At 35.1% G+C, this 72089-nt stretch overlaps 6 protein-coding genes across 9 annotated transcripts in view; 2 read left to right on the top strand and 4 right to left on the bottom strand.

The window, feature by feature from the left end:
• The window catches only part of LOC110870168 (protein FAR1-RELATED SEQUENCE 5-like), a 3409-nt gene extending 1761 nt beyond the window's left edge, over nt 1–1648 (bottom strand). Inside the window, exons 1-3 of the mRNA XM_022119371.1 lie at nt 1627–1648; nt 166–973; nt 1–72 (exon numbers count right to left, since the gene is read on the bottom strand). The exon at nt 1–72 is cut by the window's left edge and continues 184 nt beyond it. Of these exons, the coding sequence (XP_021975063.1) occupies nt 1–72; nt 166–973; nt 1627–1648 (902 nt within the window). The remainder of the gene's footprint in view (nt 73–165; nt 974–1626) is intronic.
• A 633-nt stretch (nt 1649–2281) lies between these two features.
• Nucleotides 2282–6221, top strand: LOC110871195 (pollen receptor-like kinase 4). Its single transcript, XM_022120098.2, has 3 exons — nt 2282–3046; nt 4161–4748; nt 5347–6221. Exons 1-3 carry the CDS (start codon nt 2386–2388, stop codon nt 6030–6032), a joined length of 1935 nt encoding a protein of 644 aa, XP_021975790.1. The 5' UTR covers nt 2282–2385; the 3' UTR covers nt 6033–6221.
• A 37096-nt stretch (nt 6222–43317) lies between these two features.
• LOC110873060 (F-box/LRR-repeat protein At3g26922) lies at nt 43318–48912 on the top strand. Of its 3 annotated transcripts, none has more exons than XR_002554898.2 (3): nt 43327–43788; nt 46772–48309; nt 48637–48875. XR_002554898.2 is itself a non-coding variant. In XM_022121991.2 (3 exons), the coding sequence occupies exons 2-3, from the start codon at nt 46773–46775 to the stop codon at nt 47940–47942; spliced, it is 1140 nt and encodes a 379-aa protein (XP_021977683.1). In that variant the 5' UTR covers nt 43327–43788; nt 46772; the 3' UTR covers nt 47943–48623. The 3 variants fall into 3 exon arrangements, 2 of the variants coding, with proteins under 2 accessions (XP_021977682.1, XP_021977683.1); XM_022121991.2 differs by lacking the exon at nt 48637–48875 and having other exon boundaries at nt 46772–46784; nt 46815–48623; XM_022121990.2 differs by having other exon boundaries at nt 43318–43788; nt 46772–48912.
• Nucleotides 48913–50629: 1717 nt separating this feature from the next.
• Nucleotides 50630–52257, bottom strand: LOC110873062 (tyrosine--tRNA ligase, chloroplastic/mitochondrial). Its single transcript, XM_022121992.2, has one exon. It carries the CDS (start codon nt 52185–52187, stop codon nt 50769–50771), a length of 1419 nt encoding a protein of 472 aa, XP_021977684.1. The 5' UTR covers nt 52188–52257; the 3' UTR covers nt 50630–50768.
• Nucleotides 52258–54832: 2575 nt separating this feature from the next.
• LOC110870169 lies at nt 54833–58055 on the bottom strand. The gene is made up of 4 exons (XM_022119372.1): nt 57870–58055; nt 56746–56838; nt 55640–56086; nt 54833–54916 (listed from the first exon to the last, which is right to left on the bottom strand). Exons 1-4 carry the CDS (start codon nt 58053–58055, stop codon nt 54833–54835), a joined length of 810 nt encoding a protein of 269 aa, XP_021975064.1.
• Nucleotides 58056–62849: 4794 nt separating this feature from the next.
• On the bottom strand, nt 62850–65514 carry LOC110873063 (60S ribosomal protein L13-1). Of its 2 annotated transcripts, none has more exons than XM_022121993.2 (5): nt 65386–65514; nt 64611–64726; nt 64354–64484; nt 63562–63720; nt 62850–63245 (listed from the first exon to the last, which is right to left on the bottom strand). In XM_022121993.2, exons 2-5 carry the CDS (start codon nt 64717–64719, stop codon nt 63024–63026), a joined length of 621 nt encoding a protein of 206 aa, XP_021977685.1. In that variant the 5' UTR covers nt 64720–64726; nt 65386–65514; the 3' UTR covers nt 62850–63023. The 2 variants fall into 2 exon arrangements, with proteins under 2 accessions (XP_021977685.1, XP_035832562.1); XM_035976669.1 differs by having other exon boundaries at nt 65383–65464.
• Nucleotides 65515–72089: the final 6575 nt, after the last annotated feature.

Genomic DNA, 72089 nt, shown 5'->3' with positions numbered 1-72089 from the left:
AATGCACCACCAAATGTGACATTCCTATAATGATTATCAATACCAGTAAATGGAACAAAAACCAAATCATACCTGCATAAAAAACAAATTAAAAAAGCATTAGAAATTAGAACAGAATGTATAACGCAATAGAATATATAACGCAATAAATGAAAAAAAACTTACTTGTTTGATTTATAAGTAGCATCAAAACCAAATATGTCACCAAAAACTGTATAATTTTTTTTTGATTGCTCATCAGCCCAGAAAAGCCCTTTCAATCTTCTATCTTCACCAATAACATAATCACATGTGAAACCCGGACAGCATTCTTTCTTCCTAATAAGACGCCTAACTACCATTTCTGCATCATACTCTCCGATATAAAGATTCAAATCCCTTCTATAATTCTTACAATCAACTTTACTAGCACCAACTTCACCAAAACCACCATACATTGTTTTCATAATATTGAATGCTTTAACAGGTCCAATATTGATTGCTGACAATCCAGATATAAAACTTTCTTTCACATAATCGATACTTCGTGCAGCCGGCAAGAAATGAATATCTTCATCTTCCACAAAGATATGATTATGTTCTTCTTCAAAGTAGTAGATTTTATACATATTATTGTTCTCTAATATTAATTTCACATGAGCATTGCATCCAACTCTTTTTGAACCTCTATTACGTCTAACAATCTTTTTACTATTCTCAACTGAACCAGAATCTATTTCTTTGCTAACATGAAATCCTTCTTTTGAACAGACAATATATCTTATTTTCACTAAACCATTTACATTTGTCCAAGAAGTATTTTTTCTTGCAGAAAAACCTGCAGCAAGTGCATATCTCTGATAAAACGCAAAAGCCTCATCAAATGACTTAAAAAACATTCCAACAGCAGGTGTAATGGATCCACTGACTTTAGGTTTGAAAAACTTTCTTCCACTGTTTATGCATACACGTTCCTCCCACTTGGAAATGTTATCTGAAACAATTAAAAAAAACTTTAAAACGCAATTCATCTTACATAATAATGTTTTTATTGATAAACCAAAAAATATATTAATAAAAATTTAAAATTCAAACATTTAAAGTTTATATATAGACTAATATGGATAAAAAGCATAAAAAGCAACAGCTTCAGTAAAACGCATCATATGATCTGAAACACTTAACAAATAATCATAAAACGCAATGCATCCTATATAATAATGTGTTTAATATTAAATCATAAAAATAAGTTAAAAATAATATATGAAATACAAACCTTTAAGGTTTGTATATGAACTATTATCTAAAAAATCATAAAACGCAATACATTCAGTAAAACGCATAAAATGATGAATAAACAAAACATTGTACAACAATAACAGTTATAGACAGTTAAAGCTTTATATAACATAAAAATAAAAGTTTTATATTCATACAATTTAATTAATATCATAAAACGCAACACTTCACTAAAACGCAATAAATGATGAAGAAAAAAAACAAACAAATTATGTTTAATTATACAACAATAACTATTAAACTTATGAAAAATCAAATATTACTTACAGAACCACGAATTATAAAACGTAAAACAAAGAAATTCAGAAAAAATAACAAAATTTTACTCCGAATTGAAGCTAAACATACCAGCAGAGTTTGAAGAAGACATTGAAGTTATCGAATTGACGAACGATACAAGATTAATGTTTGAAAAGAGATGAATTTGCAATCGACGGTGATTTAGGGTTACAGAACCTTCAATTATGTGATGAGAGTGATGAACTAAGAAAAGAAGTAACAGAATCTGTAATTGAATTAGAACGAAGATATGATAATGTAAAAAGACGAAAATACCACCGCGTACAAAAATTTAAAAAAATATGATGAACGGCTAAGATTACTTCCTATACTTCCTAGCCAAAATAAACTTCCTATTTGATCTTTACCCCTCGACTCAATTCAAAATTTTAACGAGTCCAATCTCAATAGCTTACATACGACTCAACTCGTTTATACAAAACGCGTACATTCCTATGGAAAAGTCTCAAAAAGCATCCTATCACAAAGTTATTATCAAATCATTGTACAAACAAAAAGTAATATTCCCATTAGAATATCTAGATTTTGTTTGGTTTCTCCTTCTCTTTTAACTTTAAACAACCGAACCACAACCCCTAGAGACTTGGAGTTAAATACAAACCGGCAAAAACATCTCTAGCCGGCCCATATCAGCAGCTAATCATCCAAACGACTTTGTCAATTTCAACATCTCAAATCTTTTCATATCAACTCCCCTCAACATTCCTCCCTCTCACTTCATCTCCTCATCCCTCTTTCTCCGCGACAACCCGCCCCCTCACCGCCATTAATCCGCCTAGCCAACCGCTGCATACGCCACAGCCCAACATGGGTTCGAAAACCAGACCGCATTGGCAATATCTGATCGTTTTTCACTTGTTACAAACGTGCATAACTGTCTTATCCGATGCTAGCGACATCGAGAAGCTCATTACCTTCAAATCATCACTAAACAACCCCGAAGCACTCGCTAACTGGGAACCAAATGTTGCACCATGCAACCTGGACAAAGAGATTTGGACAGGGATCATATGTAGAAAAGATGGGAGTGTGTCCGGGTTACGCCTCGAGAACATGGGCTTAAACGGATCCATTGACATGGACATACTGTCCGAGTTGCCCAGTATTCGAACCTTAAGTTTCGCGAACAACAGTTTTTCTGGCCCGATTCCGGATGTGAGTAAGATTGGTTTGTTACGGGGGATTTACTTGTCGAATAATAACTTTTCGGGGGTGATTCGGGATGATATTTTTGCGGGAATGAGCGGGATGAGGAGAGTGAAGCTCCAGAATAATAAGTTTACGGGTCGGATTCCTGGATCGCTTACAAAGTTGAGCATTCTTGTTGATTTGCAAATGCAGGATAATGAGTTCCAAGGCGAGATACCAGATTTTGAGCAGAAAGGTTTGAAGGTGAATTTTGCAAATAACAGACTTTCGGGTCGGATACCTTCTGGGCTCAGGAACCAGGATCCGAGTTCATTTGCAGGTATGAAATTTCAACCATTCACTGAATCATTAGATTGAAGTTCGTTTGTTTAATAAACGAACAAACATGAACAAAGCTTTTAGTTCATTTAGTTAAACGAACGAACATGAACATATGTCACGTTTGTTTATTTATGTTCGTGAACGTTCGTTCATTTAAATTCGTATATGCTCATTGCGTTACGTTTGTTTATTTAAATTTGTTTATGTTCGCTCTTTCGTTTATGTTCATTTATTTGTTTACGTATCTTAATATATTCATCATTTAAATGTGTTAGATCCATTACAATTTAAGTAGTTATATGAGATTAAAATACCACTCTTTACAGTTAATATAATATTATTGGGCCTAGCACATTGTTATTCATATTTACTTTTAATTAGTGTTAGCTTGGTTATGTCCGTTCATCTATGTTTAATTATGTTAGTTCGTTTATGATCATGAACTGCTTGTTTATATTATTAACGGACGCGCATAAACAAAAATGAACACATTCATTTTCTAAGAAATGAACACGAACAAGAAAACCCAGTTTGTTTAATTGTTCATGTTCGATTGTTTGTTTGGTTAGAGTTAAACGAACCCACGCACATCTTTCGTTTGTGTTCGTTCGTATTGTTCACAAGCCCAATCCCAGCAGAAGCCTATTACTCCAAATCGTTAATTCACCTAAAAACAGACGAAATATCACATATCCAACCAAACTTTAGCAATATTATAACTTCGTTTATAAAATTAAATGTATTATTTATTAATTTTTTTTTAATTTATGATACATTTATATATTCAGTTTTTATGTGAGTAAATAAGTTATAGTATACCTGTCTATTTCTCATACCCATAAGGCCATAAAAACTTTTAAACTAATCCATACCCAAAAAGCCAATAGGGTTCGAATTCTTTTTTCATTCCTACCTATATTTCAAAATATTTAAATATAGTATATTCTATTTTAATTGATTTTATTGGTTTAATTAATACAAAATTATGAATAAAAGGATTAAAAGTGCAATGCACGTCTTACACACGTCGAATTCTTTTGTATCCATTATTTTGACTTGATGACGCCAAACCCTAACAATTGTTTATTAATTATTCGGCCCCATGCATGCAGGCAACAATGTATGCGGTCCTCCGGTAACCACCAAATGCAAGATCTCCAACAAGAAACACACTCGAAGAACGTTAATCATCGCCATCATTGGAGTTCTAGCGATCATATTCCTCGTTTTACTCGTCCTTCACAAACGGAAAACACCCAAAAACGACTACATAAATCACCAAACAATGAAGCTAAACCGGAATAATCCTTACAAAACGAGCAAAAAGGAACTCCAAATGCAAAGTGACGAAGAAGAAAACCGCAAACGAACCCAAAACAGTGGGAATATTCAGTTTGTGAGGAGTGATAGAGAGCGGTTTGAGTTACAAGATTTGTTGCGCGCTTCGGCTGAGGTTTTGGGTGGTGGGAGTTTTGGATCAACATACAAGGCTGTGTTATTGGGCGGTCAAGCGGTTGTTGTTAAGCGGTTTAGGGAGATGAATAATGTGAGAAAAGAAGAGTTTTATGTTCATATGACAAGGCTTGGAAGATTCTCACACCCTAATTTGCTTCCCCTTGTGGCGTTTCATTACAAGAAAGATGAGAAGCTTTTGATCACAGATTTTGCCGAAAATGGGAGTTTAGCTAGCCACCTCCATGGTATGTTATGTTTTTGTTTAAAAGTATTAGTTCGGAAAATTACAAGCCAGTTAACGGGTCACAAAGGATAACATTTTAGCGTTAGGCAGGTTAACGGATAGAAAAGGATGATATTTTGGTATTGGGCAGGTTAAGGGATCAAAGAGGATAACCTTTTGGTATTGGGCAGACTAACGGGTCAAAAGGTATAATTTTTGGGTATTGGGTAGGTTAACATGTCAAAAGGGTAAATCTTTGGGATAATCCTTTGATATAGGCCTAGTTAACTGGTCAGAAAGGATAATCTTTTGCTATTGGGAGGGTTAATGGGCCAGAAAAGATAAATTTTTGGTATTGGGCGGATTAACGGACCAGAAAAGATAAACTTTTGGCATAGGGCCGGTCAACGGGCCATAAAGTATAAATTTTGGTGTCGGAGAGTTGGCCCAAAATGTTTTGGCCCGCAAATTTAAATCTCTTTTTGGAAGGTAAGAGAAACATTCATTCACTCTAGTAAAAAAACCATTACTAACGGTCTGACCCACGATTTGACCTAAAAACCTTCAAAATTGCACTGTGAACACGTTTTAACAAGTTCTCTTGTTTTCGTAACTTTTAGTTAAACGAAAGCCGAATGAGCCTGGATTAGACTGGCCGACTCGACTCAAAATAATAAAAGGCGTAACGCAGGGTCTCGCCTATCTCTACAAAGAGCTCCCCCACCTCTCATTACCTCACGGTCACCTCAAATCATCAAACGTCCTCCTCGACAAGGCCTTTAACCCTCTCCTAGCGGATTACGCGCTAAGCCCAGTCGTTAGCAAGCGCCATGCACAAGAGTTCATGGTTGCATACAAGTCACCCGAGTTCACGTACCATAACCAGACCACGAACAAGACCGATGTATGGTGCCTCGGCATTCTCATTCTCGAGATCCTCACCGGTAAGTTTCCTGCGAACTATCTTAAACAAGGGAAAGGTGGCAGCTCGGATTTGGAGACGTGGGTGAACTCGGTGGTGCGAGAAGAGTGGACCGATGAAGTGTTTGATAAAGATATGAAAGTGAAGAAAAATAGTGAGGGGGAGATGTTGAAACTTTTGAAGATCGGAATGTATTGTTGTGAGTGGAATGTTGATCGCCGGTGGGGTTTGACAATGGCAGTGGCGAAGATCAGGGAGTTAACGGAAAAGGGTGGCGAGGATGAGTACTCGAGTTGTACAAGTGATGGAGATGCATATTCTTCGAAAGGGACGACTGATGATGATTTCTCATTTTCTAAATCTGTTATTGACTCTAAACCCTAAACCCTAATTTCTATTTCCTTTTGTGATTTTTTTGTAATTTATGACATCAAATTAATTATGATTGGTTTATGTTGTCATGTACACTGAGAGCATTGATAGATGTTGTAAGTTGTAACTATGACTCATTAATGAGTATATCTTCATTTATTTTAAATAGTTAAAGTCAATTTTAAGCAGATATTATTAAAAGAGTATGGTTTGCCAAATTGTTTTACATAATAGTGATTGAATTTGGGGAAAATTACTACAAGTTAATCTTTAAAGCTAACGGAATAGACATGTATGTCCAGTCGTTAATGAATTAGACAAGCCCAAAGAAACCAATTAGGAGAATAGGATCCGCCAGCTAGCTAAAACGGCTAGGGCTTTGCATGCACAAAAGCTCATGGTAAAGTACAACGGGGTCCACATAATAGTCGGTCAAATTGAGACACGTGTAAAGCGAAAGCCAAATAGCCGGCTCCTATGATTTAGCCTCTCGCTTTAGCGGCCGCCTATTTAGCCCCGCTAGTTTTCATCTGCCGGCTATTTAGCATGTGCTTTTCATCCGCAGGTTGAATTTAGGTGTGACAACCGTCACTTTTCCGTACATTCCGTACACTAATTAAACAGTAATCTGTGCTTAAATAATTGTGCATGATCTAGTTTACAAGACAAATGAAATTTTGATTACTGTTATATACATACATTAGCATTTCAAGATACAAGACTTTATTCGTTGCTACATGCAACACAAGATAGTTCAGATGGTACACAGAACAGAATTGGCACCATTACGAGACAAACAAAAAAAATGTTGACGAAGTTCAGTACATAGACAAACAATATTATGAGGCCCAGTATGAGCCAGAGATGATGTATTACACTAGTATAGTGTGTAGGGAAGTAAGGACCACAAAACTGGTTTTCTAGGTGATAGAAAAGTGCCGGAAAGTGCCTAAAACACACTAAAAGTGCAGAATTCTGCAGAAAATAACCAAAATTCAGCTATTTTCAGCATTTAAACTCCAAAATATAATGCAGAATTATGATATAATGGTTCAGAATACTTTCCTAAGTGTCGGGAATCGAAACTGTCATAAAAGACTACATAAAGCACACTAAACTGCGCAACTTAGCACTGTAACGAACAGTAACGAACCGAACAACCGGACATTACCTGAAACATCAAAATCTTACTAGAAGCATTGTTTTAGTGTTACAAAACTAGTTATGGTCACCGAATATCATATTGCATCATATAAACACTAAACACCTAAATCCCTAAACCAAACACTTAAAGTCTAACTAGTTTATGTAACTAATAATTGAAACCAAACCAAGACCCTCCCCCCCCCCCCCATTATGGACGGTTCACTAGTGGGACCCACATGAGATTTTCTTTCAGTTATTTAATTGGATATTCTAGGAAGATAAGGAACATATTAACCTTTGTGTAAAAGTATGTTGGAAAATTTATATAAAGAACCACTAGTTAACCATTCTCTTTCATTCCACAACTTCAACCAACATCTTCCCTTCCTTTCCCTCCTCTTGCTTACGGCCTGAACACCACCACCATGACCATCATTTTCTAGCTTCATTCTACCCATTCTAAGGTGATCTCAAGGTGTCTTAAGCACGTCTAAGAAGCTTGGTAGCATTGAAAGTGGAAGGACCTTCTCCAAGAGCTTTTATCCATCACTTTTCTTCATCATCTCCATACTTGTTCTTCCCTAGCCTTAGTGCTAGTAGTAAGCTTCTTTGATCCTATTTTTACTCATGATTCTAGTAGTTAAAGTGTTATGAAAAATGTTAAACTCAAGAAACTCAAGAAAACATAAAGGTGAACTTGAACATAAAGCTTAATAACATGAAGATCAAGTTGTTTTGGTGTATGTATGAAACTTGTTTGATGATTTCTTGTGATTATGATGTTGATCATCATAAGAAGCTTGCTAGATGATGATTAAATACATGGTCTAGCAAGTATAAGGATGAATCTTGTGAAAATCATGATGATCATCCTTTATGTTAAACATGAACTTGAAAAATAAAGTTATTTTTATGTATGATGAAGTATGAAACATATTATGAATCTAGTAAATGGGTGATTACAAAACTAGTTTTCTCAAGAAACTAAGTTAAATTACAAGATTTACATAAACTTGGTTCTTAAAGAAACCAATAACATTTTTAGTGGTTAATCAAGTGTAAAAATATGTATTTAACAAGAAAAATGCAAGAAGAAATATTTTTAGAAAAATATTTTACAAGTTGTAAAGATCTAAATTCTTCAAAAATGATGTTTCTAAATAAACAACCACACTTTAAAGGGTAACTAAGCTTACTAAACACACTAGTAAGTCACTACAAATTTTTGTAAATTTTCAAGTTCATGACATAGTGTAAATTTCATATTTTTGACATATGGTAAGGGTTGAATGACTTGTTGATGATTGGTGATGATTTTACAAAAGAAAATGATATGCTTGAAAGCATGGAAACCTCCATTTTCAGGGGAAACTATGGCAAAATTTTCTAAAAATACCAACACTTAGAAAATATTTTCTAAACAAGTGTATTTTTAACTATGATTTTCCATATAAACTTTGCCATAGATTTTTGTAACAAAAATACAAGCATTGGGGGTTGGTTTTTACAAATAAAAATGGGAAAATATGTATTTAGGATATATATATACATTAAAGACATTGTGTGTGATTATGTGAAATAGTTATATTATTTTAGGGAAAATAATATAACTTACAAATACCAAGAACTTGCAACACCAAAATAATACCAAAAATTACAAGGAATAAAGTATATAAGTTACACGCTTAAATATTGACAACCGAACAAGAACGTAACTTATAAAATGTTCCGGAAAATACCATTACAAATATATTTTTGGTAAATATTATTTTGGAAACGAAAGAGGTGAAAATATGATTTTCGTTATTATTACAAAGTATATCATATTTTCGACAAAAAGGAAATATATTACTTTTGGGAAGTAAAAAAATATATTTTTTCTTAGAATATTTCAGAAGATATATGATTTTCGAAGAAAAATATATATTTTCTTGACGATACATTATTTTTGGACAATACAAGTCTAAATATATTTTCTAAGTGAAAATATATTATTTTCAAAACTACAAATACAAGAATACATGTATGAAATACTCCCATCCTTGGGAAGGAAACACGAAAACGAATACTTGAAAAGTATTATAACTCTGGATGATGTAAAGACATAAAGAAAATGTAACTCAAAACATGAATACTAAGACAAGGCACGACCCACTCGACTAATAGACCCTAGCACATTGTAGGTAGTCGTATTGCAGACGAGATTTGAGTTACGAGTACTGAAGACGCAAAACAGTGAGTTCATGCTCCCTCTTTTCTTTAACTGTTTTTGGTTTTATAACTCTCGGGGGTGAAATACATGTACAAATACTTAAACGGTATGAAATGCCTATGAAATACTAGATCATGTGAGCATAGACTAAATACTAAAAATGCCATAAAGTCTTGGTGAAAACTAGTACCAAGCCATTAAAAACATTCATTAATTAGGGACGAGGGTTAGATCTAACGGGTACGGCCGAACCCCACTCATGGTCAAAACTAGTACCTAGTAGTGCTTCGGAGTCCCAGTCGAGGTTAATCGACACAGTCGAGGGAAATCGACACAATCGAGGGTAATCGACACATTCAAGGAGTCAAAACGAGTACTCCGACAAGGAATCAGAACGAGTATTCCGACAAGGAGTCATAACAAGTACTTCCCATGTCCTCACATGCCTTAAAGTTCTTGTAAAACATTCATGTTCATACACGTTTTTCATATATGTTTACAAAAGAGCCTATCAAAGATTTACAACAATTACAGTACACAAACTAGACGCACGAACTCGCTCAACTTTTTGTTGATGTTTTCCAAAATTACATGTATTTCAGGTAACAGGATGGATCTTGGACGCAAGTGTCGTAACTAGAAGTTTAGATGTCATCCACTTTTGTCGGTTTGTAACCTAGTCGAAGGTTGTGTTTTAAAAACTTGAATAAACAATGTTTGTAATACATAAATTTTATGAATGGATGAACATCGTTTTGATCATGTAGTTGTTTATTACGATTGAATGCAGTGATATTAAACCAGTCACACATCATACGCTTCCGCAAAAGACAGGGTGTGACATTAGGTTGCGCTTTACATGTGTTTTTTATTGGTTTTTTGTGTACCTCGTTATACTTCATCGTTTTTGTGTAGGCTAAGCCCTAGCCGTCTTAGCCGGTGGATCTTGTTTGCATCATCTGATTAGATATTTTTGTCTCTGTCTATTTTTCCAAGGGCTTAATATGTATGCCTATTTTGTTAACTTTGAGTCTCTATAGCAATCTCAGACACCATAGCATTTTGACCATCTAAAGCATTCTGACCCTCTATAACAGTCTGACTTCTATAGCATTTTAACCCCCTATAAGCAGTCTGACTTCTATATCATTCTAACCCCCTATAAGCAGTCTGACTTCTATATCATTCTAACCCCCTATAACATCTTGACCCACTATAGAATTTGCACCAGAACTCTCATGATACTCAATCATCAATCTCCTTCTAGGGACCAGCTTTTGTCTAGGGCCAGTGTCATTAACATTGTGACAACCGACAAAATTATGGGTTAATCCGTACGACCTAATCACTGTATATTTAATTAATTACATGCATTTAGAGCTTCGATTGTAGTGAACTAGGATTTCTTCTCGAGTCTAGACTACAATCACTAGAGTTCTCTCATGAAAACGTTTTACAAAAAGGTTTTCATTGCATTCACGTAAGCGTCAAGATCCACGAGTCAAACACTTTTCAAAAAGAGACAAGGCAAGGACATTAGTAGGTAATACCCTCAAGATAAGGTGCCAATTAAGGCATAGTCTACACGAGATAGACTTGCCAAAAATAAAATACACTCTTGGTGATAACTAGTACCAAGTAGTGTTTCTGTCGTGAATCGACAACTAGAAAAATGACCCCCCCCCCCAAAAAAAAACGAGAGTTATACGTGATATGATCAAAATGCCTGTTTATGCTAAGTAATATATTTGTTTATCAATACATACATACGAATAAGTGTACGGAATAAATATTGACATGACTACATACTAATAAGTGTACGGAATGACTATTGACGTGAACAAGATACTTTAGACTCCGACTCCTACTAATGTACGTAACTCGCACGATGAAGCTATCGACCTCGCGTTCATTGCAAAGCTCATAGCTAGAGTGATTACCAGACAAGATTCCGAGCTTGCTTCTGTAGGAGATGGCTGTTCTTCCCTCTCGATCGTGAAGGTGCCTGACTACGGTGATGATGGCGAGGTAGAGGCGGCAACCTTGAACGAATTCTTAATCAACGGGACGAGATCCCTGCGACTTTTGTGAAGCGAGATTGACGACATACTTGACCAGAAAAGGAAGATGAAGTATTCGTCTTGAAGGTGCCCCTCCAACTACTGGGAATTCTCTTTATTCCTACTTCATTTAATCATCGTGCCTATACGCGCATAACGATAACGAGTGTTAGCGCATGGACCACCGCAATGATCCTTCCCATAACAGAGATATAAGGACAGTAGTGTCCCCTCCGTGATTGATCATCTGCTTGGACGAGAGAAAATTGGGGTAACTGTGCAAGACAATTTATTATTACGGGGGCCACGTAATAACAATTTGTAGTGCATGGAAATCCTGGTGGACTCTGCGGGTCAGGTTAAAGATCATCATCCCTCCAAAAATAATCTATAGGTGTTCACACCTTCATATGGTAGAACAATGCCTAGACCAGTGCTTTAGCACTTTATAAAGTAGGAAATCTGTCTTGCCTACTTCGTGACTACCCGTGTACGAGACGTTTGAGGAACGATATTTAAGCAAGAGAGGAGGAATAACATTCAGAAAGATTCAGTGATGTTACACTCTACCACTTTATGAAACTTGTATGACCAGGGCGATGTAGCCTCAAATACATTATTAAAAACAATAAGCCAAGTAGCCAAGCCTATGAAGGCTCAGTAATTGTTTCCTCACTCATGCATTGTTGATTATAAATACGTGTGAAAAATTTGGGTGATTACATGATGGCTTATGGCGCTATGACAATTATGGAATGTTGTCTAACCTACCTCATGCATTTTGACAGAAGAGAATGCCGCCCAGACGCGACACAGACACCAGTACGTTACCAAGGACAGAAGCTGAGCTTCAAGAACGAATCTCACAGGCAATTGCACGACATGAAGCCCTCCGCTCCAAACACAGCGGTGGCACTACCGGAAATAACCCTCCAACTGGCTGCACCTATAAACAATTTCTGGACTGTAAGCCATTAAACTTTGACGGCACAGGAGGTGCTGTTGCGTTTGTTCGTTGGATAGAAAAGACTGACTCCGTTCTAAGGATGAGTAACTGTTCATCCCAGCAGTGAGTTACCTATATCTCAGGGTTATTCTTAGATGGCGCACTCTCCTGGTGGAACCTTCAGGTTCAGACCCTTGGTGCAGATGCTGCTTACGCACTAAGCTGGGACGAGCTCAAGAAAATGATGGAAAAGAAATACTGTTCTAGGGCTGAAATCCAGAAGCTTGAGGTGGAGTTCTGGAATTTGAAAATGGACGGAACGAAGATTCCTGAATATGTCCAACGATTTCACGACTTGTCTAGGGTCGTCCCCTACTTAGTCAAACCGGAATTCAAAAGGATTGAACGATTCATTTGGGGACTTGCACCCCAAATTAGGAGCTTGGTTACTACCTCGAAGCCCTCGACCATCGCAGAGGCTATCGATTTGAGTGTCACTCTCATTAAAGAAGCTCTGTGCATGGGGAAATTTTCGGAATCTGAGGATAACAAGAAGGAGACTCATGCGGAGTCATCTGGTAACAGGAAGAGGAAGTCTTCAAGCCTAAAATCGAGCACCCGAGTCAGCTATGGAAGCTCTAAAGCAAATAAAAGAAAGAAAGTGAATCTGCCGCATGGCAGGAAAACTGTTGGAGCCACTAATAAGGCCGGAGGTAAGGTCTACTTGGGGACTAAGCCGAGGTGCGAGGAATGCAATTCTCACCATAAAGGTCGATGTCTGAGGCCTAAGTGCGGAAAGTGTGGAAAGAAGGGCACAGCCAGGATGCCTGTTGGGCGAAGGATCCAGACGGAAGAGATAATGGTAGAGTACCAGGTTGCTACAGATGTGGTGAAGCAGGGCACTTTAGGAAAGATTGCCCTAAGAAGAATCAAGCAAGGAAGGGTTTTCACGATCAAAACTCGTGAAACACGCCAGGACCCAGGTGCGGTTACGGGTACGTTCCCTATTAACCAACCTTATGCATCTATTTTTTTATTAATACTGGCATCAACATTAACCTTGCATACTTAGAACTTAAGAAACTGTTTGGCCTAGTTTCGAGTAAAATAGACGTCTCGTATCCTTTAGAAATAGGCATATAGAAGGCTAGTTTAAGCAGACGAAGCAATAAAGGATTGTATTTAAGGACTCAGAAGGCCGGAACCTTCTGACTTGAGGAGTCATAATATGATAGTCAGCATGGATTGGATATCCAAGTATAGAGCCTGAGAACATCCCCATGATGAAAGAAGTCCCAGAAGCCTTTTCTGAAGACTTGCCAGGAACGCCCCTCCGCAGCGACAAGAGAGGATTAACATGAGCCTCGTGCCAGAAGCGGCACCAGTGACAAGATGACGCCTTACCAACTAGCTTCGTCCGCGAAGCATGAGCCTCCGGTATGACGACAAGAACTGCTAGACAAAGGAAATTAGAAACATGACATCCTTAGTTAAGGACCCACAGAGAAAGTTGACAGTTCCATTTTGCATAAAATTTGAAGAATTGAGAATCAGAACCCTTTGCCAAGGATTGATGACATGAATAGACAAATCGTAAGGTTCTAGTTACTACTCGAATATCGACTTGAGGACAAGGTGTCCTCAACTGTGAATGCAAGAAGGAAATATCCCTAAAACGACCTTTAGGACTCGCTTCGAGCATTACGAGTTCCTTGTCGTACCATTTGGCTTAACACATGCATCGACAATATTCATGGACCTCATTAATCGAACGTGTAAGCCATACCTGGATAGATCATAATTATATTGGTTGACTACATTCTTATATGGCCAACGACCAAGGAAGGTCGTGGGCAACTACTGCAATTTACCTTGCAACTCTTAGAGAAAAGAACAGTTATGTGCTATGACGACGGAAGGCGGATTGCGAGTTCGCGAAGTAAGAACTTTAAGATACATGATGGATAAAGAGCGAGATTCATGCCAACCCTGCAACCAAGAGCTAAGGAGCTAGAGTTGCAATTACGTGACGCTTCTCAACAAGGTCTCGGTTGTACGCCGATGCAACGAGACCACAACGTTGCGTACGCGGCGCATCGATTAAGGAATCATAAGAAGGAACATTGAGCTGGATACAGTAATTGCGCGCCACAAATTTGACGTCATTACCTGAAGGAAAACGTTGCACGACCTTTACTGATCACGAAGATTGCAGCACACCGTTGATCGTAAGAACTTGAATATTAACATGAATAGACTGAGTTACTGAACGATGCAGACTGTATGAACACGATACGTGCTTGTGTGATAAACTTCGATAAAAAGTTGGAACCCTCACTTGCCCCTAGTAGAGTTTTCCTATGACAGTATTTATCACACCGCCGATTAAACCGCTTCGTGTGAAGCTTTAGGTAGAACATAATAAGTCGATTCCCGTCGTGTTGATCAGAGACCGGGAATAAACAATCTACTGGCCCGAGTTGGTTCAGGAAGAACTAGAGGCAAACCGTTTAGATATGTGAGCATATCGAGACAGCCCGCAGAATATAGAAAGATTAGGCCGATGAGCGGCAGAAATCGTAAGAATTTGAGACAAGAAGTATGACTAAAATGAGAGCCTCGCCTAGAGAAGGCGTAGTGTGATTTGGAAAACTAAAAGGGTCGAATCCCCGATGTAGGGATCGGAACCATTGTTCACAAGATGAAACTTCCAGAAAAAGATCAGTAGTGATCCCGACACATTCATGTGTCTAGTCTTTAAAGGAGTCTGACTCAAGGAACAGTCGTAGTCCCCACAAATAAGATTCATGTCAATAACAAACGACAGAATTACTATAGGAACCTGTTAAGGTTTTGGACCAAGAGTCCACAATACTATAGAAACTTGTTAAGGTTTTGGACCAAGAGTCCACAATACTATAGAAACCTGTTAAGGTTACGGACCAAGAGTCCACAAGATACAGAAAAGACATGATTGATTTACTTGGGTATGGTAGAATTCATAACATGACCCAGAGATACAAGGGAACATGAAGACAAATTTTAAAACATAAGTGACCACATTTCATTCACAACTCCCGTGCGACCAGTGGCATCGCTTGAATTTCGGGACGAAATTCTTTTAACGGGGGAAGACTGTGACAACTGTCACTTTTCCGTACATTCCGTACACTAATCAAACAATAATCTGTGCTTAAATAATTGTGCATGATCTAGTTTACAAGACAAATGAAATTTTGATTACTGTTATATACATACAATGGCATTTCATGATACAAGACTTTATTCGTTGCTACATGCAACACAAGATAGTTCAGATGATACACAGAACAGAATTGGCACCATTACCAGACAAACAAAAAAAAATGTTGACGAAGTTCAGTACATAGATAAACAATATTATGAGGCCTAGTATGAGCCAGAGATAATGTATTACACTAGTATAGTGTGTAGGGAAGTAAGGACCACAAAATTGCTTTTCTAGGTGATAGATAAAGTGTCGGAAAGTGCCTAAAACACACTAAAAGTGCAGAATTCTGCAGAAAATAACCAAAATTCAGCTATTTTCAGCATTCAAACTCCAAAATATAATGCAGAATTATGATATAATGGTCCAGAATACTTTCCTAAGTGTCGGGAATCGAAACTGTCATAAAAGACTACATAAAGCACACTAAACTGCGCAACTTAGCACTGTAACGAACAGTAACGAACCGAACAACCGAACATTACCCGAAACATCAAAATCTTACTAGAAGCATTGTTTTAGTGTTACAAAACTAGTTATGGTCACCGAATATCATATTGCATCATATAAACACTAAACACCTAAATCCCTAAACCAAACACTTAAAGTCTAACTAGTTTATGTAACTAATAATTGAAACCAAACCAAGACCCCCCCCCCCCCATTATGGACAGTTCACTAGTGGGACCCACATGAGATTTTCTTTCAATTATTTAATTGGATATGCTAGGAAGATAAGGAACATATTAACCTTTGTGTAAAAGTATGTTGGAAAATTTATATAAAGAACCACTAGTTAACCATTCTCTTTCATTCCACAACTTCAACCAACATCTTCCCTTCCTTTCCTTCCTCTTGCTTACGGCCTCAACACCACCACCATGACCATCATTTTCTAGCGTCATTCTACCCATTCTAAGGTGATCTCAAGGTGTCTTAAGCACGTCTAAGAAGCTTGGTAGCATTGAAAGTGGAAGGACCTTCTCCTAGAGCTTTTATCCATCACTTTTCTTCATCATCTACATACTTGTTCTTCCCTAGCCTTAGTGCTAGTAGTAAGCTTCTTTGATCCTATTTTTACTCATGATTATAGTAGTTAAAGTGTTATGAAAAATGTTAAACTCAAGAAACTCAAGAAAACATAAAGGTGAACTTGAACATAAAGCTTAATAACATGAAGATCAAGTTGTTTTGGTGTATGTATGAAACTTGTTTGATGATTTCTTGTGATTATGATGTTGATCATCATAAGAAGCTTGCTAGATGATGATTAAATACATGGTCTAGCAAGTATAAGGATGAATCTTGTGAAAATCATAATGATCATCCTTTATGTTAAACATGAACTTGAAAAATAAAGTTATTTTTATGTATGATGAAGTATGAAACATATTATGAATCTAGTAAATGGGTGATTACAAAACTAGTTTTCTCAAGAAACTAAGTTAAATTACAAGATTTACATAAACTTGGTTCTTAAAGAAACCAATAACATTTTTAGTGGTTAATCAAGTGTATAAATATGTATTTAACAAGAAAAATGCAAGAAGAAATATTTTTAGAAAAATATTTTACAAGTTGTAAAGATCTAAATTCTTCAAAAATGATGTTTCTAAATAAACAACCACACTTTAAAGGGTAACTAAGCTTACAAAACACACTAGTAAGTCACTACAAATTTTTGTAAATTTTCAAGTTCATGACATATTGTAAATTTCATATTTTTGACATATGGTAAGTGTTGAATGACTTGTTGATGATTGGTGATGATTTTACAAAAGAAAATGATATGCTTGAAAGCATGGAAACCTCTATTTTCAGGGGAAACTATGGCAAAATTTTCTAAAAATAGCAACACTTAGAAAATATTTTCTAAACAAGTGATTACAAGTGTATTTTTAACTATGATTTTCCATATAAACTTTGGCATAGATTTTTGTAACAAAAATACAAGCATTGGGGGTTGGTTTTTACAAATAAAAATGGGAAAATATGTATTTAGGATATATATTTACATTAAAGACATTGTGTGTGATTATGTGAAATAGTTATATTATTTTAGGGAAAATAATATAACTTACAAATACCAAGAACTTGCAACACCAAAATAATACCAAAAATTACAAGGAATAAGGTATATAAGTTACACGCTTAAATATTGACAACCGAACAAGGTCGTAACTTATAAAATGTTCCGGAAAATACCATTACAAATATATTTTTGGTAAATATTATTTTGGAAACGAAAGAGGTGAAAATATGATTTTCGTTATTATTACAAAGTATATCATATTTTCGACAAAAAGGAAATATATTACTTTTGGGAAGTAAAAATATATTTTTTCTTAGAATATTTCAGAAGATATATGATTTTCGAAGAAAAATATATATTTTCTTGACGATACATTATTTTTGGACAATACAAGTCTACATATATTTTCTAAGTGAAAATATATTATTTTCAAAACTACAAATACAAGAATACATGTATGAAATACTCCCATCCTTGGGAAGGAAACACGAAAACGAATACTTGAAAAGTATTATAACTCTGGATGATGTAAAGACATAAAGAAAATGTATCTCAAAACATGAATACTAAGACAAGGCACGACCCGCTCGTCTAATAGACCCTAGCACATTGTAGGTAGTCGTATTGCAGACGAGATTTTAGTTACGAGTACTGAAGACGCAAAACAGTGAGTTCATGTTCCCCCTTTTATTTAATTGTTTTTGGTTTTATAACTCTCGGGGGTGAAATACATGTACAAATACTTAAAAGGTATGAAATGCCTATGAAATACTAGATCATGTGAGCATAGACTAAATACTAAAAATGCCATAAAGTCTTGGTGAAAACTAGTACCAAGCCATTAAAAACATTCATTAATTAGGGACGGGGGTTAGATCTAACGGGTACGGCCGAACCCCACTCATGGTCAAAACTAGTACCTAGTAGTGCTTCGGAGTCCCAGTCGAGGTTAATCGACACAGTCGAGGTTAATCAACACAGTCGAGGGAAATCGACACAGTCGAGGGTAATCGACACATTCAAGGAGTCAGAACGAGTACTCCGACAAGGAGTCATAACAAGTACTCCCCATGTTCTCACATGCCTTAAAGTTATTGTAAAACATTCATGTTCATACACGTTTTTCATATCTGTTTACAAAAGAGTCTCTCAAAGATTTACAACAATTACAGTACACAAACTAGACGCATGAACTCGCTCAACTTTTTGTTGATGTTTTCAAAAATTACATGTATTTCAGGTAACATGATGGATCTTGGACGCAAGTGTCGTAACTAGAAGTTTAGATGTCATCCACTTTTGTCAGTTTGTAACCTAGTCGAAGGTTGTGTTTTAAAAACTTGAATAAACAATGTTTGTAATACATAAATTTTATGAATGGATGAACATAGTTTTGATCATGTAGTTGTTTATTACGATTGAATGCAATGATATTAAACCAGTCACACATCATACGCTTCCGCAAAAGACAAGGTGTGACATTAGGTTGCGCTTTACATGTGTTTTTTATTGGTTTTTTGTGTACCTCGTTATACTTCATCGTTTTTGTGTAGGCTAAGCCCTAGCCGTCTTAGCCAGTGGATCTTGTTTGCATCGTCTGATTAGATATTTTTGTCTCTGTCTATTTTTCCAAGGGCTAAATATGTATGCCTATTTTGTTAACTTTGAGTCTCTATAGCAATCTCAGACTCCATAGCATTTTGACCATCTAAAGCATTCTGACCCTCTATAAAAGTCTGACTTCTATAGCATTCTAACCCCCTATAAGCAGTCTGACTTCTATATCATTCTACCCCCCTATAAGCAGTCTGACTTCTATATCATTCTAACCCCCCTATAACATCTTGACCCACTATAGCATTTGCACCAGAACTCTCACGATACTCAATCATCAATCTCCTTCTAGGGACCAGCTTTTGTCTAGGGCCAGTGTCATTAACATTGTGACAACCGACAAAATTATGGGTTAATCCGTACGACCTAATCACTGTATATTTAATTAATTACATGCATTTAGACTTGATTGTGTGTTGATTGAGTCTATAAAGTCTAGCAATGGTCGGGGAAATGCATGGGTTATTACATTTGGTATTATCGGTTTCGTCTTATTGCGTAACGATAAAACTTATAAGGAACGTAGTGATAAGGCAGTCAGAGTTTCAGGGGTATATTATTTAAATTTCTTTATGCATAGATTTTATTTTAGTATGCATGTAATCTTTGACGACCTTATAGAATCTTTTGTATTTATATGTATCTATGTATTTTCAAAGATTTCTAGATTACGAACACGCAAGCATACATAATTTTACCTTTATATACGCCACGTATACGTATTTACATAGGTTACTTGAATTCTAATTTTTATATAAACCTAGATTTTAAGGTTTAATTTATTAGAATTATTTTTGGGCCTCATAGATTCAATTTGGTTTTGAGTTTAAAATAACTACCATCCGTTTATCATCTAATTTTTATGTAAGATTGTAAATGGTATATTTTATTATAAATGTGTGTAATGAAGCATGAATTTTATGTACTGATAGTCCATATACTTTCAAAGAAGTAAACTATTTATTTTATATTAAGGGCCATGCTTTGACTTATTTTAACCAAAATCTAAACCATGCTTTAACTTATATTAACCAAAATCTAAACCCATACGTTTTCTAGATAATGCATCATTCAAGCTCACATGCTAGAATTTGATGGCATTTTGACAATCTCCTTTTCTTTTCCTTTATTTTAATTCACACTTTATTTATCCTACCCCGTCCATTCAACCATCCCAATCTCCTTATCTTTTCCCTCTAGTTATTAAATGGGAGAACTAGGGCTGTAAACGAACCGAACATTCAGCGAACAGTTCGTACGTTTGGCGGGAAGTTCGTTTATGTTCATTCGTTTAATAAACGAACGAACATGAACAAGAAATTCCGTTCGATTAGTTAAATGAACGAACATGAACAGAGGTCTCGTTCGTTTGATTGTGTTCGTGAACGTTCGGTAAGGTGTTCCTGAATGTGTTCGTGAACGTGTTCCTGAACGTGTTCGTGAACATTCGTAGATTTGCATTCTTTTATGTTCATATGTTTGTGTTTTAATTGAAGATCTTTGTACTTTCTTATATTTTATTTGTACTTTTTATATTATTAAACTTTTATTTATTTTATTACCCTAACGATTAAACTAGGAAACCCACTTTCACCTTGTTATGCATCATTTCCCTTTCATTTCTCATTATTTACATTGGCGAATACGATCGACCTCCGTCTCACAATAAGGGATTCAAGTTCGAGTGCTACTCTCTGGGCCATCTATCTTTATCCTTCGTCGCGTTCGCCAAATTTATTTGTGTTCGTTTGTGTTCGTGAATCGTTCACGAACGCGAACATAAAATCTCGTTCGGTAAGTGTTCATGAACCGTTCGTGAACCCATTTATTTCCTTAACGAACGAACACGAACAAAGCCTTGTTCGTGTTCGTTCGGTTCGTGAGAACCATACTTGAGATATCTTTTTTTATAATGTTTCAAGTTTTATAATGTTTCAAGTTCTGGTTTAAGAGTTCAAGCTCAAGATTTCTCAGCTTTCAATTTCTACCTTCTCCCTCTTTGCATAAAGTGAGTATCCACAATCTAAACTTATTTTTATAGTATACAAGTTGGTTGTTACAAAGCTTTCACCCAAGTAGTTGTTTTTATTGATGATGTTTTATGAACTTTTTAAGGGTTTTACAAGAAGCTAAAGTTGGTGAATCATGTGTCTTACATGGTGACTTTGTCAAATAAGCAAGTTATAGTGTTTTATCTTTAAACATTTAAGACGCAAGTAAACTAGTATGTTAAGTATGATAAATTTTAGAAGCTTTAAAAGTATAGATCACTGTATATTTATAAGTAAAAATGGTTCTTAGTGTGCTAGTTATAGATATGGTATGATATGTTACGTTATGTTCAAGTATTTTTGCGTACAATATGATTCTACAACCCTACAAGATTTATGGTGGAAATTATAGTATAAATATTATAGTATTTTAAGTTTTTAACACAAGATAAGTTCTAAACGTATTTGAAAGAATACTATATCCTTAACTTATGTGTATAGCTCTTTACAAATGTGGCCTTCAAATACAATATATATATATATATATATATTGGAATAATTAATTTATTATATTTGACGTGTATATCTTTACACCTTACAAGACTAGTATACATATATATTGTGCTAAATATGTATCTAATGAAAATGTCGAAGATGGACTCAAAAGATAATTTTACAACTTAAGTATATTTTTTCTATAAAACAAAGATTTTTTACAAGTATATATAGACATTTAGGATAGGTACATATACTTGGTCGAGACACGAAACCATCTTCTTTTTTTTTTTTTTTACAAGTATGATGTTTTGGAGTTCAATATATAGATATGTAGCATGCATTACTTTATTTATATAACGAGTTTTTAGAATCTGCACGTTGTGACGAGGCCATTAAATCAAACAAAAAATAAAAGTACAAATATTGAATTATACGTGAACATTTCGGTGTGTTAGCTCACCGCATTTAGATAACAAAAAAAGAAAAACCAAAAAATATAAATGCCATCAATAAAGTTTATTTATGTTAATTTTCAATATTTATGTAGGTAAATGTTTATACATTATAAAATTTTGAGTAAACTGCCATTTTGGTCCCTGAGATTTGATTACTTTTGCCACTTTAGTCCAAAACTCAAATCTTTTGCATCTGGGTCCCTGTGGTTTCAGTTTTATTGTCATTTTGGTCCAAAAATAAAATCAGGTCATACTTGTCTTATAAAATCTTGCAATTTTGTCATTTACCTCAGAGGCAAATCAGGTCATATTTGTCTTATAAAATATGGTATTTATTTATAAAAAAGAAATGATCATTTTGCCCCTGCGGAAAATGACAAAATAACATGATTTTATAAGACAAATATGACCTGATTTCATTTTTGGACCAAAATGACAATAAAACTGAAACCACAAGAACCCATATGCAAAAAGTTTGAGTTTTGGACTAAAGTGACAAAATTGACCAAACCATAGGGACCAAAATGGCAGTTTACTCTAAAATTTTCAATATTTATGTGGGTAAATGTATATAGTATAAATGGTATCCAATGAATTATTAATAAATATAAATCAATGGTTTTAATATTTTATTATACATATTTACATGCTTTTGTTTCTCAACTATTTACAATTACATGTTTTTGTTTCTCAACTCTAGAAGGTGCTTTCATTTGCTGCCAAACTACTCGAACAAACCCATCATTGCAAAAACCACCACCACTCAAAATTCTACTTCTTTCACACACATCTGAAATTCTTTATCTAGTTCATAACCACCAACACACCACCACCACCACCACCACATGTCCGCCACCGCGCACAACCACCTAGCCCTGACAGCGCCTCCACTATAGCACACAATCTAACCGCCGGATCTCTATTTTATATCTCTTACTCTCTTGTATGTCTGATTTTGTGTCATCGTCGCTATACAAATTCCTTCCCGACCGCTAGGTTTGGTGCCGTAGCACAATATCTGTTTAAGACTGGGTCTCCTCCGCTTAGCGCCTGAACAATAGCCAACACCGTTCGTATCTAGGGTAATCTTTGGGGTGAAGTGGGTAGTGAGGCTGTGTCAAGGCGAGTAGTGGGTTTGAGTAGTTGTTTGATGGTGCACCGCCGCGAGTTGGTGGCGCAGTCGAGTAAGTCGCCGTTGTCGAAATCACAACCATAACCTACATAGCATTCTTCCTACTGACCACCTTAACAACTCCACCCAAGAAAAAAAATGGTAGATGATGTAGTGGTATCAGGAAGGAAAAAGAGAGATGGTGTAGTGACCAATGAAAACATTGAATAGTGGAGTGGAGACCAATAATAAGCAAGAGAAATTGAACAGTGTTTATAGAGGAGCAAGCAAAGTTGCAAAATTATAGAGGGGAAAATGTGAGGTGTATTTCAAGTTATATTTTCCTAACATAAATATATAAGTTATATATATTTAATTACTGTACTAGACGAGTTACGCGACCTCAAGTTAAAATATGTAATATCATCGTTTCATTGACCCTACCATGGATTTCTTACTAGAATACAGGGGTGTGTGATGTAGCATGTGTTATAATAACGAAGAACAAGTCACGTTGATTCTGCGAATACCCGTGATGATCTTCCCCAAACTCCCAAAATTCAACCCAAAGGGCAGAGAATTTAAAGTTAAAAATGGGTAAATTCGAAATTGATTTCTGACCATCAATGTCACACCCCAACCAATGGCGGAAACATCGGGATGAGACGAAGTGTGAAGATTGCTAGAGACATCATAACGCTATTTGTGACAATATTTAGAAAATCCAAATTTCATTTCATTTCATAACTTCAAATAGTCAACATTACAAGAAATTCAAATACAACAAGTTTAAGATAACAACATGATAACATAACAAAATTTGATACAACATATTAAACCCTAACGTCTATATGTGTATCTAGGCATCAACGCTACTTCTTTTCTTAGCATCATCCTCATCAACCTGTAACATGTTTAAAATAATTCAATGCAAAAGCAAAGGCGAGTATACAAGTTTGGTACGTACATAGCATAAGATAAAAATGTGAACAATCCCTCATAGCAAGCATGCGATTCAAGATAAACATTAAATATGGCATGTGTCTAACATATCAAACCAAGAAAACGCAACTTGCTCATGACATAACCAAAGTTTCAGTAGAGGCGGGTCGTTAATCCTATAGCTCTATATGTCACGGTTAGGCTCGTACGAAGTTAATGATAAGTTCAACACATAAGAATCACCCAAGTTTAAAGTATCAAGCCATCACGTATACAAGCATGTTATAGGAATGTTCATGTGTTTAAGCAAAATGTTCATGTGTAAGTTTTTGATAAGTAAACATGTTACACCCCAAAAGTGGTAAAAGTAAAAAGGGGGAAATACGAGTATACTCACAAAGTTTGCATATGTTTTCCGATTATCCAATTGTTGACGAGTAGAGATTTAGAGTCCGAATGTATAAGGGTTAAAGTTCAAGTATGTTTAGAGTCGAGATTCGGTGTTTAAAACAACGTAAAAATAAGATATGAGAATAACATGGAAAATAATCATTTAGTACATATGATGCTTGTTCTTGACACTAGGAAACTCGAAGGAGTTTAGATGTTTTCATGGAACAAGGTTCCATTAGAATCGTGACAAGTTATCATAGTCTAGGATGATGTAATCTAGTACCCCGACATATGAACACTAGTTCATCATCAAAGATTCGATTATTCGAATAATATATTTAGGTTATATAATATATGTCCAATAGTTCAAGCATGAGGTAGAAGATTAAAATCTTCATTTTGGTACCTCTAAATGTCATAGAAGTCATGTAGGAGGTAGGAAGATCAAGTCTTCCATTTAGGCACCTCTATGTGTTCACCACTACACTTGATGTAAAAAAACAACCAAGGAGGGTCATGAACATACAACAAAGAATAAGAAATATACACACTAACTAAGAGAAATCATCAAATCATGTGAGGATTGTATGTTTGGACAACCCAAGTTGTTCCATAATCACTCATGTATCAAAGACAAAGTTTGACATGACTTGTGGGTTAAAAACCCTAAACAAAACACCAAGTTTATGAGGTTTAATCCTCTGATTTTAAATGTCTCAACCTTGTTTTTAAGCTTAACCAACCATGGGATAAGTTGTAAGCATTAGGACATAGGTATGAGATGTGTTGGACACAAGTTGCATAGGTTTAAACAAGTTTTTGATGAACATAAAAACAAACAGAAAGTTTATGGACTATTTCGGGGCATTTCCAGGTCTGATTTCTCCAAGGAGAAGTCTAGGAATCGAACCCCATGATTATACAAGCAAGTAGGAAAAAGAATCGAGTGAATCGGATAAGAATTGAGTGAGTTATGCTCATTTTCGTGAAGGGGTGTCAATCTACTCGAACCCTTGCTTTCAGCTACGGTTTGGTGGATGTTTTGTGAGTTTTTAGGGTTGCAAAAGTGGTAGGGAGGCTGGTTATAAGTGGTATTTATAGGGGGGAGGATTAGGGTTTCAATGGGTTGGGCTTTGGAAGTGTTTAGAAGGGGTTACACCTTGAAACTAGCCCACAAAACCCAACTATATGGGCTGAATTTTGCTGAATTGGGGCTGCCATATTTCTTTATTTTTTTATTTTTTTAAGACATTATAATGAGTAATTTTGTTAGTTAAGTTGTGTAATAATGTGCAACAATGTTTCCCCTAACTTGTAATAAGGTGAAATATGAAATAAAACATGATTTAACTAGGTAAAAAGTGTAATGTACAAGTTTTATTTACGAAGCAAGTTCCGTATTTTACAACGATTACAATGAAAGAATGGTTATAAGAACACAAGATTTCCAAAGTTAGAATTTCACGTAAGGTTTCTAAATGTAGGAAGTTTGAAAACGCAGGGCGTTACAGTCTCCCCTCCTTTAGGAAATTTCGTCCCGAAATTTATTCAAGAGGAAGGCTTGAAAGAGTTTTTGGCATAAAGGTGACCATTAAGAATTGAAACTTGGGAAGTTTGAAAGTTTTGAAAAGTACCAAATTTTGGAGAACATCAAGGTAGATTTGCAAGGGGAAGTTTTTAAGGATAGTATAAAAAAAATCATACTTTCGTAAAACCTGTTTATTGAGAGGAACGAAAAGGTTTGTTACTTTAAATAAAGCAATAGAGAGATACTAAGTATAGTTACACAAGAATCAAGAATAGGGAGGCTATTTTATAGGTAATGAGGTAAGTCAGGACTCAAATGTTTAAACAAGCTGGATTGCGAACGAGTTTTGTATAAAATAATACGAGTATAGAATGAACGAATGGCTCTTAAAGAGTACAAGTATGTGAATAGCATAAGTGTTGGATAGATGAACGTAGTGTGTTAAGGATGAAGTCTCGTCATGAATAATCAGATATAATGCGTTTGTGAGTTGCGTGAAGTTGTATTAGGTCCAAAAGGTCTGCAACACACTGAATTTCTCATGGCACGTTTTACGAAAGTTTGGTAACATGGTGAAAACACTTATATATAGGAAGTACCAGCGGCGTATCCACCATGTTTTAACCACATTACGTCCGTTTCGTTACTTGGGGTCATGTTACGTTCCGTGTCTTACCATACACAGTAGTACACTCTATGGTTCTCATACGCCTATCACTATAATCCCGTGTGCACCCGCGATTATACTGATTGTCGCATGATCCACATAGCTTGTACTAGTTATGTATGAATCAAGGTATACATGAATTTGAAAATAAGAATGTGTACGTAGAAGAATGTCGTATGTAAGCATGTTTATGTTTAAGCATGTATGGGACCCACGTAAGCGAATCCCTCGGATTACGCTCGCGTATAGGTACGAATGTACGAATCATGAGTAAGGATGAAAGTATGAGCATAAGTTTAAGTATGAATACGCATGTATGTATGAGCATAAACATAAAACGTGTAAGTAGTATGTGTACAAGCAGAAGCGTAAAACGTATAAGTAGTATGTGTATGAGTACAAGCATAAAACGTATGAACATAGGTGTAGGTATGAAAAATAAATATTGCGTATATGGTGTACGTTGAGACATTGCGGAGAAAAAAAAAGGTTAAGTATGTAGATACGAACGATATAAATGATGTTATCGCGAGATATCGACTAAAATGTGTATGATGATGTGCATGTATAGTTGTTTAAACAAAACGTTGAGTTTGTCGAATCAAAATTAGATTGAGCTTGGTTTGAAAGGTAGAATATAGTTTGTATATGTAAAGGAACATAAAGTACTCATTGGTCATGCTTAACGTATTTTGTAATGATTGAAATGCTACTTTTGTTAAAAAAAAGGAGTTCACGTATGTTGAAAATTGTCGGTCCCCATGAAGTCTTCTAGCCCACGTGTTTTGAAATTTGGATGACGAGTTAAGCGTTGTAGAGAAGGTTTTTTTTTTTTTTTTTTTTTATAAACGGGTTTGTTTCATTTGCATCAAAACATGAAATTTTGAACTTTGAAAGTTCTTGTGAAAACGTCGACCCTTAGAAAAGAAATTTAGTAAAAGAACTTAGTGATTGTTTAAAAATAATTTTAACAAAGGATTTATTGATGTTGGAAAGAGTATTTGGTAAAACGATCATATAACATCTATGAGGCCTTATAAGTAATTGAGAAAGGTTAGTTTGATTTCGATTAAGAGTGGAAGTCTCTAGTATGATGATATAATGTGAACGTGTTTCAATTAATAAATCAGATGTGAAGTTCATGGGCAAGAGATTCATTAGACCGATTAAATTGATAGGTAGCATTTCGTAAGGTTTGGAAATTCGTGTAGTAAAACGGTAAAGACATGATTAAGAATCTCGTGTATATGATTTGAGTGAAAATGGATGGTAGAATAAGAAGTACGTTTGATAAACAATGTATTTTGAAATCGGTATAAGTAGGTATTTTGAATAATGATAAATGATTTAGGTATAAAACATGATCAGGTTTGCATAATAAAATATTTTGAAAGAGAAGTTTTGGGTAACGGTCACCTAAGTAAGAGAATCACCCCTGGTGAGGTCGTTTTAAGGGAAGAGGGGTGGAGTCACTCGTCAAGGTAAGGAAGTCACTCCAATCTCGATGATACCTCTCCACTAGTTGTTACAAGGAATATGAATTTAAATTATATGAAAATCATGCATATATAAATGTATCGAAAAGGTTCGATATGTTGTGCGTGTGAAAAGAGAAATCAAAGGTAAACTCGAGGTTGAAAGATTGCATCGTATAAAATGAACAATAGAAACACATGTTTGACCAAAGTTTGGAGTGTTCCAAATGGAACTTTGACTAACCAAAGTGGTCGAAAAGTCTTTTGAATTTGAGGAGCATGCTTTGGCCTAATAGGTAAAATACTCTCGCCGACAAGTCGGTTAACGGTATTTACCCTTCCGGTTACTACATGTCCCAAATCAATCGAAATTTCGAGACTTGGCGGGATTTATGAAAAAATCAAGGAGTGGAACTAGTCGACAAGGTGCGGGTTTCACCCCTATCTTGACGATTTCGTATCCTAAGTGTGGTTGGTACTCGTCGGGTCAAAATTTAAATTTCGACATGTTGACGAGGGTCCACTAGAATTTGAAATTTGAGATTTGCCATTTAGATGTGGATTTCACTCCTAGCTCAATGGCGATATCTCGTGTAAAAAGAAGAATAGATAGATTGAGAGTCGTTCACTAAACTGTGGGTTTCACGCCTATTTTGGTGAATTCGTCTCATTTGTACAATATGAGTGTTGTCGGATTTAGAATAATCGAGTAAAATGCATGAGGGAAGTGTGTGTTGAAGGAAATACACAAGCAAGTATAAACACATAAGAAAGCATATCAAGAATGGTACTTAAATAATGAAATGATAAAACAAGTGTTAACACATAATAGAACAAGCTTTAATGCGTACGAATAACATGTCAAATATTACACATGAGTAACATACATGTTTAAAAGAGCATAAATAAGTAACAAATAAGGTATCATGTAGTAGTCCAAGCAAAGCATACGAATAAGGCTCTAAAACTATAGACTAGGTGAAAGCATTCCTACTTTTCCTAATTCCCTATAGTTATGGCTCTGATACCAATCTGTCACACCCCAACCAATGGCGGAAACATCGGGATGAGACGAAGTGTGAAGATTGCTAGAGACATCATAACGCTATTTGTGACAATATTTAGAAAATCCAAATTTCATTTCATTTCATAACTTCAAATAGTCAACATTACAAGAAATTCAAATACAACAAGTTTAAGATAACAACATGATAACATAACAAAATTTGATACAACATATTAAACCCTAACGTCTATATGTGTATCTAGGCATCAACGCTACTTCTTTTCTTAGCATCATCCTCATCAACCTGTAACATGTTTAAAATAATTCAATGCAAAAGCAAAGGCGAGTATACAAGTTTGGTACGTACATAGCATAAGATAAAAATGTGAACAATCCCTCATAGCAAGCATGCGATTCAAGATAAACATTAAATATGGCATGTGTCTAACATATCAAACCAAGAAAACGCAACTTGCTCATGACATAACCAAAGTTTCAGTAGAGGCGGGTCGTTAATCCTATAGCTCTATATGTCACGGTTAGGCTCGTACGAAGTTAATGATAAGTTCAACACATAAGAATCACCCAAGTTTAAAGTATCAAGCCATCACGTATACAAGCATGTTATAGGAATGTTCATGTGTTTAAGCAAAATGTTCATGTGTAAGTTTTTGATAAGTAAACATGTTACACCCCAAAAGTGGTAAAAGTAAAAAGGGGGAAATACGAGTATACTCACAAAGTTTGCATATGTTTTCCGATTATCCAATTGTTGACGAGTAGAGATTTAGAGTCCGAATGTATAAGGGTTAAAGTTCAAGTATGTTTAGAGTCGAGATTCGGTGTTTAAAACAACGTAAAAATAAGATATGAGAATAACATGGAAAATAATCATTTAGTACATATGATGCTTGTTCTTGACACTAGGAAACTCGAAGGAGTTTAGATGTTTTCATGGAACAAGGTTCCATTAGAATCGTGACAAGTTATCATAGTCTAGGATGATGTAATCTAGTACCCCGACATATGAACACTAGTTCATCATCAAAGATTCGATTATTCGAATAATATATTTAGGTTATATAATATATGTCCAATAGTTCAAGCATGAGGTAGAAGATTAAAATCTTCATTTTGGTACCTCTAAATGTCATAGAAGTCATGTAGGAGGTAGGAAGATCAAGTCTTCCATTTAGGCACCTCTATGTGTTCACCACTACACTTGATGTAAAAAAACAACCAAGGAGGGTCATGAACATACAACAAAGAATAAGAAATATACACACTAACTAAGAGAAATCATCAAATCATGTGAGGATTGTATGTTTGGACAACCCAAGTTGTTCCATAATCACTCATGTATCAAAGACAAAGTTTGACATGACTTGTGGGTTAAAAACCCTAAACAAAACACCAAGTTTATGAGGTTTAATCCTCTGATTTTAAATGTCTCAACCTTGTTTTTAAGCTTAACCAACCATGGGATAAGTTGTAAGCATTAGGACATAGGTATGAGATGTGTTGGACACAAGTTGCATAGGTTTAAACAAGTTTTTGATGAACATAAAAACAAACAGAAAGTTTATGGACTATTTCGGGGCATTTCCAGGTCTGATTTCTCCAAGGAGAAGTCTAGGAATCGAACCCCATGATTATACAAGCAAGTAGGAAAAAGAATCGAGTGAATCGGATAAGAATTGAGTGAGTTATGCTCATTTTCGTGAAGGGGTGTCAATCTACTCGAACCCTTGCTTTCAGCTACGGTTTGGTGGATGTTTTGTGAGTTTTTAGGGTTGCAAAAGTGGTAGGGAGGCTGGTTATAAGTGGTATTTAAAGGGGGGAGGATTAGGGTTTCAATGGGTTGGGCTTTGGAAGTGTTTAGAAGGGGTTACACCTTGAAACTAGCCCACAAAACCCAACTATATGGGCTGAATTTTGCTGAATTGGGGCTGCCATATTTCTTTATTTTTTTATTTTTTTAAAACATTATAATGAGTAATTTTGTTAGTTAAGTTGTGTAATAATGTGCAACAATGTTTCCCCTAACTTGTAACAAGGTGAAATATGAAATAAAACATGATTTAACTAGGTAAAAAGTGTAATGTACAAGTTTTATTTACGAAGCAAGTTCCGTATTTTACAACGATTACAATGAAAGAATGGTTATAAGAACACAAGATTTCCAAAGTTAGAATTTCACGTAAGGTTTCTAAATGTAGGAAGTTTGAAAACGCAGGGCGTTACAATCAAACTTACAAGAGAAACATATAAATAAAGACAGAAATTCGAAATGGGCCACAAAACGGCCATGGGCCAAACACAAGCCCAAAAACAAAATGCACAAAACACCGAAAAAAACATAAAAAGATAAATAACTGATAGAAATAAGCATTTTTAGGCCCGAACGATGTAAGCGGTTTGCAGCAAGATGGAGCTCGTTCTCACGATCGTTTCGCCTGCACGCACGCCCGCCCAAAACGGACCCCCGTAGCCCAAGTTAGAGCCATTTTAGTGAAACCTCTTTTATCACACGATCTTGGGCCTCCAAATACAAGATGGCTCGCTCCTCCACACTTGGACCCGCATCAGCGTGTTACAACATTTTACTATATATATATATATATATATATATATATATATATATAGGTAGAGGATCCTGTAAAAAAGACCAAAAGTGTGAGAAGGGTAAGAAAGAATATCAACCATTAGATCTTTCCCTATCCATTTTATTAGATCAAGGATATAATGGTAATTGTACTAATAATTCTAATTAAGGATTAAATTAATGTAACCAAATTTAGGTAGTTATTTTAGGATTAAATAAATGTAACCGAATTCAGGTAGTTATTTTAGGAATTCGAATTTTGAATTTCAATCTGATTAGTTTTCTGATGAATATGGTTTTTGCCCCTTTGATGTTACGGTGTATGGTGTTTTTTGCATAGGTGATTTTCGTTTAATATACGAGTTTATTTAATGACATCATGTGTAATCCTTCCATGGTGTTTTTATATGTACATGGTGTTTTGATGTATACTATTGAAATTGAAGGGTGTTTTTTATACTAGTTGTTTCTTTTCTACAGTTTGATTAGTTGCGTATGGTGTTATGTTGTAGATATTATGTTGCAGTGTCTTTTTTTGCACATCGTTAGTTTTGAATGGTGTTTTCTGCATTAGTTGTATTTCTATATGATTTTTATTGTAAAACACAACGCCTTGAATCACAATACAATGAAAACACTATTGTATGAACATAGAAAAAACACCATGGACTAAAACATTCAATCGAAACATAATTTTTTTCTCTACATAAGTATAACAATATGGTACTCATATTAAAGATAAAAAAACACTCGTTATTATTATGGTGTAATTTTTTTTAAAAAAAGAGTTACGTATAAAAAGATATTGACGTTTAAAAAAGAAGGGGGAACTTGCTTGTGGATTGCATGTGACTTTCTAAATTTAAAAATGTTAATTTTACCTTTATACCCTTAATCTAGAAAATTAATTATTTTAATTGTTACACTATTTACAAGATTGCCATCAAGATCTCAACCATTAGATTAAAGATCTAATGGTTTAGATTCTTTCTTACCATTCTCACAAAAAACACTTTTTTTACAATAACCTCACCCTATATATATATATATATATATATATATATATATATATATATATATATATATATATATATATGAGAAGGATCCGTTAGGAACTACCCTTTATTGCGAGAACCGCGAGAACCAGTGTGAACACATGGCAATTTTGTAATTATAATATGTTTAGTATAAAACACGTGCATTCCTTTTTTTGTAATTGTTCTCCATTTTAGGGTTTCAAGGGGTTTCATCAGTTCACAGTTTTCACAAGTGGTAGAGAAGCATTCACGGTGGTTTCACGGCGGAGTAGAGGAGTTCACGGTGGTTTTCACGGCAGAGAGGTAGTCGGCGTTCACATATTTCACAGTGGTGGCAGTCGGCACAGTGGCATGTGGCGTCTTCTGATTCATCAGGTATCGATCCTCATACATCTAATGATCCTCCTCATACATTGTTCCTCCTGTAACCCTAATCGTGTCATTCCTCCTACCATTGTTCCTCCTGGAACCCTAATTGTGCCACACTCCTCGATGATTCTGATCGTGTTTCCCTAATTAGGAATGGAATACTCGATTACGGTGTGGAATTTATGGGGGAATTAGGGTTTTGAAGGGTGGATCTTGAAGAAGGTTATAGTGTGGTGATTAAAGAAAGGGGCTCTTGTTCTAATTAGGGTTCATACGAGAAGGGGGAAGATGAATTCAAGATAGAGATATAATAATAAATAACATTTTAGCAACTTATATTCTAGGTCTGTTATATTTACATCAATGCTTGTCATTATTCAAAATCAAATTTAAAGATCATTATTCTTTTTTGTTTTTCTATTCTTTTACTATTCTAATATTGCTATATATTTTGTTATGGTCGCAATATGGACAAGTCAACATGTAGATCCAAGATTTTTGTATTGGTGTCACTATTCGATAATATTTAATGAAACAATGTTATTCAAATGGCGTCGGTGCAGTCGTGAACTAGTAGTATTCAAACAGAGTGAACGCAACTATGAGATTTTTGAGAGATAAAAATTAGAGTGGGGGAAATTGGTTTTTTTGGTGAGGATTCATATAGGGGGTAACATATGAAAAATTGAGAATGGAGGTAACATTGCAAATAACTAAACAGTTTTTAACCAAAGTTAATGCCATCCGTATTTTGTAGCTGATATACAACTCTTGAATCAATACACAATCTTAGCATATTTGTAAGATGCTTTATGGTTAGCCCATAAGATGTATCCGCTAATATAGATCTTGTTATTCGCTTATGCTACCTTAGTAACTAGTCATATTTTTTATGTGAGATTATTAACCAATATTACGTTATGCTTATGATATTTCTTCAAACTTGTTGATGTGTGAATTCATTTATATAACCTTTAAGCACTCCATGTTTTTACATGGACTATTCACTTTTCCTTGTAGAGATCCTCCTCATACATTGTTCCTCCTGTAACCCTAATCATGTCATTCCTCCAACCATTGTTCCTCCTGGAACCCTAATTGTGCCACACTCCTCGATGATTCTGATCGTGTTTCCCTAATTACGAATGGAGTACTCGATTACGAATGGATGAAGAATATATGATATATGATTATGTTCTTACTGTAATAATACCGATTATAATACGAATTTTGGAGCACTGCCCTCAATTATATGACGAATTTTGAAATGTCTGATGGTAAAATCGATATGACGAACGGGTTATGGTGTATCGTTATCGCTATGACGAAGACGAACTACTGATGTAATCGAGACGAAGACGAACTACAGAGAACTGCTAATGCTTGAGAACTGAGAACTGCTGATGCAATCCGAGTGTCAGACGTGATTTTTGTATAAATACACCATCCTGCACATGTGCAGCACTTTACCATTACCCTATAACCATCACAAATAATCTACATCCTGCACATGTGCAGCACGTTACCATTATCCTGTAATCATCACTAATAATCTGTTTATCATTTATACAACATTCTTACACATAACATTTACCTTATTAAATATCACTTTTTACCATTCCTTTATTCACTTTTTAACATTCTTTCTATATTTTCAGGAACATTCATACACAATGAGGCTGCTACCATTGCTGCTGGAATTCCGTACCCCCCTAACGATGAAACCAATTCTTATTACGATGATGATATTATACTGATGAAGATACATATGATGATTCTGAAGACCCTGCACATATAAATGTACATGAACAACCCCTTAGACGTTTATCCAGACGTCATAATGCACCCAACCATCAAAAATTTGATTAAGTTCGTCGTCAAAATATTGATCATTTTGTTTTATTATTCGTTTTACATTTAATCTGAACTGTTTACATTCAAGTTGCTCACCTACGTTGAACTGTTGTTTACACTTAATTTAAAATGTCTGCGTTCAATTTGATTATGTTGAATTATTGTTTACATTTAATTTACTCTGTTTACATTCAATTTGACCTACACGTTTACGTTGAACTACTCGTTTACTTTGAACTACTCGATTAAACATCATTTACACTATGTATTCCCATATTATGATTACAAATTCTGATGTTTATGATTGCACTTGCACTGTTTATGATTTCACTTGCACGGATGATACTTTTTATCACTCACATTGTTATTGTTTCTACCAATGCACATGTGCATACATGAATATTTTAACTACATATAATCCGTTTCCTTTACATATACATCAACATATATAATGTGGTACCCCATATACATAATAGGGTACCACATACGTAATATCATATGAATAAATATACAATATCTTAAAATATACACATATTCGTTACTACCATGTTTTTTGTTTTTAATTAATACACAGGTGCATTACCAACATTAACACACTATCACACAACTTTTGTATAACAAGTAAATATAACACCCTTATCATAAGGAATCACATAATCTGAACAACAATCGTTATTACACATATGCATCACAAGCATATACTATACTAAACAAAATATGACATCCTAAATTAACAAATGTTACCATTCGTAATACATTATACAATACCAATATGTAGGTTATATCAAACTTTGCACATGTGCAATACCAACATTACCTCTACCAAACAACATAATACATCATATATTAACAGACATGATCATCCGTATTGCATGTCCACAAACTACCTACACATAACATTCGCTCTAGTTCACAACCTCACACCTTCTGCTCTTCTTTCCAATTTCTACGCATCTTCCAACACTCCTCATGTTTCAATGCCTCTTCGTCTATCGTTTTCCGATAATTTTTCATCCGTCAACCTATTAATCTAATACGTCCTTGTTGTCAATCCATGAGCATTTTCAAATAATTTTTTCCTGCATACATTACATATATTACATCAATTATTTCATGTATGCACATGTGCAGTAAACATATTACATACAATATGTACAATGCTTATGTTTTAAGGTAATAATGCACGTTTGCATATGCCGTAATACATTCATATTAACTTAATCTGACAAAATATGCACATGTGCATAACTATGCACATGTGCATTAACATGACTGGCCTTATCAACAGGTTTGTATCAATAAAAAAATTAACCCTTACCAAATCAAAATTCGTATTACCACCAATCATATTTAACATCAATTAGTAACAAAACTATTATGACAATCTATGCACATGTGCGTAATTTTTTTTTTTGAAATGCAAATGTTATTCATAGAAGCTAACCTCCAAAACAGAGGCGGTCGAACCAACCACTACAGCAAATCGAAAAACAACAACTCAACACAAGAACCTAAAGACCGAAAACGAGCAGCTACTTTATATCGAACCTACACCATTTTTCCCAACTCACGGGCTATTTTTGGACCGATTCTTATACCATAAAAAACCGACGGACTTAATATTACGGATACGGGAACCTTTTATTGTTCCTGGCTAACCATATACACCAATTTGTCACGAACATAATGCCATGTAAAGCTTCTTTCACTTCTCTAATCCAGATTGCAAAACTCATAGGCAATTACGATATCTTTAGCTGAAAACATAATAAAAGGACTCACCTTGCACCACTGACTGATGTGATACCAGACAGTTTACGCTACCTTTCACGAACAAAGAAGGTGTTTAGTTGTTTCATCGCCATCTTCACACAGACAACATTTCATGTCTCCGCCCCAACACTTCCGATCCCAGAGTGAAGTTAGCGTGGGAATACGATCTAAAACCGCCCTCCAAACAAAAATATTGCATTTTTGGGACCTATTTCAACCATTTCACAACGTGTCTGCTGCTGAAATCGGAGCCGCTATACAGGAAGTTCTTGACAGCATTGACTGAAAAATCAGAGTCATTACCTCCCAACCATTCCCAACCATCTTTGCCATCGGACAAAGTGATATTATCGGGGAGCCCGATCAACTCGTGCCATTACAGTAATTATTCGCAGAGCTTGGGTTTCTCGACAAATTCCAAACCCCCATAAAGTTTATATTATCCTGATTGTACTGGTCTGCCACCAGTCGTCGTTTCTCTTGTTCCATTCTAAATATATTTGGGAAACGGGTTTTGTGCATAATTATGCACATGTGCATTAACATGACTGGCCTTGCTAGCATATTATGGCAAACTATCAACATGTACATCAACATGAATGACCTTATTAACCTATTCTATCAAATTATGCACATGTGCATAACTGTATATCACCCAATGCTACCTTATTATTATATTCAACCATGAGTTACAGTTCATATAACTTCATAATATAATTGATTACATAATAATATAACTGCATAACTGTATGTCATAACAAAAAACAACACCAAAAAAAACAATACATACAAATTATATATCATTTATGAATAAATAATTGAGATTAGTATTCAAATTAATGTGCATATTAACCAACTATGACAATCTATGCATACGTGCATAACTATATAAAACACAAAATCACCTTATTATATTGATTTATTAAGTGAATTCTATTCAAATTTTTGTACATGTTAACATACTATTACGTTTTATGCACATGTGCATAACTATGTATCACACACCTCATTGTCTTATTCAGTGTAATCGTAGTTTGTCAAACTTTGCACATGTGCATAACTGTATAGAACATAAAATTAGTTTATTCATGTTCCGTATAAACCTATTATGTATAAGCCTGTTATGTCGTGTTAATGCACATGTGCATTAACTGTATATATCATAAAATTATCTTATTATCCTGTTTCGTATAAGCCTATTCTGCCTTTTCTGTATAAGCCTATTCTGTCGTGTTAATGCACATGTGCATTAACACCACATAACTTGTCGACAGTCATAATTCAGTAGTAAAACCCTATCATTTACCAAATCAACTTCCGTGTTACCAATCATATCCAACATTATGCACATAACATCATTCTTTAATAAAAAAAATACATAAAACAACACATCAGTACCACAGTACACATAGTTCATCACAACATTAGCCCTTCTGTTCACTCAAAAATCATATATATACCACGATTTTCAATAATTCGTTTATGAAACAACTGTTTAAATGTAATAACCACATAATAACATGTCTGAATCGACGATTGATAGTTGTTTTATCATATACGACTACAAAACAAGGTGTATGAACTTACAATTTCACGGAACCCTGCAACAGAGGATCGATAGTCCATTGGACGACTTGTGTTCTTCCTTTTATCCCTATCTGTGCATTACGATCGTTTTGCCCTAATTTAGACTGGAATACAAATGTGCAATCGGTGATTATGTTGTTAATGCACTGATATCGACTAATTTTGATGATGAATTATAAGATCGAAATGATGAATTTTGGGGGATTTGGAGTGTGACGTGAACTGAGATGATGAATTGTGTAGAGATTGGATCCGGATGTGAACTGAATATAAATGATGGTTTAATCTGATGTTTGAAGTCCAAGAGGACGAGAGGCAGCTGATGTAATTTTTATTATGTATTTACAATAATACCATGTGTTCACATTGGTTCTCGAGGTTCTCGCAATAAAGGTGGTTCTCGCATGATCCACTAAAAAGTGGATTTTGCCTAAGTAGCCTAAGAAGTATTGTGATGATGACATGTAGCACTCCTAATAAGTAGGAATGAAGGGCATTTTGGTCCTTATAAATATGAGTGAAAATGATATGTGGCACCCTTTTGTTTTTTAAAAATACAACAAAAAAATCTAATACAAAAAAATCTAGCACAAAAAATCTAGTACAAAAAAATATAGCATAAAAAAATCTAGTACAAACAAATATAGCACGAAAAAATTCAGCAAAAAAATGTAGTACAAAAAAATCCAGCACAAAAAAAATTGAGAAAAAAAATCTAAGAAAAAAGAATTCAGCACAAAAAATTTAGTACAAAAATATATTACAAAAATACAACAAAAAAAATGTTATACAACATAGGAATATAACACATTTTAGTGGGTTTTTTTAGTCTTCATATTTTATATAGCAATATGATACTCAAATTAAAGATAAAAATATGCTCGATTTTACGGTGAAATTTTTATGAAAAAACAATGTTGTATAAAGTCCATAAATAGGATTTTCCCAATATACCCTTGTATTCCTCCTTTCTCCTATATTTTCATCTTAACCATTGATTTGAAAAATAAATGGTTAAGATTCCTTCTCATCCTACTTAGGCAAAATAAACTTTTTATTTGATTTTACCCATATATATATATATATATATATATATAGAACCACAATCCACCAATCCACCCCTAGTTGCGAGAACCACAATCCACCAATCAGAATAAAGGGTAATTTGGTCATTTGATCCAAATGTCTTGTCCATCTCTCTCTCTCTATGTCTTTCTTTAGAGAATTCAGATTCTCTATCCTCTGTAATCACTTTTAAACCCCAACCCCCAAAATTGAACCCATGTTTCTCTCTCTTCTCTCACCTTTTCAAAACCTAGAACCTAACCACAACCTTGTCCTCCCCCCCCCCCCAATTAACAGCCGTCCACCAAGCCAGCGACTGCCGGAGAAGACAGCGACGACCGGAGAAGACAGCGACGATGACGATGTTAGATGATGACGATGACGTTGCCGCTGAGATTTGATGATGATTCGTTGTTGTGTAATGATGATGAAATGGTGGTTATGGCCCAGCCAACGTCTGTCGGAGAAGACAGCGGCCGCTCATGGCGGTGGTGTTTTATTTTTTTTTCCCGACGAAGTTACACGGTAAACCTCTCCCAACTCACTCGTTTCTTTTGATTTCTTTTTTAAGTTTTCAAGTGTTATCGGCCTGGTGTGGTTTTACCGATGATGAAGATGAGTAACGACGATGACTGATAATAATGATGATGATTCAGGGCAATCGGAGCCACGCAGCAAACTACGCGCGGCGGCGGACAGGTGGTGGTGCTCGGACTTCCACGACGGTCAGCGGTGGTGATTATGTTCAGATTGTTTTGGTTAGGCTCGGGGTTTTGACTCGGGTCAGACTGGGTTTAGTTACGGTTCAAACCGAGTCAACTCAGCTTCTTCTGTTCGGATCGACTCAGTCAACATCGGGTCGACTCGGTCAACCGGTCAACGTCGGTCAACAGATCAAAGATGGTCAAACTCAGTCGCAAGACCCGGTAAACATTTAATCGACGCGAAATTTCTCATTATATAGTTATAGATTTCATATTTATACACGACCCGAGCTCGAACCGACTTGATTAGAAATTAGTTTACGTTTCGACGTTTCAATGAAAACTATATATTGTTGATTATATTGATTGAATAAATGTTGAGTTTTGAAAAAAAAAAGTATACGACAACTTTTATTGCCGTGTTATTCAAAAAACAGAAGAAACTCTGTCCGTTTATCGTTAAAAAAAACCCGTAACACGGAACGTAATTACATTCTAACAACGACACTTATCTGAGACACCTATTGTTGACTTAAGGCGGTGCACGAAATGGTGTTTCGGTCGGATGGCCATCCGATTAGATGGTCATCCGGACGGATGTCCATTCGGACAGCCGTGTTGTGCGAGTTAGTTTCCCAACTTTCGTTTCATGTGTTAAGCGTTGCGTTTAAGCGAGTTGCGAGTAAGCGTTGAGCGTATAAGCGTTGGGTTGAGATAACCACATAACATCAAACAGATAATCACACAAATAACACATATAACAACTAATTGCGTAAAAGTAAAGCTACGTTTCGAGTTTGCGTTGCGATAACGTTTAGCCTAAACAAGCGATAAAATGCGTGTAAATAGTATGCGTTGTAAACTGCGTTAAATGCGATAACTGCGTTTTGAATAAGCGTTGTAATGATGCGTTTAAATTGCGTTTGAAAACATAGTTTAAACCATAGCGATAATCGGAATCTCGGGAGTACAAGTAATTAAGCAAGAAATGACAGATACAAGTAATGACCCGGAAAGTCGGGTTGTTACAGTTGTCAACTTCCTTTCTTCGTCTGTATGTTAGTTTTTGTTGTTAATTTGTTCCTTTTATTCGTTTGAGCTTATTTTATCCTGAAAATCAAAGTACACAAAGAAACACACTTTTTCCAACATTAGTACTGAAAAGGGTTGTTTTTATTGATATAATTTATATGTTATATTTTGTACAAATCATCTGCAAAACACCCGAATCAACTACGCAACTAACTTATAAAAAAAACCCCTAGCGTTCATACGTGTACTTTAATTATTTTAGTGATGTGTTTGGTACATTATGCTCATATTTGGCTATTTCTTTATTAGACTAGGGTTGTTCACGAACCGAGTCAAACCGAGTGGACCTTTTCGTGCTTGGCTCGTTTACAAGCCGAACCGAGCGGAGCGGCTCATTTAAAACCGAGCCTCAAATCAATTGAACATTTTTCGAGCAATAAAAATTTCGAGCGAGCATCGAGCGAAATTCGAGCGATTTGGACAACCGTGTCGCCCGATTTAAATTTGCTGAGAGAGATAGTGACAATGTTGGGTCTCAAGTTTTTATGTCTTTAAAAATATGCACATTTAGTGGCACAATATTTTTCTTATTAATAACAATGTTGTGGCCGACGAGGCGATAATCATATTACACGAACATTTATGTTGAGAGAAGGAGACGATCGACTTAGGGTAACGACATGAAACATTGAGGCGATGAACAAACTATCTTTTATCGGTTTAGGGTTTAACTTTTACTTTTAATATTAATTTTTTTATTGGAGTGGTTGGGCTAGTACGTATAGATATAGTTGTAAATTTGTATATCGTTTACCAAAATCTAATAGAGTGGTACATATAAAACTATAGATTTAATTTGTATTCTAAGTATATATGTATGTGTAAGTGTGTGTATATATAGGTGTGTGTATTATGTATAATTTGTATTTGTGTATATATATGTGTGTGTATATACATGTTTATATATGTATGTGTATAGGTATATGTATATGTATACTAATTAAAATAATAATTCGATCCGAACCGAGCCGAGCGGACCTTTGCTCATGCTTGGCTCGTTTACAAATCGAACCGAGCAGAGCGGCTCGTTTACAACCAAGCGTCAAATCAAACGAACACTTTCCGAGCAGTTTCCGAACGAGCGTCGAGCGAGCGACGAGCGATTTGAACGGCCCTACGTTAGACCTGCGTTATTATATAAAGGAATATAAATAAAACTAAGTGTAATTAAATAAACAAACACCAACAAAAGTGTCCTTTTCTCATTTACGTTTGTAAACAATGAGCAAGTAATTTATTCATCTTTGTTCGTTATGATCTCTTTAGATTTGTATATGTTCATTAGTTTTTGTTGTTAATCAATTATAAGAGCATCTACAATGATAGTCAAAATCTATAATCCAGACTGTCTAGCCAATATGTCACATCATTCCAAACTTCAACATCACGCCCCACTTTTACTCTAAAAAACAAAAAAACAAAAAAAATGGTTTGTGAGTGGGTGGTCCCCACAATTCCAAAGCATGGAAGTCCTGTGGAACAAACCGGACCACTATAGTCAAACACTCACAACAAGGGTAGTCTGCTCAGTGGACTTGGGCAGCGGACGACTTGTTGTAGATGCTCTAAATCAAACAAATTCTAAAATTGAGAGCTTTTTTTTTCTAACGTGAAATGCTTGAGCTATGTGTAAAGGTGTAAACGAGTGAAACCATTAATGAGTTTTTCTTTTTGGAAACGACTTAAATAAATAAACCCCAATGAAAGGTTGGCGAGAAACTAGTAGAAGAAGGGGGTAGACAAGGTATTCGAAGATATCAAGATTCAAGCTTTTGACTGAGTTACGGGAGAAAAACGTCGTATGGGCTTGGGTTTATTCTCGTAATGGTTGTAGGGCTATTTTTTATGTTTTTCTTTTATTAGTTTTCCGCTAGCTTTTCACTGAACAAATTTCATTGTTGCCACTAAATTAAATCAGATGGCTTAACCACGCTACAAAACTTATACTAACCTTTCTATATCTAGTATAGAATACTACAAGAATGAATAATTAACGTTCGAACCATTATCAAAGATTTTTTCATTTCTAAATTTGCAGGTAGCCGACCATATTGTCATAATAACAATCTCCAAGCCTTTGAGGGCGTTTGGTTTGCAAGAATTCAATGGAATTTGAGGGAATTGGAATTTGAATTTGAATTTCATCTCTTAATATGTTTGATGATCGAATTGGAATCTCAATTCCAATCTTATATGTTTGGTTGACAATAGAATTAAAATTGGAATTAGGCATTAGTTCCTTTAACTAAAACTAAAGGAATTCAAAATCTTTCCTACACATGAAAGATTGCAACCATCGAAACCCTAGCCCAAGTCGCTGAAAAGGAATCAGAATCGGAGCTCTGAATCTGCGATTGAGGTTAGAAATCACAGTTATCTCTTTGAAAGATTGCATCTTTACAATTCAATTGTTCATCATTGGCGATTTAAGTTAGAAATTACAATTATTTCTTTGAAAGCTTGTATTTTTACAATTCAATTGTTCATAATTGGCGATTTATGTTAGAAAGTACAGTTATCTCTTTGAAAGATTGCATCTTTGCAATTCAATTGTTCATAGTTGGCGATTTAAGTTAGAAATTACAATTATTTCTTTGAAAGCTTGTATTTTTACAATTCAATTGTTCATAATTGGCGATTTATGTTAGAAAGTACAGTTATCTCTTTGAAAGATTGCATCTTTGCAATTCAATTGTTCATAGTTGGCGATTTAAGTTAGAAATTACAATTATTTCTTTGAAAGCTTGTATTTTTACAATTCAATTGTTCATAATTGGCGATTTATGTTAGAAAGTACAGTTATCTCTTTGAAAGATTGCATCTTTGCAATTCAATTGTTCATAGTTGGCGATTTAAGTTAGAAATTACAATTATTTCTTTGAAAGCTTGTATTTTTACAATTCAATTGTTCATAATTGGCGATTTATGTTAGAAAGTACAGTTATCTCTTTGAAAGATTGCATCTTTGCAATTCAATTGTTCATAGTTGGCGATTTAAGTTAGAAATTACAATTATTTCTTTGAAAGCTTGTATTTTTACAATTCAATTGTTCATAATTGGCGATTTATGTTAGAAAGTACAGTTATCTCTTTGAAAGATTGCATCTTTGCAATTCAATTGTTCATAGTTGGCGATTTAAGTTAGAAATTACAATTATTTCTTTGAAAGCTTGTATTTTTACAATTCAATTGTTCATAATTGGCGATTTATGTTAGAAAGTACAGTTATCTCTTTGAAAGATTGCATCTTTGCAATTCAATTGTTCATAGTTGGCGATTTAAGTTAGAAATTACAATTATTTCTTTGAAAGCTTGTATTTTTACAATTCAATTGTTCATAATTGGCGATTTATGTTAGAAAGTACAGTTATCTCTTTGAAAGATTGCATCTTTGCAATTCAATTGTTCATAGTTGGCGATTTAAGTTAGAAATTACAATTATTTCTTTGAAAGCTTGTATTTTTACAATTCAATTGTTCATAATTGGCGATTTATGTTAGAAAGTACAGTTATCTCTTTGAAAGATTGCATCTTTGCAATTCAATTGTTCATAGTTGGCGATTTAAGTTAGAAATTACAATTATTTCTTTGAAAGCTTGTATTTTTACAATTCAATTGTTCATAATTGGCGATTTATGTTAGAAAGTACAGTTATCTCTTTGAAAGATTGCATCTTTGCAATTCAATTGTTCATAGTTGGCGATTTAAGTTAGAAATTACAATTATTTCTTTGAAAGCTTGTATTTTTACAATTCAATTGTTCATAATTGGCGATTTATGTTAGAAAGTACAGTTATCTCTTTGAAAGATTGCATCTTTGCAATTCAATTGTTCATAGTTGGCGATTTAAGTTAGAAATTACAATTATTTCTTTGAAAGCTTGTATTTTTACAATTCAATTGTTCATAATTGGCGATTTATGTTAGAAAGTACAGTTATCTCTTTGAAAGATTGCATCTTTGCAATTCAATTGTTCATAGTTGGCGATTTAAGTTAGAAATTACAATTATTTCTTTGAAAGCTTGTATTTTTACAATTCAATTGTTCATAATTGGCGATTTATGTTAGAAAGTACAGTTATCTCTTTGAAAGATTGCATCTTTGCAATTCAATTGTTCATAGTTGGCGATTTAAGTTAGAAATTACAATTATTTCTTTGAAAGCTTGTATTTTTACAATTCAATTGTTCATAATTGGCGATTTATGTTAGAAAGTACAGTTATCTCTTTGAAAGATTGCATCTTTGCAATTCAATTGTTCATAGTTGGCGATTTAAGTTAGAAATTACAATTATTTCTTTGAAAGCTTGTATTTTTACAATTCAATTGTTCATAATTGGCGATTTATGTTAGAAAGTACAGTTATCTCTTTGAAAGATTGCATCTTTGCAATTCAATTGTTCATAGTTGGCGATTTAAGTTAGAAATTACAATTATTTCTTTGAAAGCTTGTATTTTTACAATTCAATTGTTCATAATTGGCGATTTATGTTAGAAAGTACAGTTATCTCTTTGAAAGATTGCATCTTTGCAATTCAATTGTTCATAGTTGGCGATTTAAGTTAGAAATTACAATTATTTCTTTGAAAGCTTGTATTTTTACAATTCAATTGTTCATAATTGGCGATTTATGTTAGAAAGTACAGTTATCTCTTTGAAAGATTGCATCTTTGCAATTCAATTGTTCATAGTTGGCGATTTAAGTTAGAAATTACAATTATTTCTTTGAAAGCTTGTATTTTTACAATTCAATTGTTCATAATTGGCGATTTATGTTAGAAAGTACAGTTATCTCTTTGAAAGATTGCATCTTTGCAATTCAATTGTTCATAGTTGGCGATTTAAGTTAGAAATTACAATTATTTCTTTGAAAGCTTGTATTTTTACAATTCAATTGTTCATAATTGGCGATTTATGTTAGAAAGTACAGTTATCTCTTTGAAAGATTGCATCTTTGCAATTCAATTGTTCATAGTTGGCGATTTAAGTTAGAAATTACAATTATTTCTTTGAAAGCTTGTATTTTTACAATTCAATTGTTCATAATTGGCGATTTATGTTAGAAAGTACAGTTATCTCTTTGAAAGATTGCATCTTTGCAATTCAATTGTTCATAGTTGGCGATTTAAGTTAGAAACCACAGTTGTTTCTTTGAAAGCTTGTATCTCTCTCTATAGATGTTTACAATTCAATTTTAAATTTTTCATTAGAGGTACTTGTTTTATAATCAGATCGAGATGCTTTGATCACTCTACAAGAAATTAAATATCAGTCCAAATTGCTCCATAAAGTCTGGTTCTAATTATCCAACAACTTAACTTTATCTATACAAAACTGGTGCAGAATGGCGGTCCATGAAGAAGAAGAAGAAGAAGAAGAAGAAGAAGAAGAAGAAGAAGAAACAAAGGTGGACAGGCTATCAGACATGCCGGAATCCCTGCAGCTTCGCATTCTTTCTTGTCTTGACGCAAGTCATGCCGTTGGAACATCGGTGTTATCGAAGTCATGGGGTTCTTTGTGGACTTGTGTTCCCATTCTCAATTTCAGCTCCTGTGAGGGTTTTAAACATCTCCATGTTTTTGATGACTTTGTCGTTAATGCTTTATCCCGTCGCGCACCCGTGAAGTTGGATAGATTAACCTTCAAACGTGATGGAAAATGCAGCGCCAAGCTTTTACAAACTGTTTTTGATTACGCGTTTTTACACGGTGTCCGAGAATTGGAAGCACACATCGAACAGACTATAGGTGACCACGAGAGCTGGACTTGGCCCATCTGGTCATCGGATTCGTTAACAAGCTTCAAGTTACGGTGCAATTATGTTGTGGGTTGTCCATATTTGGAACCAAGATCAGGGTCATTCAAGAATCTCACCACTTTACATCTCCAAGGTGTAATCATCAAGGATCTTGATATGTTCTCAGGGTTTCAAGCGCTTGACAAGTTAAGATTGCTCCATTGTTTTGTTAAAACAAATGGCAAGGCTTTGCATGTACACGCTCAGCAACTTTCAGAATTCACCTTCTTCTTCCGCAATCAGAATGTGAATTGCTGTGAAATGATGACTCCGAAACTTAGATATTTCGAGTGGGGAGGGAACAGCCTCCCAAGGCTGAAAGCACATCTTCCTGTTCTTGACACAGTGGTCATCGCTTACAATGGTCATTGCCTCAAAGAGCGAGAGAAGATAATGTTTGATAATTTGCTGATGATGTTTAATACTTTTTACGCTGCCAAATCGCTTACGGTTTCTGCATCTACTATTCATCTACTCACACTGTTTCCGTGCTCACCACCTCTTTGGGATTTGAAGTGTTTGAAGCTGGATTTCAGCCCACGCCATATGTATATCCAAAGCAGGTTGTTTTTGAGTGAAACTTTAAAACTTGTTCCAGGTGTAAAAGCTTACATGCTACACAAGTCGCATGATGCCAAGTGTACCATAATTAATGATCCAAACACTGAATCTCCATGCTCAAACTCTCAAAAGAGCACGACCCAAAGTCATGGTTAAGAAACCCACCGATTAAATCTCCAAGTCAACAGCTTCCTTTTTATTTATTATTTCTGCTCTTAGTTTAATTAAAGAATCTATCTTTTATTGGTTGAAAACGGAAAAGCTCAGCAAATCTCAACGCTCATTTAGATATTGCTGGCCTTGTGAAGGAGAGCAGTTAAGAAAATATTTGCAGACCGTTATAAGATGATTGAAACTGGCGAAGGTGTTGATTGGGCAGTTGCAGAAGCGTTAGCGTTTGCAACGTTACTGGTGGAAGGAAATCACGTGGTCAAGACGTTGAAAGAGGTACTTTCAGTCACAGGCATTCGGTTGTTCACGTAATGATGAATCAACATGAGGAAATGTTTACCATAAGCAACAGGTAAATGCATTTCACTATAAACATCAATACATGATTTTTTCTTGTATTTTTGAGTAAAATGCCATTTTCATCTTTGAGGGTAGTTTTGCAACTTTCGTCCAGAGGTTTGTTTTTTCGCATCTGAATTCAAAAGGTTTTAAATGTTGCCATTTTCATCCGGCTCGTTAACGCCATCCATTTTTCCCCGTAAAGTCGGGTATTTTCGTGTTTTTTTTTTAACTTAAAAGGGCAATTTGGTCTTTTCACTTTATGTATAAGCATTTAGCATAATGTACAAGTATTCAAACCTTGGTAATGGGTTATGTTATTTCTAATCTTTTGTATTAGGCCAAAATTAAAATATGGATTGCAAGTATGGAGGTTACTGGCTCGGTAAGAAAACTAAAAAAGAACTCAATTCCATCGGCGGTGATATCAACTTAAGTCTTTATCTTTATCCTGTGATGTTATTAATCAAGTTGTTTAGGTCTTTCATTGTGTTCTTGTAAAAATCACATGTCTACGGTTTATACAACTATGAGATATTTGGAAATGAGATCTCGACGAGAGGTCATTGATGGTTTAAATTCCATTGTTTCAGGTCTCTTAAGAAATTCACTGTTTTTCTTTCTACATATATTTCGATTTGGTTTATTATTTACGCTATTTGAATCCTTCTGTTAGGAACCAAACAATATGATATTATTCGTTTATGTAGTTGCTTCGGGGGTGTTTCGACACGAACCGTTTCGACGCGTATCGTTTCGACGCGAACCGTCTCGACCAGTACCGTTTCGAACCGAATCGTTTCGACCCGTACCGTTTCGACGCGAACCGTTTCAACCCATACCGTTTCGACCAGTACCGTTTCGACCCGTACCGTTTCGACCTGTATTGTTTCCACCCAAACCGTTTCGAATCGAACCGTTTCGACGCATACCGTTTCGAATCAAACCGCTTCGACCCGAATCGTTTCGATGCGAACTGTTTCGACCCGTACCGTTTCGACCTGAACTGGTGGTTGTGGGTGCCGGGGTGATGGATTCCAATTAATTTGATAACCAAACACAACAAAAATATAATTGGGATTCCAATTCCAACAATTTCCAATTCCAATTGGAATGTTTAAATTCCAAATTTAATTCCTTCAAATTCTAACTCCTATACAAATTCCAATTCCAATTCCAATTACAAATCATTACGCGAACCAAACGCCCCCTTAGAATCTAAGAAGGAACCTCTTCCGGAAGAATATAAATATCAAGAAAATTCCTTACTGCCTTCAAATAAAACTCCTCTTCCAATTCCATGTATTGTTTGATTCTAAATTACATATATGGCATGTTTTGCTAAGTTTTTAAAGTAACTTATTGACTTTTTGAAAAGTCATAAGCTTCAAAATGATATTTGGCAATGAGGGTGCATGTGAGAGGAAAAATGACTTTTCCAAAAACTCGCTCCATACTAACTTTTCCAAAAAGTCAAGGAGTTTTATAAACACTCCCAAACATACCCATAGTCTCCACAGAAATTATTATGTATGTAACAGAAAGATAACCTTGTCAAATTCTATTTCTTTTGATTAGCCCCTAGTTCCATTTCAAATTGGTTTGCTGGTACCACAAACAAAAAGGTACATCAATTAGACAGAGCCCATGTAATCAAGGCTGGTCTTAGATGTAGGGGTGTGCACGGTTCGGTTAATAGCATTATCCGTAACCGTAACCAAAGTCATCGGTTAATCGGTTCGGTTAATTTGTCGGTTTTCGGTTCGGTTAATAACCAATTCAAACAAGGGCTAATTTTTTTGCTTAGAAATACAAATAATGGAGGTATAAATACATGAAATAGACGTATAAATACATGAAATGGATGTATAAATAAATGAAATAGAGGTATAAATGCATGAATAGATGTTTAAGTACACAAAATGGAGATATAAATAAATGAAATGAAGGTATAAATAAATGAAATGAAAGCATAAATAAATGAAATAGAGGTATTACATGAAATAAAAGTATAAAACATGAAATACATGAAATAGAGGTATAAAAGCTAGAAATATATAAAAAAATAAATGATTCGGTTCGGTTAATTTCGGTTAACCGATGGTAAAAAAATTATCCGTTAACCGACTTTCAGTTAATTCGGTTAATTTCAGTTCGGTTTTGTCGGTTTTCGAAAAACGGTTCGGTTATTGCACACCCCTATTTAGATGTTTGTAAAATACCCTTTTTCCAAAGACATACATATACCAGAATTTGATCCCCGTAAAAAAAAACACACCAACCCCCCCCCCCCCCCCCCCCCTCTTGGCGGTTTAATTTTTAACAGGTTACGGTTATAACATAAGCTTATATGAGAAATATCAGTTTTCGTTTTATAAACTTCGATTACAATTCCTCTAGGTTCATAGCATTATAACACTAAATTGAATCCAACAATGAGCCAAAAATGTATGCAAAACATATGAAACATGATCAAGCTATTCTTACAACCATCTTGTTCTTCTTCCCGGCCGACAACAACAAAACTTTCCCATCCACAATATCATCAGCCTCAATCTTCTTCCCTTCATTATCAACCCTCCCATTGTTCAAATACAATCCACCTTGCTTCAACAACCTCCTAGCAGCAGACTTACTCTCAATCAAGCCCGTCGAAACCGACAAATCCACAACACTAACATCCAAAACCCGATCGTAACTCAAAGAACACGACGGCACATCCTTTGCAATCCCCTCAATCGTTTTCCAATCCAATCGCGTCTCAGCCCCCGGCCTCAAAGCCTCCGTCGCTTTAACCGCTTCCTCCAACCCATCCGACCCGTGAACAAATCTCGTCACCTCCTCCGCCAACCTCCTCTGAGCTGAATTCGGCACATACCCGCTACTCTTCATCCCCGTCTCAATCTTCTCTATCTCATCCAAACTCAAGAAAGTAAGAATCTTCAAAAACCGAATCACGTCCTCGTCCGGCACCGAGAAAAAATACTGGTAAAACTTATATGGCGACAACATCACCGGCGAGAGCCAAATCGCACCATCTTCCGACTTCCCAAACTTAGTACCGTCCGATTTCAACAAAAGCGGGAATGTAACCCCGTAAGCCGAATCTGACTGATGAAGTCTCCGAATCAGTTCGGTCCCAGCGGTGATATTCCCCCATTGATCCGACCCGCCGATCTGAACCGTCACATTCTCATGTTTAAACAAGTGAACAAAATCATACCCTTGTAACAACTGATATGTAAATTCAGTATAACTCAAACCTTGATCAGATGATTCTAATCTTCTTTTCACACTCTCTTTACTCATCATTGTGTTAACTCTAGCATATCTCCCAACATCTCTTAAAAAATCAAGTAGCTTAACATCTTTCCACCAGTCATAATTATTCAACACAGTAACAGAACCGGTTGAACCGTTAGGGTTAGGGTTTAGGATATTAACAATTGTCTGTGAGATTCCGTTAATGTTACGTTCTAGGGTTTGGAGGTCGAGTTCGGGGCGTTCGAGGGACTTACCGGATGGGTCGCCGACGCGGCCGGTTGCGCCGCCGACGAGAGCGACGGTGGAGTGGCCAGAGCGGAGGAACCAGGAGAGGACGATGAGGCCGATGAGGTTGCCGAGGTGGAGGCTCTGGGCGGTAGGGTCGAAGCCGCAGTAGACGCGAATCGATTGATCGGAGCAGACTGTACGGAGAGATTCGCCGGTGAGGGAGTCGAGTAGGCCGCGTTGTTCGAGGATTTGAATGATGTTGGGGCGGGGGGTGGAGAAATGGCGGGTGAATGGGCGGTTGTGGTGGAGGTTCCGGTGTATCGGAAATGTTTGGGTGAGTTTGTAAGGTGGTTTGAGGAAGAAAATGGTTGATCTGAGTATAGAGGCAGTGGCCGCCATTGGTGTGGTTTTACTGCAACGAGGAGGTTAGGTTAAGATCGGGATAAGGAAGGAGATGTTCGTTGGATTATTTTTTTTTGAACGGCCAACAAAATATTATTATTTCAACTAGCAAGAAGCTAGACACCAAATTTACAATACAATTCAAAACCACCAATACATCAATTAATCGATACCAAAAAACTTGCTGAACACATAACACTACTACATTACCATATCAAGTTAAAGCTTTGCCAATCGCTCCAAGACCAATGCGTAGATCTCGATCTGTTCTTAACCCAATGAAATGCCATCGATTTGGACTCCTCCACTACCTTTGAAACACTCGGAATGGCTTGGCGAAATAGAGTCTCATTTCTCATCTTCCATAAGCACCAAATAACTACCTGAGAAATGGCACTGAAGACTTTCCTTTTCTTAGCATTGCCTCGGACCAGCCTATGTGAATCCAGGATATCCTTTAGACTAAAGGCTATCACCGGAGGGGACTTGCACCATTGAGCCACAACTAACCATACCGATTGAGCGAAATGGCAGGAAACAAACATGTGTTCGCTGGTCTCGTCAAAGTCACCGCACAGAAGACATCTTGAGTCGCTAATAGGAATATTCCTAGCTGCTAGAGCTGTTCTAGTCGGTAACCGATCCGAAATTGCTCGCCATGAAACGATCCCAACTTTCTTGGGGAGGAATTTATTCCATTCAAACTGATATTCTGGAATGGCACGTGAGATAGAAGCCAATATTTGTTTAATACTTGCAGCCGAGAAGGTGTCCGAGTTCTCCAACCTCCAGATCCACTTATCCGGCCCAGAAGATGAGACGAAATCGCACAGCATGAGTGACAGTTCCAGAAGTTCCACCTTTTCATTTTCAGCCAAGTTAGTTCGCAACCAGTGCCAAGACAGATTAATGCAACCAGATCCCCAATTAACACGGTCAGAAACTTTACAAAATTTCTCCTTTTCAAGAGCGAAAAGTAGGGGGAATTCCTTAAAGAGCGGCTGGACACTTATCCACGCGTCTAGCCAAAATGCTGCTGTTGACCCGCTACCCACTTTGCACCATATTAATTCAGGAAGATTGATTCCAAGGCGATTCAGCTGAGTTTGTATGCCAACTATTTGCTTCCACGGCCCAGCCAAGGAAACCTTTGCCGGTATCGGAGCCCAAGATCGGTTATTATGATGGACCGCCCACACAACCCTTCTCCATAACCCGTCTTTGTCCGTTTTGAATCTCCACCACCACTTCGCCAACATAGCAAGGTTTGCATCTCTAAGAGAGCCGAAACCTAGCCCACCGTATTCGATAGGAGCAATAATCTTTTCCCACGCCATCCAACTCATATATGAAATATCATCCGACCCGCCCCAAAAGAAAACCCTCCTTAATTTTTCCAGAATGTCAATAACTTTTGCCGGGGCTTTATACAAAGAAAAATAGTACGTCGGCAACGAATTCAAGACAGATTTAAGCAAGGTGATTCTTCCACCGTAGGAAAGATTTTTGGCTTTCCAAAGCGACAACCTTTTCCTAAACAAGTCTATAACCGGGCTCCAATTCCGACTGAGATTCATGTTAGCCCCTACCATCAATCCTAAATGCTTAAAAGGAAGGATACCTCTTTTGCAGCCCACTGAGTCCGCCAAGTGTTGTACTTCTGACTCAATTACTCCAATCCCAAACAAGGAGCATTTAGCGAGGTTCACCTTAAGCCCCGAGGCCAAATAAAAGCACCTCAAGATTCTGCGAAGATTAATAACATTCTCACCCGACCATTCGCCACCAAAGTTTCTTCTTTCCAAATTTGGCCACTCTCCTCTTTCTCAGTGTCAACTGTCAAACTAACCACTTCGAGTCTTTGATGGTTTAGTTTGAATGTTATCGACCGGGGTTTTTGTTTGGCTCATTCAATTCCCACCCCCTATTTACTAATTACACCCCTCTTATCAAAAACATCACATTCATAAATCATTTGATTTTTGTTTTTAGCCTATTTTGTCTTTTTGTTGTCTTTTTTTATTTATTTATTTAATTATTAGTTATTTAGTATTTGTTTATTATTTAATTAGTTATTATTATTATTATTATTATATTTATTATTATTAGTAATAGTAATGATATAGTATTTATTATTAGTTTTTATTGTTATAATTTATCAAATTATATTTATAGCTGTAACAAAAGCTATATAAAAATAAGTACTTTTTTACAAAATTATTATCATTTAATAATTTACATACCGAGGTTTAATCTATACTCCCCCCAAATGTAGCAGGTTGTGCTATCCAAGACTTATACATATTTTGACGTGATTCAAAAATATTCTCTCAGCCAGCTGCATCATTTTCTCTCATTAATTTCCATAGGTTGTTTGTGCTGGCAATTGGATACTCTCCTTGCAATTCTACCATTATAAAATGGTTACCATTCACGTGTGCAACTGTAATTATTTTTTTTTTCTGGGAACTCGTGAGGGCCTCTCCAAAGCGAAAAACAAGTAGAACTGTTTCTTTTTTCTTGAGATAAAAAATGAACGATCACATCTTTGAATGAGCCTAAGAAAGCCTTAGTGTACACATCTTTGAATGAGCCTAAGAAAGCCTTAGTGTACTTATTTCTAAACTCGAGTAGCTCTTCCATCAGTGATCTCCGGATAAATAACCATTCATCTTCACCGTACCCGAGAGCAGAAGCTGTCGCCCGAAACCCACAATTTCCATCACCTAACACGTTATGTATGCGTGTAACATACGCATGGAAGATTTTTGGAATTAGATGAATATAGTTGTGTATCACCTGTGATGCTTGATCTTGGTTCAACCCCATGAGACATTAGCACCTCCATCAAAGATTTCCCTTTATGATCCGTTGCTCGAATTTTATCACGTGCGTTATATATGTTTTTAAGGCAAAAGATCAAATACAAATAATCTTAACATACTAAACATACAAATTGAAGGAAAACCCAAAAAGACAAGGTGGCATTTTTGTAACACCAACTATCAAAGTTACAACAAAAAATACCTAAAAAAAACACAAATTTTTTTTTAACATTTTTTTATTAAAAAATCGCTACATTTCGTTAGCAAAAAAAAAAAAAAAAAATTTTGCTGCTAATAAAAGTAGCGATTTTTTAATAAAAAATGTTAAAAAAATAAAATAAAATAATTTGTGTGTTTTTTTTTTATTTTTTTAGATTTTTTAGGTTTTTTGGGGGGTTTAGTTTTTAGCATTTTAGCTTGGGGGGGGGGGGTTAGGTTTTTTTTAGGTTTTTGGGGGTGGGGGGTGGGGGGTTTAGGTTTTTTTGGGGGTGGGGGGAGTGGTTAGGTTTTTTCAGGTATATTTGTAGAGTAACTTTGATAGTTATTGATAATTACAAAAATGCCACCTTGTCTTTTTGAGTTTTCCTTCAATTTGTATGTTTAGTATGTTAAGATTATTTGTACAAGAACTTTACCCATGTTTTTAATTGTAGAGACATTATTTTCATCACGCTCCTTCATAACACCTAAAATATCTTTTGGGAACACACCCTTCCCCGTCAACTCTGCCACCAATTGGTGTTCATTAGGTGTCAATCGTTTGAGGATTGGGTGTCCCTCCATATATTCTCCGGGTGGATGATTATGCTCACCAGGTTTTACTTTTAACGTCCAAGAACCATTCTTTTTTGAAAATATCCCTACCATTTCAAACGGGCAATTTATCTTTCTAGTGTCGGTCTCTCTACTTGAATCTTTATCTGATTTATACACACCACCACGATCACACATAAGTACAACTTTAGACACGTAGCCATTTTTAGCTTTCGATCTTTTAGTCACAATAGCGTAACCAAGACTACGTCCGGTGTTTCTAACCCATTCCATCAACTCTTCACGAGACTTGAACACCTAAAAGTGAACTAATATTAGTTACAAAATATTAGGTGAACAAGCTTGAGTAGTTACAAAATATATATTATCCAAACAAACTCATTTAAACTAAAACAAGACCCACAGCCGGGTCCGCCGCTCCACCTTTTGAATGATATAGCTGGCTCGAGTGGAGGTAGGGGCGAGAAGGCATCGTAAAAAATGGACGACTTGATAAACGAATTCCGTTCGTTCAAAGAGTTCGCGGCCGAAAAATATACTCACAAGAAAACCGTGTCGTCCGACTATGCTCGAGCGGAAGATTTTAGGATTATGAGGTTGGATCTCGACTCGGTTCCGGATGATGAACGCGAGGTTTATCGGAGGATGAAGGAAGAGGTGAAAAAAAAATGGACGTCGTAGGTTTTTTTTTATTTTTATTTTCGGTAATTTTTTTTTAGGAAATGTAATTTTTTAATTTTTTTTCGGTAATTTTTTTTTAGGAAATGTAATTTTTTTTATGTTATGAAATGAAATTATTTATGTTGTTTTATGTTGTATTTTTTTAATTTTTATAAAGTTTTTATTAACTTAGGTTATTAAATTAAAACTTAGGAAATTATAAAATAATGAGGTGGGGCCCCATCCTCCATCCCCCTCCATCCTTCATGGAGGCTCATCCCCCACGAGCCGCCTACGTGGCGCCTACGTGGAGGCTCATCCCCATGGGGATGAGCCGAACCATACCCTTTAGTCTTAGTTTTCACAGGTGAGGGAACTGGCTGTGAATCCTACATCAAAAAAGAAGTAAGTGAAACTAATAGCATAATTTTTTTATATAACAATTTAAGAAAGAGTTAAAGGTGTACGACTATACATGAATGCATATCAATAATTTGAGGCACCAATAATATGATCATTTTACACGTTTTTTTTTTTCAATTTTAATAATAATAATAATAATAATAATAATAATAATAATAATAATTCATTACTAATAGTAAATAATAATAATAACAAAAAGACACTAAAATATAATAAAAAGACAACAAAAAGACAAAAAAGACTAAAAACAAAAAGCAAAGGATTGATGGATGGATTGATGGATGTGATGTTTTTATAGGGGGGGTGTAATTAGTAAATAGGGGGTGTGTATAGTATCACCCTTTTGTTTTTCAGCTGAACGAAGTAGAAGCCCAAGACAAAATCTCTCGGTTTGTGTGTGTTGTCTTATCTTCCATCCCAAGTGTCAAAAGGCACCGAAGTGACTGAATATAATACCATGCGTAGTGGTGAAACAAAATAATGCCCCTACCATGGGGCATTGTTTGACACGTGTTATCCTAGTCAGTATGGGGCATTATTCCAAAAGTGGCGTAGTGGGGCATTATTCCAATAACGCCCAAGCAATCATTTCACAATTTTTTTTAATTTAAAACATAAAAATCTTCATTAATTTAAAATAAAAATTACACTACTTGAAATTAAAAAAAAAACGAAAAAAAAATGAAAATAAAAAAAACCGAAAAAAAATAAAGTTTAAAAAAAGATGATCTAAAGTCCATATTTTTCTCGAATTTTTTGGCGACGCATTTGCGCAAGCATCAACGCGTCGCCTTGGAGGTGGTCGATCGGTTTGGACAAAAACTCAATGTCCTTTTTCCATTTGTCTCGCCTCTTGCATCTCGTTAAACGTTTTGGTTTTGGCCACTCGTTCTTTCATAATCTCATAACGTTGGTGGCCGAGGTCGCGAATGTCTTGGAGACGACGGTTCATCTCCTCGAAATCTTCCTTTAACTCGAGATCGGAAGACGACTCAACCGTTTTTTTCCCGGTTCGCTTATCCTTTCTTCTACCGGGCGGTCGGGTCAACTCTTCTTCAAGTTCCTCTTCAACGTCCACCACCTCATTTAGATCGACATTGCGGGCATCCGAAGTCGGTGTTTCAGGGTCAACGGAGGATGATGTTTTTGACCGTTTAGCTCGACGTCTACTACTAGTCGTCATGGTACCTACTCGCGCCCACTTTGGACTTTTTCGTAGTAGATCCCAACACTTATAGTACGCGAAAGGGCATTTCATTCTCTCGAACTCGTCCAAAGTCCTCGTTAAAACCCCAACGTCACTTTCAGCGCTCGGGCGATTATCGAAGTTACGTTGGTACACTTCTTGGAACGCATGACACTTGTTGTTGATGTCGGTCCATTTGCTAGAAATGGAATCTTTGTCCTGATGTTCGCCTTGACCCCACGTGCTATAAAAGAGTGCACGAACCCTATCCCAAAAAACGGGGCCCGTTTGAAAGTTTGCTACAAATTTAAAAAATAAAAGTAAAAATATAAGTTGTATGTTAAAAATAAAAGTAAAAATATAAGTAAAAAATAAGTAAAAAAAAATATAAAAGTTACCGGTTTCTTGTTCCTCCGAAATGTCGAGCCACGCCCGAGTCAACACGAATTCCTCATCCTTCGTCCATTTAAGGTGAGTTTTTGTACGTCGAGGTTCGTCCTTTTCCTTCTTCTTATGCGACCTTCTGCCGCGTTTCGATTTCTCTTGCACCGGTTCGGTTTGCATCTCCGGCACGACATCGACATCGGGTTCGGGTTCGTCTTCTTGTTGTGACGGTTGCGACCCGCCGACTTGACCATAGCCGAAGGTGGGAGGCACGAACGGAGTGGCGCCACTCAAGTAAGCCGCGTACGTTAAAAAGCTCGGGTCCATGTCTTGAAGGTTATACGGGTGTTGCGGTTGGGTTGTGTTCGGGTTCGTGGGTCTTGCGGGGACACTAAAGGGGGGTCGGTATGGATGCATGCTTGTATAAAATATAAAAAGTAGGAGAAAGTGTGATGTTTTTATAAAAAAAGTAAGAGAGAAAGTGTGAGTTTTTAATAAAAAAGTAGGAGAAAGTGGGTGATATTTATATAGTGGGTAAATTTTGAAATTAAAAAAAAAATAAAAATATTAAACATTTTGACCGTTGCCAACGGTATAATCTCGCCCCCCAAAGCATTTTCAGCGTTTTAAATAAAACGCTAAACGAAATTTTTTTCAAAAAAAAACGCCTAATAACGCCGGCCGTAATGGGGGGGGGGGCGTTTTGCGGCGTTTTTTTTTTTTTTGAATTTTTTTTAAAAACCACGCCCCACTACGAGTGGTCTAAGACGAAAAAAAATGAAGTCTTTGTTTGAGGACTCTTGTGAAGAACGTGAAAAGCTTATGAACGCAAGGCCCACCCCAGGGTGGGCGAGCCGCACTCTTGGCCGAGGCCCGATATGCACAGGGGCACTAAATCAAAAACAAATTATATAAAAAAAAAAATTAAATGTGGCTTGGTGTTTGTTTTTGGTGATTTCTTATCCAAAAGTAACATGTTCGATCCCCGTTTCCTCTCATTTTGGCTTCTTATTAATTAAACATTGTATTTCTTGTCATTTGTTGTTATTGGTCATTTATTGTCGTTTAAGAGCATGTATAGTCATAACCTCCTTTACTCAAACATATCCCCATACAGTACATTATGTGTCATGGATAACATACCCCCCCCCCCCCCCCCGGGTTCACTTATAGATATATTTGTGTGTGAGAGAGAGAAACCAAACATAACCATGCATCCCCCCATGACGCCAGGGGGCGGTGTTTTGGCAGTTATGGGGAGCTGCTTTATGGTGCTGGGTCACGTTCGAGTACGCATGGCCTAATGTTATTGGTTTGTTAATAAAAACTAGTTTTATATACAACGCCGTGTTGCGGCACGCTATACCAAATCATTCTTGGTGTGATCATTTTACATCACAACTCATAACATGATCACGCTAAACCAAATCATTCTTCGCAACAGGCAATTGATCGGTACCGAAACAAAATCATGCTTTAAACCTTGATAACAATCAGCCTTTTCAATTCAAATCATCAAATAAATTTATAAGTTTGTAAGGTAATCAAACACTCATAACCTAAACATATGTACTAAAACGCAATTATAAACAACGAAACCATGAAACCTCAATACCTGCTCTCCAAATTCAGATTCTTAAATCATCAAAGCAAATTATTACATCGCTAAATTGAGGTTCAATGGCGATACAAACCTAAAAACCATACTAAGGGACGACGGGGTGTTCGCGGTAACCCCTTGCGGGGAGTGGATCCACCGAAGAGTGGTGGTACCGCCATCTAGGCGGTGAACTAGAGAGAGGGAGAAAAGCGGTGGGAAGTCACCGATGGAGGAGAGGGGAAGATGGTGGGCCAGCTCACTTTCAACCAATAAAACCTTTTTTTTTTTGAATAAAAAAACAAGGGGAGTTAAGAGGGGAGTGCCGCCATCAATTTAGGGTGTTAGGGGAGTTTAAGAGGGGAGTTGACGTGGCACACGAGGATTGGTTGGGCGTAGGAGAGGGGACTCACCTCTTAGGTGAGCACCCCTTACACCCTAAAAATTGCAGGTCAGCATGTAGAAACTGTGTAGAATTCGAATCTTTGAATCGGTCCACAAAACATGATAGCCAACGATATCCACAATACATTGACGCAATAGGCGAAAACAATTGAAAAAAAAAAACAAGAATTAATTTAATGTCTACAATGCTGTAGTACCTTTCTCACAAACTTATGGGTCGAAACCAATGAAACAAAGTATGACAACAATAGGGAATCATAAATACAAAAAAAAATAATTTAAAGAATGACATATTTTTTTCACATGGTTCTTAATCAACAAAATGAGTCTATTTACATACTTTTATCTCTATAAGTTCCACTTCATTTCCTCCAAAATAAACACCTAAAATTTATTCCAAACCCTTTACCAGCAATAAGCGAGCTTTTACCTTAAACAAAATTAAGCGGTTGTACCTAACCTTTCCCGAACAAACGTTGTAGATTTCAAAATTATATGACATAACACACACATGGCATAAACAACAAAATGGAAGATTGCATAACTAAACTAACTGATAAAAACAAAATTGGAACTTGAGTAAAATACCATTCGAACAGCAAACTTAAGGTGCCAAAGAGAAATTTACCGTGCTCCTCCTTTTCTTCTTCAATTGAAACACACAAAAAGGGTATACAGATTAACACGAAGCAAACGCACGAAAAGGATTTACCTCTCTCGTTTGATCTTCAGTGTTACTGGTACTTTCAACCATCAGAGTTCGTTTTTGCTTGAGTCGCCTGATAGAGACTACCCCAAATGACCACAACGCAACCCTAGCTGCTGATAAGAAAGAGACGTTTTATACATACTCAGCTTTACTCGCTTAGAAAAGCTGACTCGAATCGTTGAATGATAGTATCATGCCCAAATGAGTCACTCGGCACGACTACTGATCGTCACTGGGTTGTAGTCAAGCGTATTTTGAGGTATCTTCGAGGCACAGTTTCTCATGGTTTAAGTATTCATCGATCTGAGTGTATTGATCTTCATGCTTATTCTGACGCTAATCGGGCTAGATGCCCTGATGATCGTCGGTCAACTATTGGAAATTGTATTTTTCTTGGTCCCAACCTTATCAGTTGGAGCTCCAAGAAACAGCATATTGTTGCTCGTTCTAGTACAGAGGTTGAGTATCGTGCTATAGCTCATACTGTTGCTGAGATTCGCGGGATTATATCTGTATTATAGGAGCTTTGTATCTCTTTATCATGTCCACCTACTGCTTGGTGTGACAACATTGGAGCCACTTATCTTGTAGTCAACCCAATGTTTCATCAGTGTACGAAACATTTGGAGGTTGATTTACATTTTATACGAGATATGGTTTTAGCTCAAACTCTATGTGTTCGATATGTGCCTACGTCTGTACAGCTTGTGGATATCTTGACCAAAGGTTTGTCATCTTCTTGCTTTGACACTCTTAGGTCCAAGCTTCACGTTGATGCACCTCGTTCAGCTAGTGAGGGCATATTAGGCTACACGGTACGGGGGTCGTCCCCCCTCTGTCCTCGGTCCGGCGCCGCTGGAACACCATTCCCCCCCCCCCCCCCATGTTCAGCGTCCTGGCCGTCCTCTTCCGGACGTTGCAGACGCTCCACATGAAGACAAAAAACATGCCTCACCCTCTTTCACACACCTATAGGTACAATATATACATATACATTTTAGGTCCATCCCCACATTTCCATACCTCCATCCTCTTTGTCCCATCTTCACACCCATCCTACGTTGCGGGTCATCCTCCAAAGGAGGACCATCACCATAACGCATAGCCTTAGTGTATGTATATCTGAGCTGTTAGAGTAGGTTGTTAAAGTTAGTTATAGAGAGTTAGTTACAAAGAGTTTTATACAGATTTGTTGTATTACCTCACTATATACAGTGAGGTGCATTGTATTGTATTCACTTTTGATCATTATGAGATTATGTGAGATTGATACCAACCTTTAAATATATACAAGAAAATGAGACCAAGTGGCTAAGAATTTTACCTGCATCATATCTGAAACGAGTACAAATCATTGTACCTGTGAGCAATGATCAATTTACGGATCGCATAAAATTGAATTATAATACAATTAATTATTTTGACTAAAAAAATAATACCATTCACTAAAATGTCATTCAAAATGAAAATACCAACATAATAGATGAATAAAACTAATTAAAAAATAAACTAACACTATTAACAAATAAATTAACCAATTTGCTATTAAAAATGCTAAGAGAGCTTTATGAATCATCGGTTTGCTATGTTTATTGCTATAACGTTAATCGTCATTTAAAAAACATTAGTTCACATAATTCGTTAATCATCTCCACAATTAAAACATCAACTCAAGCACGAGAAAAACAAGTGAAAGTAACATCCAAAGCAAAACTTAAAAATATGTGACCATTAGTTCAAATCATAGAATTGTAGTAAAACATAACATCATCCAAGCTACAGAAGCTAAAAACATACCGAATCCAAAAACATATCACGAAAAGTTGACATTTAAAACAAAGCAATATCCAAAACTGATTCATTAACCCGCTTACTTCTTCTCTTCCTTCTCAGCCTCGGCTGCCCTCTTGAGTCTTGCACCCATATGCCTTTTGTTTGTCCTCTCCAAACGCAGCTTTGAATACGCATTGAACGACTTCATCTCTTCGGTCACCTTCACAAACTCAGCTGCTGGTTTCTCTCTAACAATAGGCAATACTGGGCCTTGAACCTGGGTGGCATTTGCAAGCTCCTCTGGGGTCGAATCACCAGCCTGTTTCAAAATAAAATGCAGGTCTCAAATGTTGATCTTGCATGGTTAAAAGATTATGCTTAGTGATAATATGAGAAATCACAAAAAATGCAGTAAGAAAAGCCATTGTCGCTAGTGAACTTTTGGAGGGTTGTAATAAAATAGGATGTATTATTTGAACACAGTTCAGATGTTTGAAGCTATAATTTATATAATGACTAATAAATAACAAGTTTGTAAAGAAAAATAAGAAACATCCCTTTGTGTTTACAATAGATACAAAAAATAAAAATAATATATAAAGATATAAGTGTATATGATTAAAATGTAAGTTCACCTTAATCTTCCTTGCCCTTCTTGGGAAAACAACCAATTTAGCCTTGAATGTTTTTAGCCTCTGGACATTAGCTTGAAGACCTTCCAACGAGCGGTTCCTGCGACGGTGGTCAACAGCAATGCCAATGGTTGGAGCAAGTTTCTTAGGAATGCCTGCAGCCTATTTAAACATACACATGTTTAAAACACACATCACATATATAACAATGTCATTAACTATTAACTATCCAAAACAAAGCTGACTGATCCAGTAACATCGAACATTTCTCAACCTAAGAACAAAATCTCGACACAAATTCAATGTTTAAAATGCAATAACAAAGTGTTCTAATTAGGTCACTCGTATCGTTTTGTCCAAATTAGATAACTTAATATTCAAATCGAACCATGTCCTTTTTTCCATGTGTCAAGAAAAAAATGGATTATAAGATGATGTGGTCGGATTATTTTAATATATGAAATTGTATTAATAAAAAAATAAAAACATTTTAAATACATTAAAAATTAAAAAATAAACAAGTTAAAATCCAAGTCATCACTCAACGTTAGCATCAAATAAAAGGGAAAAAGAATCAAAAATCCAAATCACCAAGGTTACCTATGAAATGAATGAAAAAAACCTAATTTTAATGAAAAGCGAATGTTGAGTGACCTGATTGGAACACTTTTGAAACTTGAGTGGCCTAATTAGAACACTTTTTAAACTTGGTTACTATTCTACAAAGTGATCCCTGCAATAATTATGCTAATTTCTTTTAAAAAAGTAGACAAATGTAGTGGTAACTAATCTAACCTTCAATTCCTCGAGAGAAAATCCACGGCCCTCCCTAAGTTTCATGTTGTACTTTAGAGTTTGCCCATGAACCTGAGGACGAAGTCTACCCGCGGGCCTCGGGAAAACCTTAACGGCCTTTGCTTGTCTAGCTGAAAATTACAGTTAAAATTTAGATGTAACATAAACACACTGATGCAAAACAATTCGCCTGCGAGGGTTTGATCGCAGAGCATACAATTATAAAAACAAAAATCATAAAAACTTCCACCACTTACCATTTCTTCTCCTTGTTTTGCGAGCAGGCTGGTTAAACCATGTCTTCACATAGTTCTGCCAGTGCTTCTTGAAGTGACCATTTGGGATAACATTGTTATGCTTAACCATACTTGCTCTGCAAAACATTCAACATTTCATAAATACGTTTGTCGTACGGTCTACGTTTTAATAAAAGTTTTTTTTTGAACGGCCAACAAATCAATCCCAAGCACTCTCGGGGGTCTACGTTTTAATAAAACTATCTCATATGGCAATCTATAAACAAAAAAAAAACATCCCTAATCATCCATTATCAATTTTTGAAAACACAAGTCTAAAATCTAACCCTAATACATAAACTTCAGAAATTAAACTCAAAAAAATAATCTTAACCACTTGACAATTTGTTCTGAACTGCTATTTTATTACACAGTTATACAGAATTTCTACACCAATGTTTGTTAGATGCTCTTCTTCAGACATTAATTAAAATATATAACAACAATTTGCAATAATGAAAACAAGCAACCAAACAGCATTCACCAATCAATAATCAATACATGATTATCAGCTCAATTACAACAAACAAATCAAACTTTAACAAAACACAAAATAAATCATTAGAAAATGAGATCAAACCAAGAAACTACACGAAGATTGAGCACAAAAATAATACACAGATAGCAAAACCTAGAGTTGGTATCTGGTGAATATATTGACAATTTCACATAGAACCATTGACGGATTAAACAGTAAGAATGAGAAAGTGTTATGCCGGAGGTTGTGAAAGCGTACCTGAGTTGGGGACGGAGGGAGGGAGGGCTTCGGCAAGCAAATGCGGCGAGGTTAGAAAGAGGTTGAAGATGCAGTATTAAAAGGGGGAGTAAAACCTAGAGTCTGCACACTAGATCAACGGTTCTGATTACTCCGTTGTTTCTTGGGCTTTTGTTTAGTTAGTGAGCAAAGGCCCAACCTCATTTATGTATAAACTAAATTCCAATCCAATTTCACCTAGACTAATGCTTTTGAGCCCAATAAGAAAATTTAGCAAATAAAATTTTTGTTATTCTTATTTTGTTCTCATGAAAACAATGATAGGTATGAGATCAAATACAAACTCTTATATTTGTAAGAATCAATACATAAATAACAAGTGTTCTTTAATTAAAAATTAGTTTAGAAGTAATTTAGACTTTTGACCCTATTTATTTATAACTAATTAAAATTAATTATCAAAATATCCCAAAATCCATGCAGATTAATTCAAACCACAATTTGAATATTGTAACATATCCAGATCAAACAAAAAAAAAACATAAGCACACCCACATAAACGACAATAGCACAATCAAAAAAGGAACTTCCATTATTAGCACTCTCGTTTCAATAAAAAAGGAACTTCCATTATCAACGACCTTAATACAATAAAAAACGACATTAGCATAAAATAAGACCATCCACGTTATCAGCATTCTTGTTTCAATCAAAAAAGGAGCTTCCATTATCCACGACATTAGCACAATCAAATAACGACATTAGCACTCTCTTAACACCACCGTGTGGGCATCCAACGGTAACACCAACATAAACAACATTAGCACAATAAAAAACGACCTTCCAACGAATCTATTTTTAAATAGGCTCCCAATAAAAAAACAGAAGAAAAAAATAACAACAGATACTATTACATAACTACCACAATTTTTTTTATAAACAACACATATTGTTCTATAATAGCACAATTTTATTTTATTTTTTAATTTTATAAACAACCCATATTGTTACATACTAGCACAATTTCATGTTTTTATTTTTATTTTATAAACACAAACTATTACATAATAGCACAATTTCATAACTATTACATAACTAGCACAATTTTTTTTAATTTTATAAACAACACATATTGTTACATACTAACACAATTTCATGTTTTTGTTTTAATTTTGTAAATAACACATATTATTACATAACTAGTAGAAAACAAATTTATTTCTTAATAGGCTCCCAATAATAACACAAAAGGAAAAAATAATAACACATAAGAATTACATAATAAAATAAGAACTTACCCATGGATTTAAAATCAACACAATATATTTTCATATTAGCACATTCCAACTACATAACTAGCACAGTTATAAAATATTTTTTTATAACTTTTTAAAAAGCCATTTTTATAAATACAAAAAGTATAGCAATATGGTATTCATATTAAAGATAAAAAAAATACTTGATTTTATGGTATAATTTTTTTACAAAATTAATGAAATATATTAAAGTTATTTTAGTGTAAAAAACTTGGTGGAATTAGTATTTTATGGGAAATGACTAAATGACTAAAATACCACTAACTTGATAATATTAATTATTATTTATAGGGGTTTTATTTGTAATCAATATCAACCCCTGATTTAGACTATCAATGGCTCAGATATGTTCATACGGTTTTTACAGCTAACACTATCTGTACAGGATCTCAACTCAACAATGATAAATATAGAGTTATATGTTATATATATAAGGCTTGTCTTAAGAAAACGCTAAATATCGCGAGAACCATGAGAAAGAATAAAAAAAGAACAATCAAAACCAATTTTTTTAATATAAACATCAATGTAATTAAAATAAAACATCGAAAAAAGAATGTACAACATCAAATAATTCATTTCTCATCTCAAAATCACTTTTATTAAAAATTTTACACATGTGCAAATTTGTTAAGCACAACAAATTTACACATGTGTAAATGAAAAACTTACACGTGTGTAAATTTTAAATATCTACGAACATATGTAGATTTAAATTTAATTTCTAACATTGAATTCGAATAATAATCATAAGTGTACAAAATTTTGAATTTAAATTGTTTTTGTCCAAGTTCCCACGGTTTTTCATTTTTTTCTCATGGTTCTCACAATATTTAGCGTTCTCATTTAAAGTTTCCTCTATACACACACAAACACACTAGTATATATTAAGCCCCCCGCGTTGCGGCGGTGGGCTTAAAAACGTGACAACTAACACTAATGTCAAACCCCTGGCAGCAACCAGCAACATTGGAAAAGCTCATAAAAATAAAATAAATAAAAAATGAAAAAATAAAACTGAACGAAAAGCCAACATAATTAAAAATTAAAAATTCAGGTATTAACTACTTAGATTGTGATGAGATCAATTTACAAACTATTTGATAAGTAACTTACGAAGTACGTAGTAGTATTTCCAAGCACATGTTAAAATCAAATATTCAAGGTTTTCTTTGAGTTCACTTTCATACCAAACTAGGTGGATTTGCCGGCAATGCGGCGGGAACTCAGTCGGTATCGGTTCGTTAGATAAAAGAATTCGGTTGGTACCGGTTTGATTCGTTATGGTATCGATATGGTACCCGCATTTGATTTAAAGTCATGATATGTCTAAAAGAATGTATTTTACATTGAAAATAAGAAAAAAAAAATTCAACAAAGTTAACAAAGGGACAATGAGAAAAAAATTGCAATAATAACTATACCGGTACCGATGTCGGTATCGGGTCGGCTATCACGGACTTACGGTACTAATAACAAAAAAAATCATTTTCAACAATGTTAATAAAGGAACCGTGAGAAAAGATATGGAATAAAGTCGCTTATTCAACTTTATATTAAAAGGTAATGAACGTGAGTTATTGAAGGAAAATCAAATTATATACAACTAAATGGATTAAAAGTGTATAAATTTATAAATATATACCTATACTTGTATCGACTTGTTTGATCGGTATTCATTTTGTTCGTTACGATACCGCTATGACGTCGGCAATTTATCTAGCCTACTACACAAAAAAATACTTTATTTCGAAAACAACTCTGTATTCAATAAAATTTATGTAAGAACGTCAAGAAAATAAATTAAACACAACTACGTAATTAGTTTTTTTAAGCCAACGAACACAAGTTATCCGAGAAAAAAATTAGTAAAAGGAGTTAAATGATTAAAAACATATATTATATCGCATAAAAAAATAATTACAATTATAGGAATGTAATAGAATAATGTATTAAATTAAAAGGCTTTTACCAATGATATTTTTCTTTTTATTTTTTGGTTTGCAGCTAAAAGAATTGATTTAGAGCACTAGTGAGATTCCCTCGCGCTTCGTGGTGGGCATTCAGTCGGTATCAGTTTGATTCGTTACGGTATCGACACTCACCATAGTAATTAAAAAAGGAAACCTTACATTGATCGATATATCGATACCTGTACTAATGTTGTTTAGTTGATATAACTCTAGTGCATTCTATGTTTATTTTTCCAACATTGCGATATAAATTTTATTAAAAATAAATAGTGTGCCGCTATGGTACAAAATCGAACTCAAACCGACTCAACAACGTGTGTATCGAAACCGGTATTTATTTTCATAATTTTTGCTTTTGATAAACTGATATTGTATCGTTGTCATACCGTGTCGAACATTAGTATTGGTATGTAATCATTTTCATGGTTTCTTGTTTGACAACGGATATCGTGCCAATAATGAACCGAAACGAACAACGTCTATTTTGGTACCAATATTTATTTTATTTTTTTTTTCTTTTGATAAATAGACACTGTAACGATAAAAAAAACATAGGTAGTGGTACTAGTATTTATTTTTATGGCTTTTGGTTCCAAAGTTTTTTTTCATTTAAACAACTCTACCAAGTGCATGTATCGAACCGGTAGTGTAACAAACTGAACCAATACCGATCCAATGCTTTCGGAAACGTACCGTCAGGGGCGCAGCTTCCTTGGGGCGGGAGGGGGCGCCCGGCCCCCCGAACTTTTCTACGCGTAGTGTTATGAACAGTATCTTCGTATAGAAATTTTTAGATATATACGTTTTCGCCCCCTTGGAATTGGGGAAATCGACCCCCAAGCTTCGCCAATGCATACCGTCAAATGTTAAAAAATTAAAGATAGATGTGGAATTAGTTTTTTCTTTAAATTTAGAATTAAAGTAGTTAAAATACTATTAAATTAAAATTTAAAAAAAACAAATACTTAAAAAATTGAAGCTATTTTAAGTTCAAATAAAATTAATTAAATAATAATTAAAATACTATTAAAATTGAAAAAACAAATACTTAAAAAATTAGAGTTACTGTTTATCATCACTTTCTAATAATATGTACTAGTTGATTTCCCCCGCGCTTCGCGGCGGGATCTTGATCGGCATCGATTCGGTTTATTTTGCACTGACACAATACATGCATTCGGTATAGCAATCAACATCTGATCTACATCGACCAAAAACCAAAAACCAAAAACCATAAAACATAAAACAAACACGATGTCAATACCGATGTTGTTGGGTCACAGTTAATAGTGATACTATAAGTCTATAAGTTTATTGAAACTAAAGGCAAAAATATAAATACCGGTATCAAATATCGATGTTGTTCGTTCGGTACAATAGCTACACAGTGTCTACTTTCAATAAGATTTACCGAAAACCATAAATATGAATACCAACACTTATGTTGTTTAGTCGGTTTTCTTTTCGGTATGGTGGCAACACGATATCAATCTTCAATAAGATTTATATCAGAATGTTGGAAAAAATACATAGATGTGCGTTTAGAAAATTTTTAAAAAATTAACGTACACAAATTATTTTAAAAAATATATCAAATACCTAAAACAAATACTTTGAAAAAGTTATTTATTTTTCATGATCCCTCTACTTCAATATATAAATATTATTAATAAAAAAATATAATGAACACTAAATAAAATATGTGTAATATTACAAAAAAATAAATCTTTAAAAAAAGACTTTTACTGTTCATGCCCACTTTGTTTTGTATGTATAATAATAATAATAATAATAATAATAATAATAATAATAATAATAATAATATAATAAATACCAATTTTAATAAGACAAACTTTTTACATGTCAAGTTTCTCTATTTCAAATAAAATATTATATAAGATTTTGGTTGTTATAAAAAGCATAAACTTAACTAGTTTCTTTTACGTCGCGCGTTGCGGCGAAATCGAGCAAATGATAATGTAAAACAAACGTAATTTAAAAATAAAGTATTTTGTTTAGAAAGTCAAACCATTAAAACGGTTTAGTTTATCATCGTACTGTTTTATGATACCAAATAAATACGTTATTTTGAGTACAACTTCGTTTTTAACAAAACTTATAACGGAATGTCAGAGAAAAAATCAAGCACAACTACGTACTTAAATTTTTAGAAAAAAAGTTATAAACGTAAATTATTAAAGAAATATCAAATTAATCGATAAACTAATATATGTTCTAAAAAAGAAAAAAAGAATTTTTTAAAAAATTGTAAAGGAAATATATGGTTTTAAAAAAGGAAAAGGAAAAGAAAAATAAAAATATTTTATTAAAAATATATTCATCGGCCTTCATAAACAATATATATATAATATTAAAAAAATAAAGTTACTATTCATCGGCCTTTATAAACAATATATATATATATAATATATATATATAATATAATAGTGCTAAAATGAGCTGCCCATCATAAGTAGTGTTTTTTTTTCCCCACCCATTTCAAAAGAAAGTTTTTTTAAGGGTGTTTGGGATTGAGTTTAGAAATGATTTATCAACTTATTAAAGTCAATTAGTCATTTGTAAAAACCCTAAATCGTGGCTTTTGTAAATTAGTTATTAATTTATTAGTTTTTTGAAAGAGATAATAAGTCAATAAATTATTTACAAACTCAATCTCAAACACCATCTAATCACCCCTTCAAAAAAGTTGGGCTTCAAAGCATTTTAATAGTTTTTTTTATAAACCACTTAAAAAAGTGTTTCGTCTAGGACATTGAGCATGTTATACCTTATCTAATGAAAATGAAAATGAGCATAAACAAATTAAGTTGTGAATTACTCGTAATCAGTGGCTAAAAACCCAAGTAGAGCCATGCTTTAAATGAGCTCAACCACTTTGGCATATATTGGAGTTCATTTAATAATTGAATTCAAGCACATCTACAGTTATCAAGACACGGAAGGCAAAACAATAATAAATTTTAGTTATATAGACATTTTCAATAAAAAAAACATTTAAGAGATAGTTGTAGATCCCAAAACACTACGAATCATAGTGATATTGATTGATGAATATACAAACACATATTGATTAGGTGATTGAGTGTGTAAACTAAGAAATACAAGATGAAAGTCAAGGATCTTATAAATAAGTGTGAATCAACCAACAATGATATGCAATCCCACAAGCCCGGCTTTGTGGGCTGGGCAGCCCGGGCAGACGCCAAGGTCCAAAAGGTTTATAGGGCCTAACAAAAATTTAGGGTCAAAATTTTTAAATGCGCAATGTTATCTTAAATGTTTAATAAATGACTTCAGTAAGAAAAAATGAAGCTAGTTAAATGGTTAAGAAACTAATATTTGAAAACCAAGGTCATGGTTCTAAACCCTTCCTTTACATTTTTATTTCCTAAACAATTTTCAGTTAATCCCATGC

The sequence above is a fragment of the Helianthus annuus genome, chromosome 8 (genome assembly GCF_002127325.2).
Source record: "Helianthus annuus cultivar XRQ/B chromosome 8, HanXRQr2.0-SUNRISE, whole genome shotgun sequence".
Lineage (NCBI taxonomy): Eukaryota > Viridiplantae > Streptophyta > Magnoliopsida > Asterales > Asteraceae > Helianthus > Helianthus annuus.
The sequence above is the reverse complement of the archived record's forward strand: the minus strand, read 5'-3'. Positions and strand labels throughout refer to the sequence as shown.

What these genes read in the sequence shown, in the direction of transcription:
- LOC110873062 (XM_022121992.2), bottom strand. Translation starts at nt 52,187, where the DNA reads ATGGCGGCCACTGCCTCTATACTCAGATCAACCATTTTCTTCCTCAAA.
- LOC110873060 (XM_022121990.2), top strand. Translation starts at nt 46,773, where the DNA reads ATGGCGGTCCATGAAGAAGAAGAAGAAGAAGAAGAAGAAGAAGAAGAA.
- LOC110873063 (XM_022121993.2), bottom strand. Translation starts at nt 64,719, where the DNA reads ATGGTTAAGCATAACAATGTTATCCCAAATGGTCACTTCAAGAAGCAC. An exon ending in CAAAACAAGGAGAAGAAATG is followed by an intron (nt 64,485 to 64,610) that starts GTAAGTGGTGGA and finishes TGTAATTTTCAG; the next exon opens with CTAGACAAGCAAAGGCCGTT. An exon ending in TTTCTCTCGAGGAATTGAAG is followed by an intron (nt 63,721 to 64,353) that starts GTTAGATTAGTT and finishes ATGTTTAAATAG; the next exon opens with GCTGCAGGCATTCCTAAGAA.
- LOC110871195 (XM_022120098.2), top strand. Translation starts at nt 2,386, where the DNA reads ATGGGTTCGAAAACCAGACCGCATTGGCAATATCTGATCGTTTTTCAC. An exon ending in GGATCCGAGTTCATTTGCAG is followed by an intron (nt 3,047 to 4,160) that starts GTATGAAATTTC and finishes CCATGCATGCAG; the next exon opens with GCAACAATGTATGCGGTCCT. An exon ending in TTTAGCTAGCCACCTCCATG is followed by an intron (nt 4,749 to 5,346) that starts GTATGTTATGTT and finishes CGTAACTTTTAG; the next exon opens with TTAAACGAAAGCCGAATGAG.
- LOC110870169 (XM_022119372.1), bottom strand. Translation starts at nt 58,055, where the DNA reads ATGACGACTAGTAGTAGACGTCGAGCTAAACGGTCAAAAACATCATCC. An exon ending in AGCGAACCGGGAAAAAAACG is followed by an intron (nt 56,839 to 57,869) that starts GTTGAGTCGTCT and finishes TTTTTGATGTAG; the next exon opens with GATTCACAGCCAGTTCCCTC. An exon ending in AGCCTCCACGTAGGCGCCAC is followed by an intron (nt 56,087 to 56,745) that starts GTAGGCGGCTCG and finishes GTTCACTTTTAG; the next exon opens with GTGTTCAAGTCTCGTGAAGA.